The sequence below is a fragment of the Lichenostomus cassidix genome, chromosome 1 (assembly GCF_008360975.1).
Source record: "Lichenostomus cassidix isolate B80296 chromosome 1, HeHo_3.0, whole genome shotgun sequence".
Lineage (NCBI taxonomy): Eukaryota > Metazoa > Chordata > Aves > Passeriformes > Meliphagidae > Lichenostomus > Lichenostomus cassidix.
This window is the reverse complement of record NC_139479.1, coordinates 61,488,803-61,559,312: the sequence shown is the minus strand read 5'-3', so window position 1 is coordinate 61,559,312 and position 70,510 is coordinate 61,488,803. Positions and strand designations below refer to the sequence as shown.

Below are 70,510 nucleotides of genomic sequence, written 5' to 3'. Positions count from 1 at the left end.
TAACATGTTTGACACTGCTGGTTAATACATCCCTGACTAACAAAAAGCATATTTTGACTTCTTAATTACTGAAGTTTTGTCCCATTTAAACAGTATTTTGTTATTTTAAGTCTTCCTCCCCAGATTTTTATCAGAAGCAGAATGAACAGGAGTCAAAAGATGCACTAGAATGTTTTCCTTTGAGAAAAAAAAAAAAAAAGGAAAAGCATATTTCTCCTATGACAGTGTTTCAATTTTAATGCAAAATGCATTTGGAGATAATCCTCACTTACAGAGGCTTGTTCTTGCACTGAAGGATGACAGGCTTTTAAATCTGCCAAAGATGAGTTCAGAACTTTCTTTCTGGCTCTGCATTGCTTCTACAGTACTTGCTGACACCACTGCTGCTTAGGGGAGCATAAGAATTCTACCTTAATTTAAGGGTGAGCTGTAGAAATGGGAAATGCTGACAGCTGGGCCTCAAAGGTGAAGAAGGAACTGACATTAAAACCATCTTTAAAAGAACAAAATGGATAAGCAAGGGTAGCAAATAGTCAGGCTTTAAAAGAGATTCTTTCTATATTCACTAATTCACATTAGCTGTATCCACATTATCAATTGCAAGATGTTATGGTTATGTCTATTCTAGCAACTTGAATATGCTCATGATCCCGCTGAGGCCCACTGTGACCACCCATTTTGTTAAACTCTCTTATCTCCCCAAACAGGGTGGCTGCATCCAAACTGCACGTTGCAAATGGTCCGTGACTGATTACCACACAGCATCCAGGGGCTGTCTGGGGAAGGGCTGCACACCCTAGCACGAGTGTCAGGAGAGCCTTCTGACAGGAGCCCTTGCTGGGATCCCTCTTCCAGTTTAATAGTCTGGATGCTCAAATTTCTATTTCCAAGGGACATTTACTATTTCCTTCACCAGTATAGGGAGAGCAGTGCATTTGTCTACTAACATGAATAAATGTGCTGAAGTCATCAGAATAACTCATACTGATGAAGGCATAGACCTAGTATGTTGTGCAATTGATATAAAACTACAATATGATTAGTAATTATTACAACATCAGTCTCTGCATAGTCATATGCATTTATTCTGTGAAGCCACAGACCTCTGAAGATCTGGTGGCTATTTATATGCCCAGAGTTACTTGCATACTTAAGGATTGACACACTGTGGTCAAGACAAAGACAGTAAAACCCACTGGGAATGCATTTTACAGTATCCAGCTTATTTCTTTTGGCAACTGAAAGCTATTTTATGCTTCTGTTAGTACTTCACTATGTCCTGATTCAGAAAATTGGTATTGTGAATGATTTGGTTTGGGGAAGGTAAGGCCCTCACCACAAGACAGGAGGTGTATGAATTATTGAAAGTAGCTAGAGCCCTATCAGAATTTCAAAGCTAGCACAGTTTTATTGTGTTTTACTCCAACAGAGACTTTGGATTCACCTATAGGGTATAATATGTGGATAATATAATTTATAGTTTCAGCAAAGGGCATACCAAACATGCAGTGACCTGCTAAGACCTCACTAATGTAGGATTAAGGGTGAAATGTATAGGACCATTTTACTTCCCATTTACAATGGGAAGCAAAATATTCCTTGTTCAAATTTAATGGATAAGCTTCACGAACATTCTCTTAAAATTAAGCCTTCCATGCATAGTTATCAACACCTCCTTTCTGGTCACACAGGACCTGGTTCTAAGTTACAGGCCTGCAGCAAAAGAATCAAAGCAACAGAGAAGGGAAGAGTGGAAGACAAAATTAGTATTTATTTTTTACTCACCTAAGTAATCAAGTATTTCCATATGCAACATAGCAATTGAAACTTGGTTTCCAACTCATTTTCATCCACTGTCGATTTTCCACCATCTGATAATGGTGCGACATCTGATTAAAACTCTTTACGAGGTTGGGATATATAATATTGCTCTCCTGTGTAAATTCCTTTTACTTAACATGGCTTGGGTTGATGGTATACATTTTCTTCCATATAAGGTGGTAGGCTTTCCCTCTGCTATATTCAACTGTTCTCCTGATACATGTAGTGACCCAGTACATTTGAAACTGCTGTCTCTGAGTAAAACTGGGCTCAGAGTGGCCAGGAGTTGTTTGCAAAGGGAGGACAGACAGACACAAGAGCACACATATGTTTAGAGCAAGACTGCATCACTGTAATTTCCATAGAACCTAAAAATAAATAAACATAGAAGTCTGATTTTCCTGCACAATGTCTTCCTTAATTGTCAAAGTTCAGCTAGGCTAGAAACTGAGTTAATTACATTTTAATGCTAAGCATATCTGAAGACTCATGCTGCAAGCCTAAGGCAAGTGTGCTCTCAGAAAGTAGGCTCCACAGCAGGCACTGAATGCAGCCACAACAAATCATCTTCCTTTGCACCTCTAGATCCTGAAGCAGGGTGTAAAAGACCATGCACACTGTGGCATAAGTGTGGGAAGAAGAAAATAAACCCACCCTCACAAATGAAAATATGGAAGCTCTGCTGCACCACCAGTGACTCAGACCTGCTTCTTTCACCCTTGCCAAGAAATTCAGGACACCTCCTCTTCAGAATCCCCGGCCATGTTACCGAAATACCTGCACTTCCCAAATTCTGTCAGAAAGTGCGCACATCCTCTTTCCACATCTTGGCACCATAAATCAAATGATTCTGTGAGGAATAATCTTGGGTCTAGGGTTCCTATGGCTCCACTACATACTCCACAATAGCTCAGCAACAGGCGCTGTTGGTAGGAACTCGGTGTATGTACTGCACAGAGGAATTTTCACTGAAGCAAATCGACTTCACTGTGAAGGATGTTGGAAAGCTCATGTGTGGGAGGAGAAGAAAGGTTCCTGTGTCTCCACCACAGCTTCCTCAAAATCCCAGTGAGTCTCAGCTGCTCTGAGTGGATCCTGTTGCCTGGGTGTCTGGGGTTCAAGGACAGAGTTAGTTGTTTTTCTGTTCAAAGAATGTGGATGACTTTGTGGATTATCATTACTCAAACTATATCCTCCTGCTCCTCAGGGGCAAAAGAGCTCTCCCTTCTGCTTGACTACTGGCCAAGTGAAATCACTTTGGTTTGGGGAACAGGAAAAGGCCAGAGCTGTGACCCATGAAACAGATCTGTGAATCTCTTGGTTTATAAATCCCAGCACAGAGAGGCTAGCCCCCTTATGAAAGCTGCCTGTAAAACCTGTGACCTGACAGTGAACAAAATGTCAAGCCCTCTTAACAAAGGAGTCGCTAGACAGCTGCTCAAAGAGAGGAAGTTCTCAAGTAGGTATTTTGTCATTTAAGTGACACTCTTCCCTACTGAATGCAGGTTTCATCGCAGCATTTCCTACTATTGTTGCCTAGCATCTGGATTCCTGCTGCTCCTCTCCAGGGGCTGTGATACTTCTCCAGAAGTTTCAAGCACACAATTAGATTGCTCCCTTAGTATGCAGAATTTCCTGGAGGGGAAGCACATTGCAGCGCTGTTCCACAGTTTGCCTAAGCTGCCAGCAAGAGCCAAGGAGAAGGCTAGTTCTTGAATCTTCATGGATCTGCAAACTCAGTTGGCCCACAGTGCATAGCAGTGAAAATTTGGCAGGGCTCTGATATAGGAGTTGCACGTATTTAATAATATGTTTTGGATAGTAGAGTCCAAGAAGAGCTGGGCTGCAATTTGGCAGGAAACTGGACCAACTAACAGCTTGGTGTTGCCAACAGGCTGTGATGCTACCTCCATCTTCCCCCTCACCCTTCTGCTCCCACCAGAGCTTCCTGCTCCTTCCCTGGAATTGCTTGGTGTGGAGCTTATCCAAACATACCAGGTGACCAAGAAAGCTGACTCAGCTCCTAAGCTCAGGAGACCACTCACGTTTTTGCTGGCTTTGTTTTCTGATGCGAATAATGAGACAAACTGACCCACTCTTAAACTAAGTGCAAGACGAACACTGACACTGGTGCAAGGCAAGCATTTATGGCATGTGCCTGTGTGGGAGGAAATGCAGGACAAAAAAAGATGAGCAGCCCCCTTCGAGCAGCAGCAAACTGTTAAATTGCGTTCAGCATCACATGAAACCCCACCCTTGGGCCTTGCTCATTGCCAAGTCCTTTTTTTTTTTTTTTTAACTGCAAAACCCTACCGTGGGTGATGTCTAATTTATTTTGGGACTCGGTGTGCATTTCAAATAGATTTATTTTACAGGAGGTATGGATGATGGAAACCCACTGGGCAGATAACAGCCTAAACTGTACCTTGGAGTATGATTCCAACACAGCATAAGCTGCTCTAAATTTGGGCTACTGCTGCCTGATTCTCCTCCCTCCTTACTCACACATTTCTTCCTTTCCAGCACGTTTTGGCCTTATGTTTTCCATAGCATTGGTGCCAGAGGAACCAGAAGATTAACTATGCTCAGGGAGCTGACCTAACTAAAATCTAACCTGTCCTGAAAGGCTTTTTCCCTTGGGACTCTCTTTTCTGAATTGGACCACTGCACAAGTCCATCTCATGAAAGGGATGGGGTACAACCATTTACCTGACGGCACAAATAAAGGAAGAAAGATTACTTTGCATTTTTAACAGCCTGTTAGTTTTTTTAACATGCATAGTAGGTGACTTTTCAAACATAGGCACTAAGAACAAAAGGGGAAGATTCACAAGGGGACTAAAAACTGAGTATTTCATCTCTAGGCAGATACTCAAAGACTTTAGTTCATGAGCTTGATTTAGGCATCTCTCTCCCCTTCCAGGAACTGCGAAAGTTAGATAGTGGTGCATCCTTTTCCTACCAACAAAACCTCTGGATGAGGGGGAGCAGCATCTCTTGAAACCAGCCAGAGGGAAAGACGATGCAGAGAAGAGCTGAGATCCTTCTTCTCAGATTTAGACTTCTCCATCTGTAAGACTGGAAAATATTTTGATCCCTCCTTCCTTTCATTTGCTTCTAGATTTAGGTAACTAGCTCTGCCCTGGGAAACAAATGTCTCTTGCTGAAAAGCGGCCTCCAAGATAAAACAGCCAATGGTTTAAATATCCAGTTGTCGTGGGTTGATGCTGGCCAGATGCCAGGTACCCACAAAAGCTGCTCACTCACTGCCCTCTGCAGCTGGATAGAGGGGAGAAAATTTAATGAATGTTTCATAGTTAAGGACCGGGAGAGATCACTCATCAAATACTGTCAATGGCAAAACAGGCTTGGCTTAGAGATATAAAGTGAATTTATTACGAATAAAATCAGAGCAGGGTAATGAGAGGTAAAATATGCTCCTAAAAACACACCTTAGCTGCCCCAGCCCCTTCCTCCTTCCCACTGACTGTGCAGGGAGACAGGGAATGGAGGTTTTGGTCAGTTCATCACCTGTGGTTTTTTTCTTGCTGCTCAGGGAGAGGAGTCCTTCCCCTGCTGCACCATGGGGTCCCTCCCACAGGAGACAGTTTTCCACAAACTTCTCTGACGTGACTCCATCTCATGAGCAGCAGCTGCCTGTGACCTGGACTCTGGTGAGTCCAACCCATGGGCAACAGTCCACTCAAACTGCTGTAGCATGCATCACTCTTCCAGGGGGTGAAGTCCTCCAAGGACAACCTTGAGATTTCATTTCATGAAAGGAAATGAGAAATCAAGGCATGGTTTGAAGTAAAAAGAGGGGAAACATAATGACATAAAATGAAATTGGAAAAAATGAAAATTCTGAAATGAAATGAAACCAATGAAATGGAATGGAAGGGAAAGGAAGTGCATACAATTGAGCCAAAAGTTAATGAAATGATTTTCAGTGAAATCTGGAGATTTCACTGAAAATCATGTCACGAAGTTTTGTTCATTTTGACACATTTCCTGTCTTTCTATTCCTTTGCATTGGTTTCACTTAATTTCCAAATGTTCAGATTTTTCATGCTGAGCTTTGAACAAGCTTGGTGCTGTGGCCCAGGTGCCCGTCCCTGTGCATGGCCCTAATCTGGAAGGTGTTGTGGCCCTGCCATGATCCTTTTGGCTAGCATTTCTCAGCCCCAGTGTGCCTGGAGCTCCAGGCCATTTTCCTCTCTCCAGCCTAACTCCAAACCCAATGGCAGCTCATCTCTGGGGCTGAGGTGCCCATTGCTATGGGGGGTTCAGATCAGAAAGGTGTAGGAGCAGCAATGTTAGGGCCTTGCCAGCACTGCATGTGAAGTCAGCAATGTTGGCACCCTGCCCTGCTGCCCTTGCACTGCCTTTTCGAGTGTCAGAGTGTCCCTGGAGCTGTAGGCTCTGCAGCTCTCTGAAGCCTAAGCCAAACCTGAAGGGCAGCTTGTTGCTGCTGCTGCTGAGATCCACCCAGTCACCGTGGCTGGCCTGGATTCAAAAAGTGTACAGTGAGCAACCTTGGTAGCCTGGTGTGATGAAAATCCTTTCAGGAAAGGAAATGAAATATCGAGATTTCATTGAAAATCATTTCATGATGTTTTGAGTCATTTCAATGCACCTCCTTTCTTTCAATTCATTTTCAGTGGTTTCACTTCGTTTCAGAATTTTCGGTTTTTCCAATTTCATTTCATGTCATTATATTTCCTTCCCTGCCTTTCATTTCACTTCATTCTCTGATTCAAGATTTCATTAGCTTCCATGAAATGAAATTCTTTATTTTATGAAAGGAAATTAAATCTAGCTATTTCAGTGAGTATCAATTCAGCAAGTTTCAGGCCATTTCAGTGCACTTCAAGTCATCCCATTCTACTTTATAGTTTTCACTTAATTCCTCTTTTTTTTTTTATTAGTATTTCATTTTATCAATTTCTTCTCCTGTCTCTTTGTTTCACTTTCTTCCTTGATTTTGAGGTTTCAACGAGTATAATTTTTGCAAGTTTTGGTCCTTTTCACTGCACCTCACTTAATCCCAATCCATTTTGTTGCATTCACTCCTTTTCAAATTTCTTTTTTTTTCTTTTTTTCTCTTGCATTTGATTTCATCATATGTCCTTTCCATTGTGTGTGTTTCACTCCTTTCTTTGATTTCAAGATTTTATTTCCATTAATGAAATGAAAATTCTTGATTTTCATTAAGAAATGAAAAGGAAATTAAAGAAATGAAATGAGAAATCAAAGAATGAAGTGTAATGGAAAGACAGGGAAGCAAATATAATGATATGAAATGAAATTGGAAAAACTGAAAATTCTGAAATTAAGTGATACCAATGAAAAGGAATGGAAAGAAAAGAAATGCATCAAGATAAGCTGAAACTTCATGACATGATTTTCATTAAAACCTCGAGATTTCATTTTCTTTCATTAAATAAAAAATTTTAGGAAAGGAAATTATATGGGAAATCAAGGAATGGAATTAAAATAATAGACAGAAATGGAAATATGTAGTGTTTTGATCTTGGCTGGGTGGCAGGTGTCCACTGTACCCCGCTATCATTTCCCTTCCTAGTGAGACAGGTGAGAGAATAGGATGGAAAACATCTCATAGGTTGAGATAAAGCAATTTACTAAAGCAAAGGAAAACCAAACAAGTGAAAGTTTTTGCTTCAACACACATAGTGGTTTCTCTGGAAGACAAACACTGGAGAATAATGAATAGCTCCCTTTCCTCCACTCTCTCTTAGCTTTTATATTTGAGTTGATGCCATATGGTATGGATATCCCCCTGGTTAATTTGGGTCAGCTGCCCTGGTTGTGTCCCCTCCCAGGATGTTGTCCTTCCCAACCCCCAGGGGGAAGGAATGGAGATGCTGCTCAGCAGTAGCCAAAACGCTGGTCTGTTATCAACACCTTTCCAGCTAACAATGCAAACCACAGCACTGTGAGGGCTGCTAAGGAAAAAAATGAACTCTCAGTCAGACCCAATATGCCAGTCAAAGAAAAAAAGGTCAGGGTTTTCCTCAGATGGACACTGTTCAAACCTGCAGTTCCCTTCTCAAAAGCAGACCTTCTTAAGCCAGAGCCAGGAGGCTAAGATGCATGGCCTCTTAGAGCCATCTAAGTAGACTTCTGGACAAAAAAAAACAATGAAGAATCACAAAGCCAGGAAAAGCACAAGCAATAATTGGAAGCCCAACTTTGTACCTTAATTACAGAGGCACTCCCCTGAGAAATGGGGGTCTTGGGTACCAGTCCCTGCTCTCAGCATAGATTATAGCTTTTTAATCTGGTGACTCCTTAAAGCAAACCACATAATTCCAGGGGCAGGGCTATAGGCAAGGTATTAATTCTCCTTACTTACTAAATTATTTGATTTTTCAAAACACAAGACATTTGTACAGTTGCTAATAACATGCTGCAAATGCCCAACAGCTCCAAGCAGGGGAGAGAATTAATGCTTTGTTATTCTAGGAAAATAGATGTGTATTTTTACTGTAGTCATAACAAAGGAGGCTTCAAGCGTTCCTCTACATGCCAGTTGGATTGTTTCTCTCATCACAGATATTCATCTGCCTGCAGACTGTAATGTCTTTCTGAATTCATATGTGATGCATTCTGACAGCTTTTCTGCAGTTAAAAATTGATATTTCAAGAAATCCATTCACAGTCTGGTTTTGAATATAGCACGTGCAGTTACTTCAGCTTCTGCATCACTTTCCATTTTATTTTCAGCAAACTTTGGTTAGCATATTCTTCTACATGTGTGAAATTTCAAATGGGAAACTACTTGTTTCAGTTCTCCTCTTAATGGAAGCTTGTCATCTCTCCAAAAGACAGAGGAAATGGGGTGTGACTGAGAGTTAGATTCCCTTCCTACATATTGTTACTTCTGGAAAATTAGTGCACATCAGGTGTTTGGAAGTGAACACATGGTGTTGTTCCAGCAGGAGGTAGGATTGCCAGAGGTCAGTCTGAAACTAGGGACATGGCATGGCTCCTCCAGATAACCTACTGGTGATGTTAAGATATTGAAACAGACCACAGCATTTTGTTTTCATAAGCCTTGAGGTAATTGGGCGCATGAGATTAACAGCAAATACTTGTAATAAAGACTGCAACAAAGAGACACTGAAATCATAGTAATAAAAGGGCAAAACTAAAGTATTTAAGGCAGAATGTATCAAACTCTGAAACCTTTTCTAACTGATTATGTCTGAACGGAATTTCAATATAATTTCCTTGCATAAACAATCTTAAAAATCTGTGTTGCATCCTCCTCTTATTCACAAAGTTCTGTAGCATTAGGCTACTATTTAATTCTTTATTTGTTTTAGTTTTTTTTTCCCTCGGTACCTATGTTCAGCCCAGGAAGAGGAGCTTGGTGAGAAGGAGAATTATGGATTTAGGATTTTACCTCTGCAGAGTCTGGCATAGTCATCTGTTTTGAGACTGCACCTTAGTATCTGAATTGTCTATTCTGGTGAGAGAGAGGCAACCGTTTGTCTAGGAAGACAACAGAAGCAATGGCACATTTGTGAATTCACAAGCCATGAGTTTAGTGTGGGTCTCTCATAAGCAAGGGACAATTTTACAGGCATCTGATAGCCTGAGAGAGGTAGAAACCCCATAGAAATAGGATAGCCTTTTCACAGAGACAAAAACAAGGCTATTTATGAAATATCTATTTCCTGAAAAAAAAAAATTTAAAACTTGTATTATATATATTTACATATTACATAAAGACAGGTAGTGTGAGTTAACAGAGAAAGAAGGCCTGAAGTCCCTAAACCCACACAAGACATGTGGCTACATGCAGAATGCATGTCTGGAATACTAACATTCCATTCTTTGCATGGGGGTCTGAAGGAACGTGTCATGGTTGTCTTTTGGTCTGAGTTTATTTCCCATGAATCAAAGGTGCAAACAAGTGGGTGAGGCAAAAGGATAGAGTGGTGCACACCCAGTGCTCACCCTGACACACCAGATATGTGTTTGGACTTGGGACTACTGCAGAGGCACTCCTGCATTCTGGTGTTTACTACATGAGATCCTTTGATTTTTCTTGCATGTCACAGAAAGGTACAGTCAGCACTGTGAGGAAAAGCACAGCATAGTGCACTAACTTCTAACCCACACTGCCTGTGCAGGGAGTTGGAGCTCTTGGGTGACTGTGGAAGGATACTCTCCTGTGACAGTAAAATGATCATATCAGAAGCAACCCAACTAGTTCATACAACTGCCAACAATTCTATAAACATCTTGACTGCATCCACACTGAATGCAAGTCTGGTTCTGTGAAAATGCTCAAAGAACAGTAGAGTAGAACTACCCTGTGTTTTAAAGGACAAAATGTCACAGCTTGGAAGGCAAGAAGCACTTGGCAGAGTTATGCACATCTAGAATAAATGTACTTGAGCAGTCCTAGCACAAATATGTTCTTGAGTACTCTGTCCTGCAAGACAAAGCAATGTGCCAGGTATTGTATACTCAGGCCACAATCTACCAAACAGCTTACATATGTCCTCTACCAAAGAGCTTAAATATGTCCTTGATTGCAAGCAACGAGCCCAAAACCCAAAGTTAAACACAGGGAGAGGCATGCTATTGAACTGAGGGAAAAAACACTCAGCACTTCACAAGGTCAGCCCTTAGCAAAATTGGACCTTAATTTCTTGAAGTTCCAAAATTGTTCATGTGTCTTCGAGCCCTGAATTTGGAAATGAGGGAGACTGTTATTTCAAGGTGTATGACTCAGGCCCTGCATAACCAGAACAAAATCAGAGACAAGTGAGAATTAGAAGTGCAAGGGATACTGAGGGGGAAGAAGCAAGCGACTGACTAAGAGGTTCCCTGAGGTGAACTCCTTGCCACACTACCTGCAACTGCCCGTAACTCACTGCTATGGCATTCTTTTCATTGCCATCTTTATTACCAGATAATCTAAGTGTCATTATGAAGCACCTGGGGACAAGAATTACATGCAAGCCCAGCCTGGCCACCTTCCCTCCTACTGTAATGACTACTCAGCTCTTGCTGGGGGCAGGGCAGGGCAGGGCACGGCAGGCATTATGAAACTAATTCGGTGAGGTTAAGAGAAATGAAAACATGTAAATTATTCTCCTGTCATGACACTTTTCGAGGTCTGTAAAGCTGTGACAGATTGAACTGCTTGCTTTTCATATTCTGTATTCCAGTGTGCATTTTGCATATATGCCTTATGTGCCTAAATTCATGCCTACAAAGCAGCTCTTAACGAAGACTTTTCCAATGCTGGCATTGTCATTTGCATAACATATGAAATTTTGACAGGCAGCATGGAGTTGAGCAAGGTTCTGTGCCTTTACAAGTCACAAGAAACAAGTCCTAGCACAGGAAGTTTATATTAAATAGGCAAAAAACCTAGAATACCCCAGATATCAGGGATGCATTTATCTTAATCATGGATGAACTCTTGTCAGATTACTTTCATTGACTGCCACCTATCTAGCACAAGGTGGCATGGTAAGACTGCATGGCTTTTGATGATCTTACGTCAGTACTATGTTGTAGTTTGAGCTAAAAAGGAGACATGATATGAGTAAACATGAACTGCAGCTAGGATTTTTCCATTGGAGGGGGGTTTGGTGTGGATTTAACACAGAAATCATAGAAACCATCATAGAAATCAGAATGGTTTGGGTTGGTAGAGACCTTAAAAATTATCTAGTTCCAAGCCCCCTGCCATGAGCAGGGACATCTTCAACTGGATCATGTGGCTCAGGGCCCCACGCAACCTGGCCTTTGAGATATGGTCTCTGATTCTTAAATGACAGTGCTGTTGAGTGGCTTCATCCTTTTTGGAAGCATATAACGTGACTTTCTAAAGAGCTCTGTTGGCCACCCAATAGAAAACATCCCCAATAGTCACTACTGAAGAATGTCTGTTCAATGGGCTTTCAGTATCTATGCTTGTGGATGATCAAAACTACAGAAACAACTCTTCACATGGCCCTACCACTAAGCCCTGAACAACTCATCTATAGACATTGTAAGTCTGCCAGCACTTAAATGACAACAGAGTTTCTTTCTGCATGATATGTTAATATCCAAATATAATGGCAGTCCTGAAGTAGAGATCCACACAAGGCCTGTTTCACACAGGACAGACCCACTACTGGTTGTAGTCTTTCCCAGGCTTAATAGCTATGAACTCTCCCCTCAATTCACATGGAACCAGCACTGTTAGTAGTTTGTTAGACTTCAGAATGTCCCATGGGATGCTATTTGGCTGCTGAGTACAAGTTATTCTGTAATTGCTTCTGGAATAGTATATCATTCTGTTTTCTCAGCTGCCAGTAAAAACTTTCCTCAGTTCTCCCAAGACTTTTCTTTCGTAAGGAGTTTTACCTCTGCCCATCTCCAACTGCTCGGAGAGAAACCACTTTTTTCATTTTTGCTTATGTAGGTTTCTAAATAAATCTTCCATTTTATCTTCGCCCTAGAGCTCAGTCCTCACAACTAATTTAAGCCAGGTACCTCTATTTCTGGCTGGTGTTCTGCTCTTCCTGAATCTCAGGACAGAAGCTGATGCTGATGTCAACTGCAGGTATTTGAAAACCTGTCTGGAAGCTGCATGAAGAAGGTGAAAATCTGAGTGGCATCTTGGAGATTAGAAGATGAACTCACCCACTTAAAAGACAGGGGACCTAGTCTAAATGGGAAGAGATGACAGCTTTATCTTTAGCAGGCAATGGGGCACAATAAAAGGATGAGGGAGATGTGGGAAGATATTCATTCTTAGTAAATTACAATTCCTATCAGCCTAGCTGGAATTCAGCATGTGGGAGAGCAGGACTGCTGCTGTCATCATTGCCCTTGGATTTTTTCTTTTTGTGAGGGGAAGTAAACAACTCTAAATTTCAGCCTGGCTTCTACAGAAGCTTGTGTGGGTGTCCCAGTAGTTTTTGGTAAACAGGTTACAGCAGGAGCCACCAGGAAAATGAGATTTTTTTTTTCCAAATAAACAAAGTTTAACTTAATGAAGACTCAAAATTACTATGTGTTGGGGGGTTACCCCAGGAGTCTCATTATCTCTAATTGGATGTTTTATTTCATGAAGTAGTCAGCATTAGCTTTTAGCTTGGTGAGGGAAAAATCTCATATTTAATTGCCCCCAAATTTTCCTTTATTCGTGGGAACACTTGGCAGGATTGTGAATCTCTTGTGGCCAAGCTGTCAAACAAGCTTTTCCTTTTCAAAGGACATTCTTTTTTCTTTCTTCTTTTTATTTTTTTCCCCTCCCCTCACTATCCAGGGCCAATTTTGGTTCTCTTTCCCACTCAACACCTCCTACTTCATAGGCAGCACTGGTCCCCACGAGCCCTCCAGCAGACTGAAAGCCAGGACTGCTTTCTGCCTGGGTGACTTCCTGTCTTGAGGGCTCTGTGCCCAAATTTACACCAGCAGAAATCAGTGTAACTCAAGTTTAATATAGCTCAAAGCAGAGCTAATTCTGTGCTGAAACATTCTGGAATGGCATACCAAACGCTGGTTTTGGCCATATGTACTAGTGTTTCACACTCCTTCCCCCCAAAAAAATAAGTTTTGGCTCATAGTACTATCTATTTTCATCTCATCTTTAACCTATTCTAAAATTACACCAGTTAAGCAAAGCAACCTTTTTCTTTTCCTTTCTTAACTCATTGGTCTAAAATCACTATCTGACGTGAGTGAGTGGGGAAATAAAGATTTCTTTTTAAATAGCAATAAGAAATGGATGATTTATCAGACACATTTCAAAATATTAATGGTGTAAAGACATCTTGATAAATAAGGGATGATTATTCTCATCTTCGCAGACCAAAGTACAGCTGTGAAATCCTTCCAAGCAGTGCTCAAGATGTTTGATTTCTATTTTAGTTGATATTTGACAGAAAGGATTTTATTTTTACATTATCTAGGGGAAGTGGAAATGAATATTTGTTCTGTCCTTTTTACTTCTTGCTCTCCTTGCTTATCCTTCTGCCTTTTTATTTGTAGTGATTGCAATGCTTTATTACCTGAGGCCCTGAGAGCCTTCAAGATTTATGTATCTTCTGTAGTCAGTATTTTTCCTTATTATTTTAAGGTGTGGTAAATCCAACAGTTGCCAACTGAACACTTAATGTCTAGTATCTGGAATGTATAAATAAGAAGACAGCTGAAAAGCACTGTAGCCTGGAAAAGACACAGATTTTAACTGAAACATAGATCTGCTTTAGGCTTCTTAGGTGAGTTTCTCTACAGCTCAGCTTCCAAGTTCTAAAGTGATCCTCTAGTTCATGGAAAGTAAGGTAGGAATACCAGAAGTTAAGAAATCACAATATTATGTTGGAAGAAAAGGCTTTGCACTAGAGGAATCCTATGTCTGAATTGCACTGAATTATGAACAAGAGATAGGGAAGACCACTTTTCAGCACTAGCTGAATGGGAACACATGAAATTAGTTGCAACTAAAACTGTGCTCTAAAGGCAAAGTTCCAGATGATGAGGTTAGAGCTCACTCTCTAACACAGAAAGAAATTAAATATTCTTCAGTCTGGTTACTGAGTTGAAGCAGCTCATGGGCCATATGGCAAACACCAAGGAGGAGCTAAGGGTGGCTGAAAAATCTGCAGATGGGACATGAGGAGTCAGTAACATCTCAGCTTCTTGGCATTGGTGAACTATTAGATCAGATCAGCTGCTCCTGGATCTGTCTAGAGGAATCAGTTTGCTCTGCAGATCTTCATTTCAAGACCCGTTCTGGAAGAGACAAGACTCAACTGAACAAGATAAAATAAGCTATTTTTGCTTGTGCTAGCAGGTTCTTAACAATACACTCAGTATGCCATTGAATAGAAAATCTGAAATGAAAGAGCTCTGAAATGTCTAATAAACTCACTGTGCAAAGATACATTTATGGCCACACAAATGAAAATGTTCTCAGACTATTGAAAAAAACTGGGAACAATGCTTAGTTATTCAGGAGGGGCAAGATCTTTAAAGATGCAGATCTGGCTCAAAACCAACACAACTATGAAAAAAGTTTACCCAGGGGAAAGAAGGCCAAAAGCACTGAAGAACTGAGGTAACAGAGGAACCAACACTGGGGGAACAGAGGCTCTGTTGTTTTTATAGGCAAGTGTTTCAGAAGTCTATTCAGCAAATTATTCACTCAGTCTTAAAGCAATCAGCCCATGGGACAAGTTTGGGGCATAAGCCCATTTCACCCAGACTCTCCCTTTGTCCTGAAGGAGATGACCCCTCTGACATGCTCTGAATGACTTTCATTCAAATGACTTTTGTCTTGGCACAGGCAGCCATTCCCTGATACCTCTGGTCTCACCCTGTGCTCCCACACAGAGGCATGAACATAAAGTCTTTGCCTATGCCACTGCACTCCCCAGCCACGGCTGCACCCCCAGGGCAAACAGAAGGAAAGGACTGGGCGGTAGGAAGCAGACAGTTGTCCATGTTGCCTGGAAAAGAAATTTGAGAAGTGGGGAGAGAAGGGTGGCTGCTCCAGTGAAAGATTGGTGGTATTGGCCTGGTTGGGTGGGAGTAGTATGCTGTCAAGAGGAAAGGAGGGAACAAGCTCTCGAGAGAATGAAAGATCAGCCTACAGAAATCTCCTATAAACGATATTCACACCTGTCAACTTTGGGTGTACTATTCATGCTGCAAGCTTTTAGCTCTAGTGAAACCAGTATTATTGCCCTGAAATATATCAGAAGTACTTCAGGTCTGAATAATTCAGATGTCAAAATGAGTATGAGGAAGAAAATGATTTAGTGGAAGGACTGCTTTGTTTTCGAAGTCGCTATTTCTTTCTGTTTATGCACCCATACAGACACTAACAAATCAGTGAACTGGATGCACAACCAGACAGCATCACTGATTACATCTTTCCTTGAACAAAAGCAAGGAAATAGAGGAGGGGAAAAAAAAAGCAAGCAGAAGTTATTTAACAGGCAGAACTACTTGATGAGATTTCATCTGCCATGCAGTTTAAATAGAATTCCCAAAGTATTTACAATCAGAATGTTGAGGGTTGTTGAGCATTGCAAACAAATTTTAAGTAATTCCTGTTAGCAGAGTTTTTTTCACAGAGTTGCCAGATCTCATTGCTTTATCACAAATCTCATAATGCTGGATTGCTTATTTAAATCGCAATTCAAAGAATCACTGACTAATGAGTTTCTTCCCTTTTTTTCTTTTTTAAATAAATGTAAATTTCTCAGGAACATATTTTTGCAGAAGGTAAAAGATAATCAGAGTAAATACCAGAGCAGTCAGGGATGTTTTTGTTCATATAGGTCTTTCTCTAATCAGGGGAGAAGAGAATTGCTGTTTCCTGGCAGCTGCCTGCTGACAGCAGGACATGAGATCTGGGGCTCCCTGTTGTTCTGTGGCAATGCTTGCCCTGGTTAATAAACCCTGGCCACAGATTAGCTCTCACTCTGTGTTCCCTCATCTCTCCTCCACCCTGGCTTCACACAGTCTTTCCACATTGCTGAAACTTCCATGAATATAAAATATTCCACTGGCCTCACTGTGACCCCACCCAGAAGGAGAGGCCTTTTTACAGCACCAGCCCATATAGAGCACCATGAAAAAAACCCCATAACACAACAGTATTTTTTAATTATAACTCAACTGCTGGCAGGGTTGGGAACAGGATTTGCACCTCTTACCTGCCCCGACCACTGTGTGTGGAGATGGACACCAAGCTGCTTTCAGCCTTCACAGACACACAGGTCTGCACAGGCAGCATCAGGATGTCAGTGTTGCCTCCACTAACACTGGGACAGCCAGCCCACGTAAAACCCTTGTCTTGGTCTATTAAAAGCTCAGATTTTTGTTATGCTTTCAGTATCAGGCACTTAACCTTCTTTGGCTGTCGGTAAAACATCATACATAAATGTCTAAAGGGAAGATGTCAAGAGGATGAAGCCAGGCTGTCCTCAGTGGTGCCAAGCAATAGGACAACAGGCAGAAACTGATGCACAGGAAGTTCCACCTGAACATGGGGAAGAACTTCTTTACTCTGTGGGTGACCAAACTGGAACAGATTGCCTAGAGAGGTTCTGGAGTCTCCCTCACTGGAGATACCAAGAACCATTTGGATGCAATCCTGAGCCATGTGCTCTGGGACAAGCGTGCTTGAGCAGGGAGGCTGGAGCAGATGACCCTCTGTGGTCCCAAACTGACCCATTCTGTGATTTCATTCTCCATCTGACCAAAGGCTCCTGAGGGATTTTTGGACACCAAGACTCACAAAGATTGAGTTAAATACCCACAGATGTGATTCAGTTGCACACACTTTACCTGCACCCAGTTTTCTGTGTCTTTAGCGTACATCAGAGCAATCTGGAGGCTCTTTGTGGAGACCCGGGGCCTGGAAGTGCATTCCTGGTTTAGCCAGGTGGTGATTGGCCTCTTCTCCCCGGCAACTAACATTAGGAGGATGATAGGTCACAGACTTAAGCTGCACCAGGAGAGGTTTAAATTGGAATTCAGGGAGATTTTCTTCACAGAACGGGTGGTTAAACATTGGAATGGGCTACCCAGGGAGGTGGTGGAGTCACTGTCCCTGGAGGTGCTTTAGGAAAGACTGGACATGGCACTTCGGTCTAGCTGGCATGGTGCTGTTCAGACCCGATGATCTCAGAGGTCTTTTCCAACCGAAATGATCCTGTGATTCAAAAAGCAACAAGCGCAGATCCTCGTGCAGCGGCCCGGCTGCCAGAGGAGGCGCTGACAGACGCGGATCTGACCTCGCCGAGGCAGATGTGACCTCTTTTCCCCTCACACTGCCGGCCCGCTGGGACAAGCACCAGCTGCCCGTCCCGTTCCCTTCCCTTCGCCCGACCTCTCCCGGCGCTGCCGGGACGCGATCCGCCCCCTCCGCGCGCCGCCCCGCGCATGCGCGCCCAGCCTCGGGCTGCTGCTGGTCCCTCGGCCGCCAGGGGCGCTGCCGTGCGCCTGCCGCGCCTCGCGGGGCTGCTCCCGCTCGGGTCCGCACCCGGATCGCCATGGCGGCGGCGGCGGCGGCGGCGGGCGGGGGAGGCGGAGGCGGCGGAGGTGGAGATCGGAGCAGCACCCGGGACCGGCTCCTGGCGGCGCTGGAGGATCTCGAGCTCTTGGCCAGGTACCGCGCTCGGCCCCCCGTCGGCGCCGGGGCAGCGGAGGCGGGGTGAGGGCTCCCGGCGCGGTGCGTGCGCGGAGCGGCCGGCTGGGGCGGCGGGAGGAGCTGAGCCCCTGAGGCTGCGATGGGATGGCGCTGGCCCGCCTGCACCGCTGGCCCGGCCCGCCTGCACCGCTGGCCCGGCCCGCCTGCACCGCTGGCCCGGCCCGACTGCACCGCTGGCCCGGCCCGACTGCACCGCTGGCCCGGCCCGACTGCACCGCTGGCCCGGCCCGACTCGGGTTTTCCTGTTGTCCCGCCGTCCTCAGCCCGGCTCCTGCGGGAAGGGGGCTGGTGCTGCGGCGGGCCTGGCCCTGCGCGGTGCTTCCCGCCGCTCATCCCAGTGGGAAAGCATCGGCCGTGCTTCGCCTCCCATTTTCAGAGGGGAGGAGCGCTTCCTTTTTCTCCCTCTTGCCTTTCTCAGTTGGTTGACACCTGCGTTTCCTCTGAAGTGCACACTCACACGCCGATTTTAGGCATTTTGTTAGTCTGTAAAAATTATGCTTAAGTCAGAAATACATAGATGGTGTTGGATGACATAAGCTGTGCTGGTCATGGCCTGTGTTAGTGCTACATTCACTCCAAGTAGGCTGCAGAGCTCATCTTTACAGTGATATTAGTGCTCAGATGCTTAGTCCACGCTCTGCAGGCCACACTGGTGATCCCCACCCAAATTGTCAACCATGTTCTGGAGGCACAGCTGGCAGTGGAGTTCAGCTAGTTCTTAATTATCTTCCACATCTCAGGGAGAGCAGGAGCTTAGAAAAACATTTTCAGAGGGAATAACTTGTGCTATCCATGTGGCTTACTTGCTCAGTGATTACTAAGAGTAGGACAGTGTATTGGGGAGTTGCTCTTGTTGTGTCTAGTTAAGCTTTATCCTCGGTCACAGATTTTATTGTGACATAAGGGTTGCTGGAGAACATGTGTTTATGGAAAAATGAAAAACAAACTTGTTCTTTATCTAAATTACTTTTGGTTTTTTTAATGTTGAAACTAGTGTTCTATCATAATGGACGTGGAGCAACCCTCAGCAGCATCTAGTGAATCTTGCTGTTGATCAGCAAAGTGTTGCAGCACCCTGCAGCTAGGCCTTGCTCAGTTGCAGTACTGCTTTGGTGGTAGGGGCAAAAATTAAGCAGCATATCTAATCTGTAGCCTTCATACAGTTTTGAATCTACATGTGTGCATTATCTGGCTAACACAGGGTAGAACTACAGCAGTCCATGACATCAGCCTTGATGGTGGTAGCTGACCTACTTAAAACAGATTTTATTTGCTACTGCTCAGTGTTGGTCAGGTAGAATAAAGCTTTAGTGACTGTGACAAGTTTCTTTACTAATTGTTTAAAATCATAGTAGTGTTCAGGAGTGACCAAGAGACATAGACCAAGATTAGAGCTTTACTGGAGTTTTTTTAAAGACATTTTGAAAAGTCTCTATTTTTATTGTACGGTTCCGGCCCCACTGCTGTATTACTCACACATCCCACTGAGCTGCTCACACCGGACCAAGCAAAGAATCAGTACTTCCAAGGACAGTGTCTCCAGACAGACAGTTACTCATGCATAAGGTTGAACTGCCATTCATAGACTTAGAAGCCAAATAACTTTGCTGAATTTACAGAAAATGCCTTTTTGCATTGTGGTCCTCAGAGGTTCTTGCTGGCTTTTCAGAACAGTGGCAGACTATCTGGATATGTGGAAGAATGATCAAGAGATCTGTTTGAGAAGCACTTCTAGCCTAGCACCGTAATATTACTATTTTTTTTTTTTTTGTATTTTTGTGTGCTTGATGCACAGCTAATACACCCTTGTGGAAATACTTGTTGTAAAAGTAGTTGTGTAACAGACTTAGGTATTTGAAAGTGTAGGCTTAATTGCTCTAAACTACAAGGATATTGGGAAAAAATGGAGGAAAAGTAGAGAGGTAAAACAGTGAAGAACCTCTAGCAACAAACAAAGGTAGTAGAAGAAGGGTAATGAGTGCAGTTAATTATGCTGATTCTTCTCTCATCTTCTGCTTATGTCTTTTATGGTTTAACAGGAACTTAGCACATTTCTTGATTTCAATTACACAAGTGCTTCATGAGCTCAAATAATAAAGAAAAAAATGCTGTCTCTTGGTTGAAAAACCCCTGCCCCCACTGTACTATAAAATACAAAATACTAAGGTCCATGAATACTTTTGTAATGATACCAGTACTTTGGTAATTTTGTGATTGCTTGATGTGATAATGCCCTAGAAAATTGTGCAAACAGAGTTTTCCTTTCAGGGAACTAATTGAAATTTTGGCAATTTCAAGAAATCAAAAGCTTCCGCAGGCAGGAGAGGAGAGCCAGGTAAGCTGACTTTCTGAATTTGTTTCTTTGGGTAAGCATAATGCTTTACTTGAATTTTTCCGTTCTTTTGTTTGTTCTTTCTCTCTCCCTTTGTCCTTGCCTATACTCAAGCTAATGGTGATGATGGGGTTTTGGTCCTGCTGCAGAGTCATTCTTGGATCTCCTGTTTGTTCATTTTTTGTATGCTTCATAGACTGTTTCTGCAAACAGGAAGAAATTTTGTTTCATTTTTCACTCAAACAAAAATACTCTTATGGATGTCATTTGCTCTTCTTTGTAGCATGAGTGAGGGTGTGTTGTTACTCTAGCCAAATTAAAAGTTCTATAAAACTCTTGTTCAATAGATCCTGGAACTGCTGATTCAGAGAGATGGAGAGTTTCAAGAGCTAATGAAGTTGGCAGTTGATCAGGGAAAAATCCATCATGAAATGCAGCTTTTGGAAAAGGTAGTAGAAAAGAGGGATAATGATATTCAGCAGCTGCAGAAACAGCTAAAAGAAGCAGAGCACATACTGGTAAGTTCATAATGATGTGTTTGCTTTTGAGCATCTACTTGTAGAAAAGGTAATTCTGGACAAAGTGGTGTTGTGTTAGTTTGAGAAGATTTAAATATTTGAAATTTCATAAGAGCTTAGTGGTTTGGGTTTTTTCTCAGTAGTCAAACACTATTTAGTTATCATGGTATTAGGGTTTTTCAATAATGCTAATTTTCTTCTAAACCTACTTTATTTCTGTGTATTTTGAAAATGTTCATGGAACAGTTTCTTTCTTAAAATGCAATTAAATGGAAGGGTTTATTCTCAGAGCTGACTTTGTGTAGATGTTTATAAATTAAAGATGCATTAAAGGTTTGGTTTACTTTGTGGGTTTTTGTTTTTTACAACTAGGCAACAGCTGTTTATCAAGCAAAGGAAAAACTGAAATCAATTGAAAAAGCACGAAAAGGTGAGTATCCATGATTGTACATACTACATAAATGCAATTGTAAAGAAAGCTGTTAGTGAGCTCAAAGTGGGCCTTTTTGATTTTTTTTAATTCTACTGTCACAGATTTTTGATGCTTTATATGTAAACAAATTTCCATTTCATTATGAAACTATAATAGTTTCCTCAGAATAAAGGCAGGATTGAATTTTTCCTTTTTTTTGGCAACGATATCTTAATATGAAAGTATCTCAGCAGTCTTCTTGGACTGATAATAGTATATCTGATTATCCAAGTTCCTTACCAAATTGCCTCAGCAGGTTTGTTAAGGAAAGGAAGAAAATGTTTGTGTGTATATGCGCTGTATTTGAAAGACTGACTAGCTGGTGATACTAGATGGTAATTGTAGCAATTTTCGACATTCTTTGGCACTTACCAAACTAAACTAATGTTTGTTGGTTTTTTTTGTTGAAGGAGGCATCATCTTCAGTTTTGTTTGGTTTTTTTTTAAAGTGTCTTTTATCATTTTGTTATGCCTCTTTGAGCTAGAAAATCAAGGAATTTCATAAAGTTTCTATTAATCTAATACAGGCACATAGTTGGAAGGACTCCTCTGGGTGCATCCTGTAATTACTAAACCAACAAAAAAACTTCTTTGCTACAGAAAATTTTATAATAAAGCAGGAGCTGAAGTTTTAGGAGTTGTGCTTGTCAAGTACACTTGTTTAAGAGATTGGTTCTCCAACCTCATGAAAAATACATTCATCCAAGGTGTTCTGCACTTGTGTATGTAAAATCAGTGCACTGCGAAGCTCAACTTTGCATAGTCTGAGAATCTTGTAAACAGTCATTGCATTTGAAACAGGCTCTTAATCTTTGGCAAAATCACCTTCCCATATTTAGATATTGGTGTCCAATATTCTGAAATTATTAAATGATGCAATCAATTGAAAATGCAGCAACTTTTTTTCCGTTCTTCCAGGTGCCATTTCCTCTGAAGAAATAATTAAATATGCCCATAGGATCAGTGCTAGCAATGCTGTTTGTGCCCCTCTGACATGGGTACCAGGTAATTTTTGTGTTTATGGCAGTAGATTTCTTTTTTATAATAAATCATGATTAATATCTGGTCTTATAATGTTTTTATATGGTGAAAATCACTGCTGTTTATTACAGTAACATTGTTTTCAGCTGTTACATATAATATTTCAACAAAAACTGATATCCAAAGTCCTGTGGACTTCACATATGTCTCCAAAAGGTTATGAAACTCTATGCTTTCATTCAGAGACTGGCATCCTCAGCTCTCCCTTGTTTGTCTTCTTCCCCTGAATGTTCACCCTGATTATAAGTCAAAGCCAAGTGTGCTAAAAGCTTTTCTATGCGCTTGGTTGTGTTCCCTCTTGCCCCTTTCAATATTCCCTTCAGGGAATGTTAGTAATCTGCAGAGTCAGAAGCAGAACTTTTATTATGACATGTTTCAATTTTGGGTACTACCTTCTTTGTCCAAAATGAAAATGTCTTTGATCCAATTCCTGTCCTTATTGTTCAGCTGTGAAGTAGCAGGGAGAGCAAAGATACCTTTTTTAAGCATGATGTTTTTTGGTTTTCATTGTTTTGGAATGTTTGTTTTGTTTTTAAATGTGGTTTTTCTGCCAAGTTAAAGTGAACAAAGAACGTCCAGGTGAAGGACAGACTTCAATTTTAATAAAACTGGCATGATGCTTGTTGCTGATCCAAGCAACCAGAGTATGGGGGTTTTTAGTCATTAAACTAGGCACTGAAGCTAAAGCTAATGTCTACAAAACAATTTTTAAATATTTCAAAGCATTTTTTTCTTCCTTTTTCTTAAAGGGGACCCACGTAGACCATATCCTACAGATCTGGAAATGAGAAGTGGTCTCTTGGGTCAGATGAACAACCCATCCACCAATGGAGTTAATGGACACTTACCAGGGGATGCACTTGCAGCAGGCAGACTGCCAGGTAAGTGAGACTCAGTTTTGTTTTATTTTTCTTTATTCCTTATACAGTCACAGCAATTAAACATTTCCCTTAGCAAAGGCAAATCAGAGGTAAAGCAATGAAAACTATGGTTAATGTTCCTTAGCAGTGCAGACCTAGTAAGTAAAGTTAATTAGAAATTGCATTTTTTTTTATTTCATGCTAAACTGCACACACTACAGCTAAGTCAGTATAAACATAACTCAGTTACCTTAATGTATTTTAAATAAATAAACTAAGTGATTTCCAATCATATTAGAAAGAAGCGCTTTCAGAGCAACTTTTGCTTAGCGTGATGACAAAGCATGGAATTGTGAAGGCTGTATTTGGAAGAAAAGCGGTTTATTGTCATCTATCTTTCTTTGAGTCTATCCTTAGAAGGTTTGGATTGAAAAGACATGGCAAGGGACAGCTGCTGACATAGTACACTAAGTGTAGGAATCGAGCTTTAATCCCTTAATTGCTTAGTGAAATGGGCACTTCCATTGACTTTAGTGGGATTCATTCCTTCATGATACAAATGAATTTAGCAGTAAATTACAATAATTGAATCAAGAGTTCAGGTGTTCTGTACCTGTGCTGTTTTAATCTACCATGGTTAGACTAAATTATGGAAAAATTCTTGTTTGGATAGTTTGGATCCATAGGAGATCTGTAACAGTTCTTACATGTCCGTTAAGACATTACAAAAAGCTTTTTTTTCAAAAACCATGCTGAATTTGTTAAACCCTTTTACAACTATTAGAGAAAAAGTAAATTTGGATTTTGTGTTTCCAGTCATCTCTCTAATCCTATTGTCACTTCTTAGGAAGTGATTTGAAATTCTGCATCATCTCACTTTGTAAACCTCTGACCTCAAAGAAAATGGGTGAATGAGCCGAATGGGAGTAGGACCCTGACATCTGTCCATACCAACCTGTCAGGCCAATGCTGAGGATTGGCCCTTGTATCTTTTCTGTTCTTTTGAAATATGGTCAGAGGAGATGTTGAGGTTGTGACTTCATAATGGAGTTTGAGCATTTATTTTGTGTAAGTTTTGGTAGAGCCCATTCTGGCTGGCTCCTCTGCCTTAGAGAATGCAGACTTGATCAATTTGCTTTGGAGTGCTGTCTCTGTAAGAACTAAAAGGAATTTTCAGGAATTTTAGGGATTTTCATTGAGAAGCTGGAAAATGTGGGATTTAAACTCCTCCAGTAAAGTTCTTCATTGAATCTTGGGCTCCTCTGTCAGGTTAAACCCTCACATAACTAGACTGTCAAGATAAGAGGGAAACATTAATTTACAGAAAGTGGAGGCTGCCCCAGCATTTTTTGTAGGGATGCTGAATCTGCTGGTGTGTGGAGGAATGTCATGAAAATGCTAATTATGGGATCTAGCCCTGTTGGAGACTCCTGTAGAGATGTCCAGTTACTGAGTCCTTAGTGAATATGCAAGACAGCCACTGGGCTGCTTGGCAGCCTCCCAACTTTGAGGCTGCTTGGCACACACATTCAGCCTGGTTTAATAGCAGACTGGTTCTAGCATTGAAGTATGGCCACACGATGTAAAACACTGGCTTCTATTCTCAGCTCGATCAAGTAAAGGCTTTTCAGGCATATTTGGATACAGTGTTTTTCTCTGAACTTTTATGGTCTACCTGAATTTTTTTTAATCCAGTATTTTAATCTATTTTTGCATACTGACAGGCAGTGATGATTTTCATTATTTCCAATGGTGGTGAATGCTTAGTCAGTTCAAAGTGTGCTTTGAAGGTGAAAAGCTCTGCAAGAGTTATCAAGAGCCACCTACATAAATGGGCCTCTCTGGCAGAGTAGACTTTTACAGTTACAGAATTGCTCCATCTTGAGACGTTTTCCAGCTGTTACTGGAGAGTTTAATCTGTCTAAAATTCAGAAAGGATTTTAAGATTAGTTTTGATTTTAAATTGAAGTTCTGGTTCAGCTGTCTTTTTGAATTTGTCAATATACAGAACTGATAGTTTGATTTTGCCATTTTTTCCCAGATGTGCTTGCTCCTCAGTATCCTTGGCAGTCAAGTGATATGTCAATGAACATGCTACCTCCTAATCATAGTAATGACTTCATGTTGGAACCTCCAGGACACAATAAAGAGAATGAAGATGATGTAGAAGTTATGTCAACAGACTCCTCAAGCAGCAGCAGTGACTCAGACTAGGTACAAGAGGGACAGTGTCCCTAGTAGACCTTTCCTGTGGTGAAGGTAGGTTAGATGCTGTTTGTCACAAACTGCAATATCCTTTTGTTATACCAGCAGCCCTGTGTAGGGAGAAGATAACAGCTGGCTCAGAAATAGGGTGACTAATTTAAAACCATGGACTGTAGATTTTTTTTTCCCGATTAGATGCGCAAGTAAAATGACTGGGAGCCATCTGCTGGGGGAGACATGCCAGATTCTCAGTGACTGTGCGAGTGTATGTTTGCAAGGGATGTGTTTGTGTGTGTATATATATATATGTATATGTATTTACTATACATTAGATGACAAAAGTTCCTGGGAAAAAAGGTGTAAGGGGAATCCCCTTGTATGTTTGTTAGTAACTTTGCTCTTTTGATGACAGCCTTTTCTATGCCACAGAAATGAGACATGAAGTTTGTAATTTTAGTATCTTTTTTTGTTACTGCCTAAATCCATGTTCTTGATCATCTCTGTATCAAGAACAAAAATATGGCAATAAGGTGTAATAAAAGAGTTTGTAATTATTGTAATATATAATGAATGATTTGTCATAAATAAACTCAGCTTTGATCTAACTTTAATTTTCCAAACTTGAATCTTAGATGAGTTGCCATGTAACTTCAATAGTCAGCACATTTTATCCCAGTATGTGGTTGAATTCTGATTTTCAGAAGTTTGTACTCCATTTTCTCCTTTGCAAAATGCCCAGTCAGCATTAGAAGCAGCTGAGGAGGAGTCAGAAATGGAAAGGCTGTCCTTCCTTTTCAGGTGACCCCTTCCAGGTACACACATAGACTGAGGCAGCAAGTGCCCACCCATGAGGCTGCAGCAATTCTTGGTTAAGCATCCTGGGAACCAGGAGGTGACATGCTTTGGGGCATGCTGCAGGTTCAGCTCCTTTCAGATCAAAGTGCTCATGGATTTTTTTATTCTTGTCATCTATAATTTTTTCAGTTCTTTGAACCTGCTAATTTGTTTACTTCGGCAGTTGCATTTCTTTTGTCAGCTGCAATGTTATTTTGTCTTTCCAAAGGCATTTCCCTTGGCTTTCCTTTCCTTGTTCTGTTTTGCTTAAGGAGTCATTTTATGACAGCAGCTTTTGTCTTAAGTAACGCTCTGATAAAATTACAAAACTAATGGGAACTGTTGTTCCTGGCAGCTGCAGGTTTCTGTCCTGCAGCAAGGCTTCCTGCAGCACAGATCACAATTCTTCACTTTCCCATTTTCTAGATTCCTCACAGCAAGCATCTGATGAATCAGGTAATTCCTCCTTTGTTCAGCCAGTAATGCTGCCACCTATGACCACCTATGACCAACATATGTACAAATCCCATAAGGATGTAGAAAGGAAAAGGACCAGTTAGGTTCAACCACATGAAACTGGGCAGTTTTTTTTTTAAGAGAAATTGAGAATTTGGTTTTGTCTCAGCTGTTTCTTTTGGAAGTATTTTCAGAGTTATTAAACTTTCACCTCTTTCACAGTCTAAAGTTATTCCCACACATATGTATTTTAACCTTTATTCAGTAGCATGTTTTCCTCTTAGGTATTTAGCTCCAATGTCTTTCCTATTTAATTCACATTAATCCCAATACACATGCCCTGTCTCAGTCATCCTGTTTAACCTTGCCTACCCCTTTTCTAGCTCATTAGTTTTTGCCTTGAAACATGTGTGATCAGAATCATACACAATATTGCAAAATGGAGTTTCTTAATGCTTTGTATGGTGGGATCACTATTTTCTTTCTAAATGCCCCTCTCAACCCATCACACAGACACAGTTCACTAGTCTCTTTTCTGTTCTGATTTACAAGGACATTCTTGAAATGAAATACAAAAATAGGTAATTAAGACTTAGGGAACTGCAGGGTTACAGTCTACCCAAAACTCTTCTATGACTGTATCATGTAATTCACCAACTGAAATATTGAGGTGGGTGATTGTTTCCAGACATAAGAGGGAACTGAAGCAATGACCACTACTATTTCTGGATTGTTTGTTACTCTGTTTAAGGATTAAATGGGACCAATGTATTACACCTAAGAAATAGGTAAGACAACAACTCTACCCACTGTTCACTTAGCATAAAATCAAATGCTGGGTATTAGATGCATCCTAATCAGTTTCCTTGCATCAGTGCTTCAAACTGTGTACAGTTCAGGAGTGTGTTTCTCAATGCTGGCTAACTATAATGCCATTTTAGGTGAATTCCGTCAGCCACAAGCAGTTTAGTGAACCATGAAATTGAACCTGAGTGTTCTGTTACTCAGTGGCTTAGATATGTACATAATAGGTTTTCCTATTTAGCAAAAGTACCAAAAATCAAAGTGAAGACTTAGTTGAAAGGTGTGAGTCTCAGCAGCTAAAATTGACCGAGAACCAGTCTGGAGGAGTGGGGAATACAAATTTGTGATACATACAAACAAAATTATTTAAGTTGGGATTGCTGACAGCTGGTTGCAGTAATGCACTGTAGTAATTTAATCAGTCCAGTTAGAAAGCATACAGAATTGCTGACATATGGAGATACTGTTTGTGTCCTCATTTCAATGTCTGCTTGTATATTTACAACAGATAGAATAAATATAAGCATTAACAAAACATGGCAAGAAAGTATTTATTGCATGACAAACCACTTTACAGTGGCCCCTGTTCTCTCATCTTCTAAAATTTAAAATTGTATTAAATAATTTATTTTTTTTTCTTCATTATTCTTTGTGACAGATGGGCAGGACATCTGTTAACTATTCCTACAGCTTCTTTGCTGACAGCTGAGTGGAATAGTTTTCAGTGTACATAAGGTTGCTTTCAGGAAGTAAATCTCCACTTTTGAATACAAAAATAAGCTTTTTACAAAGGTACAGTAACAAATGAATTTGCAGTGATATTTCCCATTTCAAAACTGCTGTGTAATGTTACTTCTTTCTTCACTTCAGAGAACGGGTGTCTGTCCTAAGGGAAGTTGCATGTAGTTAATACATCAAACTCTAAGCAGGAGGATTGCCATGGGCAGTAGCGTCCTTATGCATCATCACTCTGTTTCTCAGCAAGAAGAGCCATCTCCATTTAAAAAAATGGATGTGCCAAGTAAGGAAGAGCTTTAAACCCCTCAAGCTGATTTCTTTTAAGAACTGAGAAGTCAATTCACAATTTCAGGCATTTTAATCTCTCGGTATTGTGCCTGTGTTTTATGCAAAAGAAAATAAAGATACCTTACAACATTTTTGTACAATGAGTATATCTAAAGGAGACAGAGAAGAGCTGTGCTTGAAAAGAACCCTGACAAGAAAAAATAAGCCAATTTGTGAGTCCTTTAAAAGTTACATTCTAAAATTAATTGTTGATATCTTAGTGACTACAGCTGATATGCTGGAAAAGAATCAAAATTGGTTACAGATTCTAGAAAAATTAAAAATATGAACTCCTTGGTTTTGTATGTACCATTGGGGACTGCAATTTCATTCACTCCCTGTTCTGTCATTTAATCAGTCAAACTGAGAAGTTCACAATGTTACCAAATCTCAGTAGCCATTCAGAATTACACCCATCTCTGCTGTTTAATACTGACAACTCCTTTTAGCCAAGAAGTGTGACTTTTGCCATGGAGCTACACCTATAAATGAGGTTAGTTTACTTGTGTCAGCCTACTAGAGTAGGCATCTCTCCATTCTAAGAGTTCAGTAGCATGAATTCAGATCAGCTGCAGAGATCTGAGATGTTCTTGCAGATAAATTCAATGTAACAGGTTCTAAACAGAACTCTTACGAAAGCAAGAAGGGCCAGGGAATTTTCATTTCCTGCAATAAGTCACCATAATCTTTTCACATTTATAATACTCTTTTAATTTTCTAGTATATACTGCTGTCTGCAGGAGAGAAAAGCATTGTCTATTAAATGTAACTTTTGTTCATGACAGTAACTTCATACCTGAAGCTGAGCGATAAGGCTAAGTTTTAAAATTGGTCCAATAATTACAGGAAAGTAAGTTTAAACAAGTAAGTTTTCTTGCTGCTGCTGCTTCCAAGTGAGTAAGCTTCCCTGGATAGTTCTGACTTCCAAATGGCTGTTCACCAGCATGAAGATTAACCAGACAAAATACTGATTTTTCTGTAAAAGCAAACATTAATTGTGAACTAATAGACCTAGAAATGTTTCTGGAATGAGAGACAACTGTCATGTGAAATATGGTAAAAGCACTCAAACATTTGACATTTTCTTCTTTGGGAAAGATAGTATTTTCACATGGGCAGGGTGAACACTTTAAATCTCTTTTTTCTTCCACACCACAAAAACCAGGTCTGTCCTTTAGTTTGTTACATAACATACAATTTGGTTTTACTCTAATTGGTGACTTCCAGTGTACCCCTTTAGATGATGGAGCTCTTCTGTAAAGGGATTGTAACCTTGCTCTCTTAAACAGCGTAAGGCCCAGAACAGTTGATCTGCTGGAGGAAATTCATCCCATTTGACCCATTCCCAGCCTGTAGGGGGAAAAAAGAGAAGGAAAAACCATCAATATAGAATTAAGACAGGACCCAAGGAAAAAGCCTGAAGCTGTGTCAGGGCGGGTTTAGGCTGCATGTTAGGAAAAGGTTCTTCACCAAGATGGTGGTTGGCCCCTGGAACAGGCTCCACAGGCCAGCCTGACAGAGCTCAAAGGAGTGTTTGGACAACCTTCTCAGGCACAAAGTGGGATTGCTGTGAGGCGTTGTCCTGTGCAGGGCCAGGAATGTGATTTAGATGATGCCTGGGGATCCATTCCAACTCAGGACATTCTGTATACCTGTGATACAGCAATTGTTCCTCTGCAAGTCTGGATGGGTTGTGCAGAAACTACCAACACAAAGACAACTTCTCTGTTGCATACAGAGTCATTTTGCCTGAGCAGCTTTTCTGTTTCTCAAAGAAGTTGTGGATGCCACATCCCTGGGAGTGTTCAAGAGCAGGCTGGATGGAGCTCTGAGCCACCTGATCTAGTGGGAGCTGTCACTGCCCGTGGCAGGGTGCCTGTAACCAGATGATTGATTGCTCACCCTCGTTCTTGTCGGGCTCCTGGTTGCGCGGCTCGGCGCCCGGCTCGGCCTCGCCCTTCATGAGCACGGTGACATAGTGGTAGCGCTGGGAGGCGCACACCGAGTTCACGGCCGACGCGAACCGCACATGCTGCAGCCGCAGCGCTGTCTCCTCCAGCGTCTCCCGCGCCGCGCACTCCGCCAGGCTTTCCCTGCGGGCGGGCAAGGCAAGGGAAAAGAAAGGAAGGCACGGCCGCCTCAGGGCACGGCAGGGCAAGGGAAGGGCAGGGCGGGAACGGAGGGCGCGGGGCTCCTACCCGAACTCCAGGTGGCCTCCGGGGAGCTGGTAGCTGCCGGCGCCCACCGCGCCTTTCCGCTTGCCCAGGAGGACGCAGTTGGGGTGCGCGGCGCTGGTGATCACCACCCCTACGCCGACCCCGGGCCGCCGGGGCTGCACCGCCTCCTCGCCCATGGCAGCCCGGGCGCTCGGCGAGACTGTCCCGCCGCGGGCGGGCGGGCGGATCCGCCAATCAAGTTTTGGAGCCCGGGTTTTGGGAGGCCCTTGGCCGGGGGATGTGTCGGGAGCGCGCAAGATGCGCGGGGTGATGACGTCCGGCGAGGTTCCCAGGCAGGCTCCGCAGGGAGAGGTGATCTGAGCTGCAGTTTGCCTCGGGTTCCTTGGTCTCTGAATGCGCAGGGACTTGTGAGGTCACCGCGAACTGAAAGGTGTTTGTGCAAATGGAGCCCTGAAAACTGTTACTGAAAACAAGATACACACAGTTTTTAAAGGCCAGGGAGCCAGTCGGGCTCTGACTGCAGATTTGTTCTGAGCTTAAAAAGTGGCCCTTCTCTGGTTACCCCACAGCTTCTGCTCTCTGAAGAGTCTGAAGTGTTGCTTTGGAATTATTTAAAAAGGAAGCTGCAGACTTAGCTATGCAGAGCTCCAGAGGCTGACAGTTTAACAGTTCCTGACTGATAAAGAAGAAATAATAGTTTCTGCTAGCCAATATGTACTTTCATTTTCACATTTTTTGTAAATTACGGAGATACACAAAATAAAAGATACAAGCTTTCATTTTCTTTATAAACAACTGTAGAGTTAGTCAGATTTTTCCATTCTTCAGCCTATTGACCACAACAGGGAAGGAAGTTTTTTATTTGCAGACCTTTCAAATTGTTTGGGTTTGGGTTTTTTGTTTGTTTTTGTTTGGTTGGTTTTGTGGTTTTTTGGTAAGGTTTTAAAAGATACATGTGCAGATGTTTTTATTTACATAAGAAGCTCACAGGGCCAAACTGGCTGAAGCTTAATCACATTTTCTGGGATCAGTTTTCTGGGGTTCAATTGCCTGAACTGGCTCAATACAGCATCAGATGGGTCCCAGTGTTGGCATGAAGGACACGCCAGGAGCGAACGGCTGGGCGTGCTAGAAGCAAGGTTACCCTTTGGCAGTATTTGGCTGTGCTGCTTAGCTGTGATGTCAGCCCATACCCTGACCCTGAATTACTGACATTAGTAAATAATAATAATAATAATAATAATGATAATAATGATAATATCTTGGGAAAATTGCCGAGTTAACAAGCTAATTGGCTTTTTGAAACGACACCTGTTCATTTGTATGTCTTCCCAATACAACTGGAGTATCCTAATCTCCAGGTGAAACATCAGTCAGTTATATCACTTCTGTATTTAGATTTTAAGAAGACAGTGATCTTAAAAAAGCCATATCAAAGACTCCTCCTTACCTACGAAGCTCATTCTAGTCCAATACATTAAAACATCACAAATCTTTTTATCTGAACCGAAAACATTCTACTTTCAATGTACACCGTTTACGTGTACCTTTTACCAAACAGCATTTAGTTGCAAGTCTTGAGGGTGATCCACTGTCATTCTACTGATTTATTTTTAAATAGAAAAAAATTTATTCATATGGTCATTATGCTTGTTCAGCATGTTAGCTGATACAATTAAATGAAAATATTTTATAAAGATCATTATGCAGAGTATAAAAAGTATATTTTTATAAGCAATATATTTTTATTTGTCAGCAGGCTAAGATTTTCTCTTCCTCTCTACCATCCTCTTGATCACAACAGAGATATGAAATATTACTCTTTTACAGAGCTTTCAAATGTCTATTTTTGTGTTCACGTTTCAAAGTCTGCTTATATACAGATGTTTAGATTTGTTTTAAATTTTTCACCTTATATTTGTAAACAGTAACATAAAGAATACTGTAGGAAAATAAGCATTTTGTTGACCGAATCTGTTTTAATTGGTTTCACTCTAGGATTTATTTAGGATATGGCTATGCAGCCAGGTTTTGCAGATTATGAAGTAAATATAAGATGGTTTTCTGAGTTTGATCGTGAACAAACATCCACTGAAGAAAGATACAGGAATAAACCAAGAATGAGAAAGCAGTAAAGTGCATCTTGTGCCACAGTAATATGTTGAAAAGCTTGCAAGATTATGATTTATATGCACTTGTAAATTTGTTTATTAATATTTCACCTGACAAAGTACTTTTGTGAGACAAACAGCCAAAACAGTATATTTAAACCAGCATGTGTCCAACAGCTTTTCAGGCTCAGTCCCTTGTTCTGTATGCTAACACTGTTATTGATTCAAGTGGTTGTGCAATGAACTAGATGTGTGAGCTGATCTGAATAAAATACCCCATTTGTTTTTTCATTAATCCATTTTCTACTGTGCTGTGGGTTGCACAGGGAGGGGACGGGACAGAGTTTGATCAGATTGAACAGCCCAAACCTAAACCTGACTCAGCAAACTGGGAGAGAGATTACTTTTTCAGCAGATGTGTTCCCTGATGCAATTTACAGCTCAGGTACATAAATGAGGGAGGCAGTGAGTCAGAGCAGCTGGGATCAAGAATGGTGGGACTAAGCATGCTAGTGACAGGCCAGATTTAAGTCAGATTAAAATGACCACACAGGTGTTCCCTAAGAAGAACACACATAGGGAAAGCAGGTTAGAAAAGCACAGTGTACCACAGCTTATTGAAAAGCAGCTACAAAACCAGAAAACATCCACCTTTCTGAGAATTTCATGCACGTAGTTCCCTGGCTGTGGAATTTACTATATATTCACATTTTCTTAGCAGAAGTAAGAACTGGGAGATTTAAGGATTATGTTTAAATATTTTACATTGCAAAGCTGGCATTCAGAAGCTGGGTGGAATGTGACAGCAGAGCATGGCACCGAAGTCCTGCCAGCAACCTGGCTGAAACTTGAACTTGGAAGATTTTTCTTGTCTTGCATTCAAGCAGCTGGTTTTTATCCTTAACCTTGATACTGAAAATGTAACATTGTTAACTGTTTCCTCTCTTCTATTTTAGCAGAATTATTTCCATGACACCTCATGCTCCCATTAAATGGCTGTCTTTTACCATAAATAATTACTTGCTGTAATATTATGGCTTCATAGACATTATTAGTGGAAATTAGGCAACGTGTGATACGTTGCTTTTATGTTGAAATGTAAATAACCTCTGATCGCATTTACATAATAGAGAATAATGATGTGTGTATTCAAGAGCAATAGAACAAATTAGAGCTGTACTAACGGTGTGCTGTCTTCATTGCTTGTTAATTATTTCTTTGCTGTGTACAGACAGGACTAAGCCATTGCAATGAATGAAGGTGGTGAGACAATTCTGTTTTATTTGTAGCTTTGCCATTAACATTTTAAGTTACCTTGGGCAACTCATAGGCTGGTGAAGATGGGTTGTGCTTAATCTTTGATGAAACTTCTGGGTGTACTCAATCCCAGGGAACCCTGAATCGGAAGAATATAAAAGTGTCTGTTAGTTCGGGCAAAAGTCCATCTACGATAGTACCTGGAGGTCCAGAATGGATGTCTGGAATATAGGAGGCAAGAAATCATGACAGGGCTTTTGACTACTATTCTACAGCCATCTGTGAATTCTCAAGGCAGAGGTGGCTTCTGTGTATTTACTAACCCTCTTATTTCTCTTCTTTCAACCTGCTAAGAACTCCTCTTGACCCCATGTAAATTTCCATCATTTGTAGCATTCGTGGCAAGGTGCTCCACAGCTCAGCTATGTGACAGGTAATTTTTGGAAACCAAATCATTTTGCTTTCATTGAACCTTTCACCTACCAGCCTTCTCTGGTGCTTCATAGGTCTTCTGAAGGGAGAGATGGTGAGTTAGAGATTAATGTTCATACTGTGTTCTGTAGAAAACTGCACCTGAGACTGCACACATTAAATGCCTGTTTGCTAGGACAGATGTCAGACACTGGAGCACCTTTGGGGAAGGACCCTGGATTGTCTTTTCTGAATGACTAGGAGGAGAGATGGAATAACCTGTTCATGGTGCAGATGGGTGCAGTGAATGGTTCCATGTTGTTGGATGTGCCCGAGGATCCCCTCAGCAACCTGCAGTTTGTCCAGAGATGTACCATGACAGTACTCCTGCAGACAAGCAGTGTGGAGAGAATTCACCATCTGCAAGGCATTCCATGTAAGCCAATGTAGACACCACTGAAGGATTATTCTCACTTTGCTTCAAAGTCAGTTTTTTTTTTTTCTCTGACCTTGGCTGCTTCATCAGCTAAAGCAGTTTGCTTATCTACCATACCAAAAAAGTGGGCTCTTCCCTCCTGTCTTCAACTAAAAGCATTCTGGAAAGCTCAGTGTGGTTTTCTCCACAGGTACTGGGATGCTTTTTAACCCAGCCCCTGATAAAGCTCTTCTTGGAAAATTTCTACGCTCTGAACTTGTGGCCTTTGCAGAAACTTTGACTTTCTCACTCTGATGTTCTTCTTGGCAAGACCCTCTCTCCTAATGTTTATCAACTATCACATATCAACCAGTGAAGCTTACAAGGTCTGGGAAATTAATCAGATTGTACTATTGTCACTAGGTGGATGTGATAAATCAATAATAAAGCAAATTCCATATATCCATGCATATCCATAATGTCTGAGCCTTCCAGGATGCTTCATTTGGTCTCAAACAGTAGCTTGTCTGTTAAAATATCTTGGCTCCTTCTATCTCATTTGCAATGTACCTTTTCCTTGCTTCTTTATAGTTTTAAATACAGTTCAGAAACTGCTTCAATCCTGTGTTAAAAAGCTTATTTTTAGCTTATAAAAGAAAATTCTCTTCTAGCAAGAAATCTCACTTTTTAAACTTCGAATGGGATGGAATCTATTTCTAGAGATTTAGGAAAACCTCTCTATATCTACTAGAATCCTACAGTGCATTCCCCTTTCCTTGTGCAATCTCTGTGATTGAAGGTCAGGTCTCAAACTAGGCTGAGCCTATACAAACCTGAGTTAGTTTAACTGGACTCACTAGGTATTTGCCTGGTTTTAGCCAAGATTGTTATATTTTTTTGTTTCTCTAACAAAGTAACGAAAAGGTGAATGTGTAATTTCCAAGAACTGTTGCTTTTAAGGTTTTGAGCTGGGCTCAGAACCACCTTGTGCTGACAGTCAGAGCCAGACGGTGGCACTGGTGATCAGACAGAAATCCAGGCGTTTTTACAGTGCATCCCAGTTAGACCAGTTTTCACAGCTGAGAAGGAAATCACACAATACATCATCCAGATAATTAAAAGCTTTCCATACAGCTGTGTGTCCAACTATTGATAACAGCAGCAGCTGCCTCAGTCTTTCTAGAAGTCCTTTAATATTGTCAGCCATGTGACATTTCTTCTTTTGATGTATAAGGTAAAAACTGTCTTCATGTTGAAACTGGAAGGATAAGTCATCCGTAGTGAGAAGAAGAAGATACAGTAGTAGGTGTACTCTGAATGTCTTACAGCCATTTGCTATTGCCAAGAATTAATTATAAGCCCAGAGAGAGTTGTCCAATTTTCTTGCAATAGCAAGGAACTGAGTCAGGGTGTAAGTCTGGTTTCCTGACCTGCAGCCAGTACTTATCTCTGAACAGGAGCTTTGCGCTGTTAAAGTTCAGGTTTAACATTTTGCCAAGATCCATTACATCCTCTTGTAAACTTTTCTGCAAATCCTTTCCTGAAGGGAGGTAATTTTGGGGAATCTCCTGCAGTTACGAAATTTCTTAGTATGTGGAAATGGCATCCATGTACTGTCCTGTGATGGAACTGCAGCAGGCCCTGTGACTAGTGAAGAACCACTGTATGTACAGAGGGCAGAAAAGAGCGCAAAGGTCAAGTTTCTTCCCCTTGGCAGGAAGAAATATTTTATCAGCTGTGGTGGGAAATCTTAGATGGTCTATAAAAATTTTGCAGCTGCTTACAGGTTCAGTGACACATACTCCTGCCTTGCATGTCTGAACCAGAGGTGCAGAACTAAGCACTCTGCAGAGCTCACTGCAGTGCTAACTGGTGACAATAACACCAGGACAGCAGAGGATCAGGAGCAAAATAACTGAATCAGAATGACTCCATCTTTTGCAATACTTGCCCAAGGAGAAGTTATGATAATACATTTTCAGTTTCAGAACAGAAAGAGGCAACTTGTCCAGTTATTAGATAATTCACATCAGATGTAGCTTTGATATCCATAATGTACAGAAATAACGGCATTTTTCCTTATCATTGGTAGAAGACATTCTTGTTCCAATTGCGCATGCCAGTGCTATTTTCCTAAATACGAATTGTTTTACAGGAAAAGGCTTTGCCTCCTTGTGGATCACGAGGTCTGGTCACTAGTTTCTGCAGGGACATCTGTCCCCTGCTTCAGTTCCTTGGTGACCTGAGTCAAGGCCACCGAAGTAAATGTACAGGCACTGAACTGCAGAGGGGGAGGTGCAGCCTGGAGCTGTGTGGTGCAGAAATGGGACTTGTGGCACGGGGAAGAGGCCTGGGACAGGTAAGGGGAAAGTGGGCTAAAAAATACCTAGATATACTAGTCCTCAGTTCAGTCATAGAACCACAGAATGGTTTGGGTTGGAAAGAACCTTAAAGATCCTCCAATTCCAACCTTCCTCTCTCTTGCAGGGACACCTTCCACTAGACCAGGCTGTTCAAAGCCCCATGCCGCCTGGCCTCGAACACTTCCAGGGATGGGGCATCCACAGCTTCTCTGGGTAACCTGTGCCAGTGCCTGCCACCCTCACAGCAGAGAATGTCTTCCCCATGCCTAACCTGAACCTGCCCTCTTTCACTTTAAAACCATTCCCCCTTGTCTTATGAAATAACGGGTGTGTTTGAGTTGTTGCATGAAAGCGCCCTGAAATACGAAAACAAAAAAAAATCATCCTCAGAATGAAAATACTGGAATTTTTTCCATTCTGAAGCTGAACGGGGAGGGAGTGTGAGGGTGGCATAAGGGAGCTGCGCCTCTCTCCTCCCGTTTGACACAGGCCGTGCCAGCTGAGGCCGACGTGGTCAGAAAGGTGTGGGTGGACTACAACCCTATTTAGGATCCTTGCGAGAAGAAAATAACCTTTATTAAACCCAAAGCGGCTCAAAACCCGAGGGGCCGAGCAGGTCCCGCAGCCCGCTCCTCCCCAGCGCCGGGCGCGCGTCACGGCGGGGCGGAGCTGCGCGAGGCGCTTCCTGCCCCGCCCCGGCCCGCGAGCGGCGCGTGCGCGCTGCCAGGGGCACCCGAGGGCGAAGGGGCTCAGCCATGGCGGCCTCCATGATCTGCAGCCGGGTGTCGGCCGGGCTCAGGGGCAGCGGCCTCCGCGCCTCGCTGGGTTCCGCCGCGGGGAAGGTAGCGGCCCCTCGGGAGCGGGGGCGGGCTGGGCTGGGGCCGAGGCGGGGCGGGAGCGGCTGGTGTCGCGGTCGGGGTCGCTCCCTGCGGAGCGCCGGCGAGAGGAGCAGTCTCGTCCCTCTCCCTCCGCCGTCCTGCCCTGCCCTTCCCTGCGGCGGGGGTAGCACCTCTGTGCTCACCTTTGGCGTACAGCCCCGCCGCCGCTGTTCCTGCTTGTGACAGGTCTTCCCGGCATGGTTCCCCTTCCCTTCCTTTGTAGCGCCCACCTCCACTATCTTGCTTGGAAATGCCAGTGTTTCCATTTCGCCCTCACCTTGCTCCTAGGAGAGGTCGGGCTGGGCCAGTTAAACTCTTCTTCCAGCTCGCACCTCGCCAGCCTCTGCTCTTGGTTCCTGTGAATGCCATTCGGGGGTGCGGGCTTGTTTTTGGCTCTGGCAGCGCTGGGAAGCGGTGACACGAAGGAGCTGGGGAGGCTGCAATGTGTGACATGGTGTGTGACGCTGCTGCGACTTTCTCCTCCTGCCACGTACCGGGGAAGGTCGCTGTGAGTGTCCCTCTCGTGTTACACGCAGCCTCCCGGGTCCGCTCAGCGCCTCTGCCTTGGGGTCATGCCAAGGAAATGCCTCCTGCTTGGAGAAGGAATCCTGTGGAGGTTACATAGGCCCTGTCGATTCGCTGGCTTGGAATGCTGTAGTAAAGCTCATGTGTCGTCTGCTTGCTTCCTTTATTTGAGGTGAAATGAAACCTTAAAGATCCAGCTTGTTAGAAACTTCATAATACAGGCTGATTTTTGCAGGCCAATGGTACATACCAAAAAAAAGTAAAAGTTTGTTTTGTATCTAAATTTCTTTTGTAGTCTTTTTACCATGAACCTTTCGGTGCTCATCTCTGTTCGTGGATTAGCTGAATTCAGTAGGTTTCGTGCTTTGTGTGTGTATAAAATTAAGGTCTTGTTCACATATAGTGAAATACAAAAAATGCAGCAAACATTTTTTGCTTTTGTTGTTGTTAATTTTTGTGTTACACAATGCTTACAAAATTCCTTGAGGCTCTTTTCCTTACTGATGTTTTGTCAAAATACTTAAATGCTAACTAAATACTCAAAGGATTTTTTACCCTGCCAGTCCTTGTCAGTGCTATTAGCTTCACCAGCTCTTTGCTCCTGCCCCATAAAACCTCACAAAATCAAATACCAGACCTGATATGAATGATTAATGTGGAAGGGTAGGATTAAGTGTTCAGGTGTTTGCATCAGTACACTGAAGAATACTTGTTTAATATGTGGACTTTTTCTTAACCCAAACAAAGAGGGCAATTTTTCACAACAGTCATGTTCTTTATGTTTGTTTTTTTTTCCCTTTTGTCTTCTTTTCCTTCAGGTACTGGCTGGAAGTCCGGGAATACTCAATAATCATGGGTTTCAGGTGCAACAGCAGCAACAGAGGAGGCTATCACTCCATGAATACCTGAGCATGGGACTGTTGAAGGAGGCTGGCATTTCTGTTCCACATGGAGTGGTTGCCAATTCGCCAGATGAAGCTTACAAAATAGCAAAAGAAATAGGTATAATATTAAAGAGAACATTTACAAATAGGCATGGGATTAATACTAGGTGTAGCTACTTTTTCTGTCTTTCTTGGTATGACATTCCTTGTAGTTCTGAATATACCTTTTTAAGAGATCCTTCTCTGTGAAGCAACTTTCTTGTTAAGAAGGAATAGGTCAGGTATAAATTGTATTAGCTTAGACTAATATCACCACTTAAACATCTTTGAGATGAGTAATATTCTAATTTGTGCAAATCCTGGATTTCTTTCCACTTTTGGCAAGGTTAGAGGAAGTCTTGTGTGAAGAGCTTCAGTGGTGGTGACAAGATCTCATATAGAGCAGAAGATGCAAACCATACTTATCTTTAGGCTACAAAAGAAGAGTAAAATCCTATTCCTTTGTGAGTGTACTTTTCTGGCAGAATGCAGCTGCTTCATACAGGAGGGGAGGACTTCAGTGGCTTGTATTTACATGCTAAATTCCTGACTTGTTGATGAAAAAGTACCCAATCTCATTTGCCTGGTGTTTAAATACTTCATTTAGAATTGAGCTTTAATTTTGGACTTGTCTGCCTATTAATTTGCTGCTTTACCTACTATCTGTCCTAGGAAAAATTTTTGGTAAATTTGGGATGTAATGTGGATGTCAGCTTCTATTGTGTGAGGCCTTAATAGGTGGGGTTTTTTTTGATTATTGATTGGTTTGTTTGGATTTTTTTCTTAGTTTAAAGTTTGGGATTTTTTTTCTTTCCTTCCCAGGAAAAATGTCACGCAGCTTTAATGAAGGACACTGGTTGTATTCCTCTCTTCTGTGCAAATCTCTGTTCACCTCCAGATGGATACATTTGTAGTGATTCCTGAGGTTATAGGTTTTGTTGGATTAATTTCAGTTTCATGTGTAGATTTAATATGAGAAATGAGACCTCAAAAAAAAGATAATTTTTTTTCAAGAGGAAGTTATGCTGTTTTGTAATGTAGAAAAGAATTGAAAAGCTGTTTTTTCTTCAGACATGATATCCCAGAAATTCAGGGATTGTCTGCCTACCTTCTTTATCTTGCTTTCGTTTGAGAGTAAATGATATAAAATTATAATAATTTCATTAATATGAAAATAAGTTGCTAAAATACTTCTGAGAATGGTTTAAATTTCAAAACCTTGCTTTCTGTTAAGGGCAAGCATGTAGCATGATCAAAACTTTGCAAATCAGGCATACCCTTTTGCTCTGCTTTAATACCTACCCAGATATTGCTGGAGGAAAATGAGAGAACCTTTGTTTATGGCTCTTTAATCAACAGCCTGGAAACTCGTAGGTCAGGATTCCTTTGTTTTGTTCTTGTTCAGAGAGGGCTCCTGCAGCAGTCTGGCTGCTGGTTTATAGCTCCATGTCATCCCCTTGACGTCATAGGAATGCCTCTTATCTGGGCTATGGGACTCTGGGCAATTTCTTGGGGATCAGAAGAATGAAGTTGTGAAGTGCATCCTTTGTTGTGAGTTGGCATCCTTTAGTAAAGGAATTCAGGGCTTCTGGTTGTCAGCCAAATACTTTGTTGAAGTCAGTGTGTATTCAATGCTATTGACTTTCTTTGGTACTTGAGATGAGGAAGGGAAAACTTCCGGAAAGGAGAACACACACTGAAGGAGCTTGAGGTTTTGAGGCATTGCTCAAACATGTCCAGAACTCATTCTGAGTGGTGACATACTATTCTTTGCTCCAGTGTTTTGGATTTCTTTGTTTTTCTAGGCATTTACCTGCTAGTTTTCATTCGGTACTTAAAAAAAAATCAACAAAACACCAACCAAACCAATCTCTTTCAGAATGAAAAAATTCTTTTTTTATGGTCCACCTGCTCATTGTTTATTTTTGCGGTGTAGGAGTAGTTGCCAGTAGATATGAATTTTCTTTTTTAATATACTAAACTATTTTATCCAATGTTTGTCTAGACCATTACAAAGACAGTTGGTAATACTCTTTGCTCTATTTCCCTAGTGCCAATCCACATGTTCCTGTTAAGTTTACACAGGGCAGATTTCTGACTAAAGGTTGAGTTTGGCATTGGATTTCTTCCCTTTTGCAAATACTTCCCTTAGAACTGGGTAACTTTTTATCCCAATGTATAGCAAATGCAAACTTCTCATTAACAGAGATTACCATAGTTTAGCTGTGACTGTAGCTAAATCAGTGTTACAGAAGCATATTGCTTAAATTTTGAAAAAGAGAGCTGAGTAAGTTCTGTTCCAAAGCGTTGATAAGAGACTGCAGCATGACTTGATTGCCTTCAAAGTTTATGGTTTACTCTTAGTCATGCTTGCATTCCAGCTAGCACTGTGACCAGTGCTGATTGAGAAGCTGATATGTGTTTGTTGTCAAGAACATGACTAATGAACATAAAGACTATTTAGTGAACAGGTGCTCAGTCAGTATGATAGCAGATAGCTCAGCAGGACACACTATTTGAAATGAAGAGCAACTGCTGTTTGTTAACACACACTTCCATAGGTGCTCTGTATTGTTGTAACTTAAGTTTTGATGCTTCCTGACACCTTCCTCTGGTAACAGGTGTGTGGAAGGCAGTGACATATTGTATTCTTGTAGCAAAGTCTGGGTTTATTTATAGCATGTATTTCTATTTGTGATGATTTGAGAAGTAAGACTTTTTAAGACATTAATACATTGAAGCAGCTTTTGTGTTCTGGTGGTTTTGTTGGATTTTCAGGTAGTGAATCCCACAGCTTTATGTGCATGGCAGACTGTCAGATGTTAGTAAAATATAAAGCTATACAGTGTTGAGGGACTGAGTGCAAAACATTTCACCTTTCTACATCAGAGCTCTTGAAAGGAGACTGAAAGCTCCTGAAATCGAGTCTGCTACTCTTGCTGTTTCAGTTTAAGAGGTCCAGTGCACACCATGTCCATGTGGTTTATAAAGAATGTTCTGTTTTGGTATGTTTTCTACAGAAGGACTCCAGTAATTGGTTTGGCTGTATTCCTGCTGACAGTCCTGTGATTAATAGATGTGTGTTTTCAGACCTTTTAAATTTCAATGTTACTAAAACCTTTTAAGTACTTTTCAGTGTTGTTTTTCCATTTGTTGCTTAAACATACAATCTGTATCTGTTAAAAAAAACTTAAAAAAAAGTAATGTGTAAACTTGGATAGGTTTATAAATAGAATTTTTGATTTCAGGCTTGATTTAGTCAGAAATCAAAGTTTAGTACAATGTGTGCAATTAATTGTCTTAGGTAAAGTGCTAGTTTTTCCTTTATTAGCTCTTCAAAAGAAATATTCCAGGCACTGTGGCAAAAAGCTGGGGTGGTTTTCTCCTTAGTGTGTGCCACACCCTCCTTGGCTGTCTGATTTAATTATTATGGGTTTTCTGTTCTGTGTCATAGTGAAAACTAATGTCTGTCATACTTTTGGTTCTAGGATTTTTTTTTGGTTGTTTTGCCATTATCAGTTTTCTTTGTTGGTCAATTATCTATCTTACCTGATGTCTTTTAGGTTGTCTGAAACTCCAGAGCATTTATTCAGTTGCTCTAGCACATGGCAAACTTAAACAGAAATTCCCCAGGTGTTAAAAAAATCATGTAATTATGTTCTTACTTAACTGGTCAAAATCTGTAGATAACCAGCAGTTGTAGTTTAGAAACTAAACTTGTATTCTGGCAAATGTTATTTTTCTGGCATCTGAACATTACACTTTGCTTCAGCATTTGCTTTCTTCTGTAGCATTTCACTCCTTTGAAATTAAATATCAAAACATATTGTTGATGATAATTCACTAATTAAAATAAACTTGTCTAACCAGCACATTCAAATTTTGACCCCTGTATTCTAATTGCTTGACTTAAGCTGTTGCCAAAACCAAAGCTGTCTTGTGAGCTGATGACGAACTTCATGAAGTTGATTAATATCAGGAAGTATTTGTGTAGAAAATATTTTGTAATAGCGAAAGATCTTGTTCAGTCCCCTGACTGGTATGGTGCTTTCAGTGAAAGTATGATAATTCCTGGCACATAATTATTTCAGTAGTTATACTTTTGATCTGCATGCAGTGAGTCTTCTAACACTCAAAAGTTTCAAATGATGAAAAAGTGTAATTTAGAACTTAAAATTCCCAGTAACTATACTTACTAATGAAACGCAGACAGTGTACTCTGAAGAGATTCTCTGCACTGTTGACCAAATAAGGGTCAGCATATTATTTGTGTTGACACTTCTGTTGTTAGTTACAAGCCCATCTTTTCTCTTCCTAGTGCCAGTAAATACACCTATATTGTTTAAACTTAGTTTTTGTTGTATCCATGCAACAAGAAAAAATTAGCTTGTGTTTTAAAGGGAGGTTTACTTTTTCTGGTGCAAGAACTCTAAAATACAGACTGAGGCAAAAGTCTGTGTCTCTCCCAGGATAAGTTTGCAATTGAGTTGAGAACTTGATTGACACTTGTGTTACTAACCTGTCACTGCCTTTTACTGTTCTCTGTCTTGTCAGAATAGATTAGGCTTGCATGGTTATTTTGAAGGTGTCTATAATATGGGAAGCAGTACTGCTGCTACAGTTAGTACTGGGCAGAGAAGTGGCAGTTAATGTGATTTGACAAAAGTCAAAATGGAAACTTGTAAAGCAGAACATTTTAGTAAGGCCTGTCTGCCATAATCATTGGACTTTCCACTTGCACAGAAAACTTCAGAGATACAATGGAACAACAACCCCTCTTGCCTCTTAATAAGCTTATTAGAAGATTGTATTTTACATGAATGTCTTTCTGCTTGCTTGCATGCATTGATCTTTCTCCCAGTTTGAAAGCTTAGGTTATAGAATCAGAAATTATTCCTTTGAATAAATAAGTATTAGTATTGATAAAAGTGAAGATCGTTTTGTTTACTGACTGTATAACTCTTTCACTGTCTAGTTAATAAATGGTTGGTGAAGGTGATTGCTGTAGTGTTAGTAATGTGTAGATTTTTGTTGTCCTGAATGGATTAATGCTAAGTCAGTGTTCTGATTTCAGACACCTATTCTCATTGGTATCTACTCTTAATTTTCAAAGCATTTCCTGACCTTTTTTACTTACATGTGCTTTTAGGGCAGACTGCCATAAACATGGACGTGTGATGCTTACCAAATATCTGTTCTGAGAACTGCTCTGGCCTGTGGCTTGCTTGCCTCCATTAGCTGTAGTGTGTTCTGGTGCCTTGTGTTAAAGCTTTACAGTTTGTTGCTGCTGCTGAAAGCTGAAATCCTGCTCACTGAAGTTCCCATGTGCGTGTGCTTGCCACATGGTGCACAAGTCTGCAGAAGCACTGTCGGCTGGATGAGCTTTTGCCTTCAGGGAATCACTGTTCTGATTTGCTTCAAGGCATGATAGCGCAAATACTTCTTCTGGCACACGAAACGAGGCTGGAGTGAAGAACTGAGGGCTGGAGGCAGGATGGGATTTCTGTGGTGGTGTTTGCTGGCATAAACTGTATGTGGATATCTGCTCTAGGGCAGAAACTGTTATTTTTCATTGCAACACGAGCCTAGCAGTATTTCAAAGCCATGTAAGCAAAAAAAAAAAAAAAAAAAAGGCACAACTGTTAATACTGAGTAGAAAACTATGATAGCTGCTGGTTTCCAAATTTTTTTATTGGGTTTCTGTGTATCAGCAGTTCTTTGTTGTTTCAGATTGTGTGACAGTGCTGAAACTGGAACTCTGCGAATGAGGTGTGTGACCAAACACTTCTGTCCTCTAGTTTTAGAGTAGTTTTAAATAGGATCTGTGGGAAAAAATGTTTGTTGAACAATAAACTTACTGCGTGATGGTTATGGTTTTCTTGGGACATATTATCCTAAATTTTATTCCAGGTGCATCTATGCAGCTTAATTTCTTGTAAATATAGCTTGTCAAATAAACCTTGAACTTGTTTATGCAATCAAGCAGCTAGTTTGCCATGCTAGAGGAAAACAATTTACAGATCATTAGTAATCTGCTGATTTAATGACTCAGTTGTTGCATAAGGGCTAGTCCAATCATGTTAAGGCCAAAACTGATTGTGAAAAATTAAAAGTTGTTTTTCTTACACTCTTATGGATGTCTGTATGTTGACAAAATTTAATAATGCATAATAATAACATTTTAAAGAAATATCTTCCAGGATCAGGGCAGTGGTGCGTTTAGCCCACTGCTCTGCCCGAGAACAAAAGAACATCCTATTTAGGGCAATTGTTAGCCTACCTATTTTCTGCAGTCCATTACCCCTCATTTCCCCTCAGCATTCATATTTGTTGCTTTAACAATATCAGAGGGAATATCTCTGCACAGTTCCTTTTGACTCTTCTACTTTCATCTTTCCTGGCAGGCTTCCTTATATTTTGTGTAAAGAAGGGTCTTTGGTCCTTGCACCTTTTTAAAACTGGCTTCCCTTGGTAGATAGCTTTTGGTTTTGGCTGGTGTAGAGGAGAAACCAGAATGATGTGCATGTAGTCATGTGTTCTTGCTCTGTCCATCATTGGTATGACTGAAGACTAGTCATGTTCTTGCTGTCTTCTCCTTTGACAGATTTAAGGATGTGCTAAGGTCATTTCTTGTAAGGGGATCTGTTAATTTCAATGGTCATCTTAGTAACCAATTTATTTTTATGCCCAGAGCTAAATATGATGTTCCAGCTGAGATCTTACCAAAGCTTTAGTTGGGATCTCGTTTTGACTTGTTTGGGTTCTGGTGTTTGCTGCTAGGAGGAGTAATTACTACAAAGAAGGTGCCTGTGGGTGAACATGGCTTTTCTGAAAACTTCTCTGTAGTAGCAGCTTTTTATCTTCTGGACTTAGTGTAGGAAATGGAAAACAAGCTTTATACTTGAAGTAATTGCATAAAAATTGTCTTGCATGACTTCTATAAAGTATCTTAACTTGATTGCCAGTAAAAAATAGTTATCTTCAGGAATGGAATTAAATATTAGAATCATAGAGTGTAGTAAATCACCATATATTTGTGTGTTTATAACCTTCATGCTTCTTATGCAAAAGAACTTTAAAATCATGTGTGAATTCAGAGACCTGTTGTAAGGTAGGCATCCAGGGAGTAAAATCAACAGATTGCTAATTGGGAGGAGTAACTTGAGTCTTCTGCTTATAGCCACTCTAGCTTGTGATACTGTTTGAGTTTAGTTTCACCTGTCTGGGCAGGACACAGGTCAAAATAGGAATCAACACAACTTCTGTGTCTGTCATAACTTTCCTCAGTAGTGTAGTTGCTAGTTTTGCTTAAATACGGTAATTTTTCTAAGGCATTTCCATGGTTCCCTTTTAACATCCAAGGGAACAGCAAGTTCTTTTTTTGAGTGGAAAGATCACAGTGGCTCAGCTAATGGTGTTATGAGAAAAGATGAGATGTGCTGAACAAATGTGAATGAGGCCGTTCTTAGCATCTTGCGGTCTAACTGCTGTCTGTACTCTGTGTAAGTGAACTTGAATAATAACTCAGGACTTCAGGTTTTCTCCTTTATCACCCTAAATGACTTGATGAGCTCTTTTTCTTTGCTTTTTTGTCTTTCAATGACAATTCAGAATATCCCAGTTAATTTTCGTTGTATTCTCATGCTTTACTTTTTAAACCCAAATGCCCAGTCTCCCCTGCTTAGAAGAATACTTTGTAGAGAGTTTTTAAACAGTTAAAGCTAACTAAAGGGCTTACCTTGCCTACTCTGAGAAAAATAGTGGGTTTGTTTAGGCCTCTGACTTCTGCAAAGCACTCAAGTTTATGTATTAGTGCTCTGCTGGATGGAAGCCAGAGTGGCAAGCTGACTTGGGTACGTGCTATAGTTACATATAATTGCTGGGAAGGTAGTGGCTACAGAAACGGTATTTGTAGTTGAATGAGGAAAATCTTGCGTTATGATGTGTCAGATACTCAGTTTCATCTTGTTAATAATCCGTGAGGTGCTAACTATTTCTTACTGCATGCTTAATTGTCTGTGACTCCAACATGTGTTAAAGATGTATCAGAACACCAGCGTTTTTAGATACTAACTCACCAAGGTTTGTTCACAGAGCAGCCTAAAGCTGCAATTTGTGGATTATTTGAGATTTTTGGAATAATCTATGTCAGTTACAATATAGTCTTCAATTCATGTGTTTGTATTTTGAATGGTGGGTGTGGAGAAGGGGGGATAAAATTGAAACAACCTTTGTTATTCTACCTGAAGCAATTTGTTTTAGTAGTCACAGATGACAAATTTTTGGGTTTTCTTTTGTTCTAGGTTCAAAGGATCTTGTGATAAAAGCACAGGTTTTAGCTGGTGGTAGAGGAAAAGGAACATTTGAAGGTGGCCTCAAAGGAGGAGTGAAAATAGTTTTTTCGTAAGTTCTTTCTAAATTATCCAACCAAGTGGAAAAACTTCAGTGTTTCACATTATGGATTGAATCTGTTGCTTTCTTTAAAACCAGTGTTTTAATTATTAACCTTAAAATAGCAACAAATTAGATAAGACTTTAAATGCTGCTTCTGTTTTTACAGCAGTTTCTTTGTCACATTCTGAGCTTCTTTTATTCTAGTCCAGAAGAAGCAAAAGCTGTCTCCTCCCAAATGATTGGAAAGAAGTTGTTTACCAAGCAGACAGGAGAGAAGGGCAGGATATGCAATCAAGTATTTGTCTGTGAGCGCAGATATCCCAGGAGAGAGTACTATTTTGCAATAACAATGGAAAGGTCCTTTCAAGTGAGTAATATTAGAAATAGAAGTGAGCTAATTAACTTGTTACAACTGAATTAAAAAAAAATCAACAAAACTGTTTACTGTACTGTTCACTTGGTTTTGAAAATTAGAAGTATACAATTTAAATTTTGTTTTCTGGTATAGCTGACTATAAGTTTGCCTTTGTTTTTAGATGCTTTACAGATGTAATGCTACAATTTAAATTTACAGAATAATAAACGAGTACTGGTAGCCCCAACTGAAATTCAGAGTAACATGGTCAGAGGGGAGATGGGTAGAATAAGGGGGTAATTTTCATTTTGGTTTTAATTTGCATTTTCCTATCAGATTATACAATTTAGTTAAAAAATACGGCTACATGTGTGCATGTACATCTACACCCTGTTTTTGAGTGTCAGAAACAAGATAAGTAAAAGTGTTGTGGAAGAGCAAGTGGTCCTGCATAAATCAAGCATCCTTTTTCTCCAGTGTGTGAAGGTTCCTAGAGGTGCACTGGTTTGTCCCCTGATTTTGAGAGTGCTGTTACCTTTCTTCTGCTAGTGCTCTTTAGCAGTGGGTAAGCAGATTTGGGCCTAGAGGTCTGTCTTCAGTGCTTTCAGGAAAATGAAATCCAGTCTTTTCTGCATATATGGGCTGTATGTGTGGGTATGTAGTTTTTTAGGCTACAATTCTAATGTGGTTACTGAAATGTGTCAGTGTTTTCTGACAGACAAGTGTTCTATTTGGAGCATAGAACGCGAATTGCTAAGTAACTTTAATGAAGACAGGGTAAAACAGATCTTGGAACTTTATTTTCTGATCTCAGAAAAACTGGGTTTGGTCTGTTCAGATGCTTAGGGGTTTGCAGAGGCACTGATTTTGGGAATTAGAGGAGTATCTCTGGCATAGGCATGAAATAGTTTTCTATGGAGTAATGAGAAAACTGGTCTTACTCTTATTTCTTTTTCGTAGCAGTATTAGGAATTAAATATTGTATTGGTTCCTTTTTCTTCCTCTGTAGTGTTCTTTTTGATAGGAAAGTATCAGCTGTGTTGAATTATGTGACTTGGGCGCCTCCATTGTGATGTGTGCTGTAATAGAGCAGGGAAGATTCAAATGTTACCACATGCACCACAAGGTGGCATTAAAATGCTGTAAATGAATGCATTTTAGACTCTTAAAATTGTGTAAGCAATAAGCAAGGATGCTTAAGGAAATAAAATTTACTGTAACTGATTTAACCAAATTAGATAAGGGAAATGTGTTTTTGTGACTTGCTCTTGTATAAAAGATAAATCTTATTAGCATGTATTGAGCATACTGCATGGGTTGTTGCCTTTTGATAGGGATGTGCTTTGTTTTTACTGCTGACTTTATAAGTCATGTTTTTAGATGTGCTTGTAATTACTGTAACTTGTATAGGATGCTTAGGATGAGGAAATGCTTTTCAAAAGAAGGAAGTGTGAAGGTTGAACAGCACACAGTGTTTATTCCTGATGTTGTTGCAAATCTCTTCCTTTAAAGAGGGGAAAAATGATTAAAATAGTCAGCTGAAACTGAAACTTTATGACTTGGATATTATTCACTAACAGAGGTTTATGTTTTCAGCAAAACTCTTCACTTTAGTCAATTCTATGGAACGATGAATTATTTTATGATCAGTTTGTAGCTTACTGACAGTTCAAGATAAGAATATCCAAAAATGTTCATTGAGTTGAACCTTGCTATTAGATAAATGATGATTTGGTAGCTACATATTTCCCTTTGGAGGGGTGGTAATGGGAGGGGAGTGGTGTGGTTATTAAGCATGTTCTCTGAACCAGGGTCACATTTTCTGTAATGAATTGTCACCAGTTATAAGGCTGTTTAAGAGTTCTGCTGATAGGAAGTGCTGCCTTAGTATACCCATGGTCATAATCCGTGCTTGGGTGGTCGTAAGGGAAAGTTGGTTGAGGGGATCCAAGGATGTCTCTACTGTGAACTGGAGGAGAGATTTTTAGGTTCCATGGTAGTGAATCCTTGATTTTTTTGTTGAGATTTAGACAGCTTTTTTTAAAAAAAAAAAAAAAACGAACTCGGCTGCAAATGCTATCAATTCTGGTTTCCTAATTTCTTTTATTAAGGAATAACTGAGTTCTGTTGTGTTTTGCTGTGACTTACTTTCAGTGAAAGCTATAGTTCATGAACATTGTTATCCTACTGAACAGGTATGGTTTGCAGTAATTTATCACTAAGTTCTGCAGACCACCATTCATCTTTGAATAAATTAATAAATAAATGATCTGAGTTTGTGTAGGGGTGAGTGGAGAAGGTGGAGGTGAGAAGGTGGTTCTTTTTCTAGTGACAGCCTAAAAGTGTGTGTGATTATGAAGTTGGATCTTTCTATCAAAATTTAAAACTAGTATGTCTGTGTTAATTGCTCTGCTGTTGCTTTGCAAAGGAAGTTTTTCCTTCTTAAAAGAAAGTGGACCTAACATACACCTTAACATTTGGAAAGTATTATTAAAAGGTTTTATATGCATGTATTGAGTAGCTAGTAATACTCCCTTCAGAGCATACAAAAAAGAAAAGCCCAGATAAAAAAAAATTCCAACAAAAAGGGTTTTATTGCTGTGAGGTATCTTGTGGGAAGAACTAAGTTTCAATTGTGTGATATAAAATTACTTACACTTTTTTTTTCTTTTTTGTTCTAGGGTCCTGTACTGATAGGCAGTGCTCAGGGTGGTGTTAATATTGAAGATGTTGCTGCAGAGAATCCTGAGGCGATAATTAAGGAACCTGTCGATATAGTAGAAGGCATAAAAAAGGAGCAAGCTGTTAGGGTAATTGTTAATGTGGGAAAGTACACATTACTGATGATGGGAGGGTTACTTCTAATTTTTGTAGAGGTTGTGTGCATTCAACCTCTTGAGTTGCCTTAAATCTTTGTTTGAAACAAATCTGAACTAGATATTTAGGTGTTTTCAGGTAAACCATTGTAAATCCAACTGCATGGCAGTACTTTCCACAGCCGTATAAAATATAGATAAAGACATATAATGATAAATTTTTATAAGCTCTTTTTTAGGATAGGTGCAGTGTTCTGTATTAAAAAGCATCTGTTCAAACCTAAGAGTTACTTTTCCCCCCCCCAGGTAGACAGGACAGGTTCTACATCTACAAATTCAATTGACACTGAAATCAGAGCTAAATTGAGACAGCCCTAACATGAGTTAACCAATAACCATTCTTTTACTTTCAGCTTGCCCAGAAAATGGGATTTCCTCCTAATCTGGTGGATGAAGCAGCTGAAAATATGATCAAATTATATAATCTCTTTCTGAAATATGATGCTACCATGATAGAAATAAATCCTATGGTGGAAGATGCATCAGGAGTTGGTAACGTTTCTTATTTGTACTCTTCATGTAATACCTTGACATTTTTGTAAATCTTGGTTGCTTTGCACTGCTAAAACTTCAGCTGTATATAGCAAGAGGAGTTAGTATTAACATGGTATGTTGAAAAACAATTTTAATAAAGCATATAAATTTGAGAATCTAAATAAAGTAGAAATCTGTTCCTTATTGCTAAGTAGGATCTTAACCTTTTTAATTTTTATATTTTTTTTTACAAAGAACACATCTACCCAGGATAAGGCATTCCTGGAAATCAGGTCTTTTCAAAATTCATTAATTGAAACTTGAGCCATTTTATGTATCCAGAATTGGTACTGTAAAGGTAATTAGAGCAGTAGCACCTTCTAGAAATCTCCTGCCTTTATGATTCAGGCATTAGAATGACTGATGGAGTGTGATGTATTGAAAGACTGTGGGGGTTTAAGTAGTATCTTGATGTTTATCAGGTTTTTAACATACCAATTGCAGAACAGTTATTTAATGTTCAATCACAGCCAATTCCCCTCTACCAAATACAAGGTAGTAGAGAATATTTCTACTTGAACTCAGATATAACAGTTTGAAATTTAAACATGAATGTAGCTCTTTCATCAAATTGTGTAATTGCTGTTACAGCTGTTACTGGGGTGGTTTTCTTGTGTTTTTTTTTTTTTTCATAGTGCTTAAATGATCAGTATAGAGCAGTCTCTCCCATCTGTTTCTGGAGTCTTGTAATTTTTATATCATTCTCACTGGGGAATAGAAATGAACTGATACATTTGTACAGACAGAAACTTAGTTCTGATGTAAAGAAAAATAGGTTTTCCGCTTCCTAAATCTATGTAAATTTATTTCCATGTGTTTTTTCCTGACACTTTTTCTTCCAACTCAAACACTTTTTCATTGTGTTTCTGTGTGCTTACATTCATGCCACACACATTATGTATATTTATTCTAAAAGCAAAAACTAAGATGGATTAAAAAACCTCAAACCTTCTGTAGGGAATAATTTTATGCTAATTACTTGTGGTGGTGCATCTCCCTGCTCTTTTCCAGGCTGCAGTGTGATCTGAGAAAGCATTATTCATAATTTACCCAGATTTATCAAACAGCTTGTTGTAAGCTTTTTTGGGTTTGGAGTGCCTCAAGAATTAGTTATCTTCCCTTTTTGTGCATAACTGGTTATATGGGGAAACTGGAGAGAATCTTGCATTTATTGGCAGTGCTAAGTGTGTCTTTTTAGCAAAACTTTGTGTTTGGCCTGCATGACCTAGCTGCCAAGTTTGACTTAACATACTTTTAACACATTCATGTAGCAGTTGAGTTATTATTCTAAAATTAAATGATGGTTAATAATGGTGGTTTTTTTCTCTTTCAGTGATGTGTATGGATGCAAAGATAAACTTTGACAGCAATTCAGCCTATCGTCAGAAGAAGATCTTTGATATGCAGGATTGGACACAGGAAGACCAAAGAGACAAGGATGCTGCAAAAGCAGATCTCAACTACATAGGATTGGATGGAAACATAGGCTGCTTAGGTATGTACTATTTAATGAATTTTAAATGACCTAATGGATTTATAAACTGAATTCCTAAATATTATCTTTATTCTCATATAGTTAATGGTGCTGGTTTAGCTATGGCCACAATGGATATTATTAAACTTCACGGCGGAACTCCAGCAAACTTCCTTGATGTTGGTGGTGGTGCTACAGTACAGCAAGTGACAGAAGCCTTTAAGCTTATTACCTCTGATAAAAAGGTGAGGGAAGAGTTGGCATATCAAGGTCCTACAGAGTGGTAAAACAGGCTATGGTTTGGAAGACAGTGCTTAGTGCATGTTCTCCAGAAAACATGTTTTTATAAGCATAGGGGTAGAAAGAAAGAAGATGGAAATCTTAGCGTAATCTTGGTGTACATGAAGGAGGACTGAAAATCTATTGAATTTTTTTACCTTTTTAAATAATAGTTCTTTTTGCTTTGTACTGAGTAGATAGTTTTGTGTCTTCTGGTTGAAGTTATAGCTGTATTTGAATCTGTCCAGAAATCTTGGAGTAAAAAACTCTCACTGTCTGCTGTTTAAATAGAAAGCAGTATTCAGATGGTTTTCTACTTTTTTTACTTTTAGACCTGTTTTGCAGCTGGGTCTGTGTTGTGCGTAGAGTTGTAGAGATGAATATTTGCTGTGCACAACCAAGTTTCTAAGGTACTGATTATATGTAATGTAAGATAAAATAACTTTGTTAGAGGTTTGGAAGGGCTTTAATGTTTATCCTATTAAACGTTCAGAAGTGCTTGAATATTATTAAAATAAATAAATTGGTTGAAACTAGAGGAAGAGCTTTTCCACAAAAGTAATGTGAGGGCTGGATTGATGGTCTACATAGAGATGCTTATCCTAGTGGCATCTTGGCAATTTGAGAGTTTTTAAAAAGAAAAAATATTTTAAAAAGGGTAACTGTAAAAAGTGAGAAAGACTTGTGAGACCTGCTGATGGTATCCTACTTTTGCACCAGAATGTTGTGTACCACTTGCTCAATGTTGGAAAGGGCAAGAAATAGTGAGTGATGTTCCAGAGGAGCTTAGTCTCTTTCTCATTGGAAAGACTTACGATCACATGCAGGGTCTGTAATACCCTCCAAGAGTGTTACAGAATCATTGATTCATTTAGATTCAAAAAGACCTTTTAAAATTGAGTCCAGCCATAAATCTAACACTGCCCAGTCAGTCCTGCACTAAACCATGTCCCTAAGCACCACATCTGCAATACCTTCAGGGTTGGTGAGTCAACCACTTTCCTGAGCAGCCTGTACCAATGATTAACAGCCCTTTTGGGGAAGAAATTTTTCCCAATATCCAGTCTAAAACTCCCCTGGTGCAACTTGAAGCCACTTTCTTTTGCCTTACTGCTTGTTACTTCGGAAGAGAGACTGAAGCCCACCTTGCTATATCCTTTCAGACAATTGCAGAGAGCAATAAGGTCCCCCTGAGCCTCCTTTTGTCCAGGCTAAACAACCCCAGCTCCATCAGCTCATTTTGTAAGACTTGTTCTTTCTTTACATTCTTTGAGTAAATTGAGGGAACAGTGAGGGACACAGTCACAGAGCACCTGAATTACAGAGAGAAGAGAAGAAACAAGAATCTGAGGGTTGCTGATTTGGGACAAGTTTTTGCAATGCAAATTCTCTGCTGATGCATGGACAGAGGGTGTCCAAACAGACTTCTTAAAACAACTTTTCCTTTCTGCCTTCTTTCAGTTGCTCACTATTACCTCAAAAACCAGTGACTATAGCTGGTGCTGAAACTCAAAGAGCAGTGCACCTCTCTGGTGTCACAGACTGCACTCAGGGCTCAGTTCAGAGATTGAAACAGCCTTCTGGAGTGCCAGTCTAAGTTGCCCATTAGTTGCTGAAGCAAGAACATCACACAGATGAGCTAGTCTAATTGCAAGATAATGGGAGCCAAGTTACTGTTTATGAACCAGTTTCACAGGAATGTTTTGTCTTGTCAAGTTTATTCTGTCCTCTAAGGCTGTCTGCCCATTTTGTCTCCTGCTTTGTTTCATCTTTCACCTCTGACTGTGGTTCTTTTTACCCTTCCTTTCCATCACCTGAGTAGGAAAAAAAACTTCCTTTAACTTCTGGCTTAATCCTCCTGAATAAAATGTATTTCAGATAGCTTAACTCTAAGCGTGCTGGCTTTTAAGTAAACCATGTAAACAGGGTCTTGTGTATAAGTTTTTTAAATTTCCTGGTTTTTTTATCTTCTTCAGTATGTGGAGATACTGGTGTGGGGAGTACCACTGCTGGAGTGCTGTTAGAAATGGAAAGATAAATAATTGACAAAATTACTTTACTGAAGTAACTGCTCTGCTGTATGTGACTTTTTAGAGCTGTACTTTTGTTGCTGATGTTCTCTAGAACAGAAATTTTCTGTCTTTTGTAGAGTCCTGTAATACACTTAAAGAACTTGAATTTTCCTTAGGCTGAAGTCTGTGTGCTGCTTTCATCTGATGTGCCTCTGGCCATTTTTAATGTGAATACTGTCATTGATTCTGTAGGTACTGGCTATTCTGGTAAATATTTTTGGTGGCATTATGAGATGTGATGTTATAGCACAAGGCATCGTTATGGCAGTAAAGGATTTGGAGTTAAAAATCCCTATTGTGGTACGGTTGCAAGGTGAGTATGCTTCATATATATTTGCATATATTTGTCTAATTGACAGGTGTTATTGAGCTTATGTATTGTGTAGCAAGTTGCCTGTGAGTTGAAGTCAATGGAGAAATAAAGCAAGCCTTGAATTTAGATGGTGAGGATTGGCAAGTTAATAAAAAGAGACTTCCTGCTTTTTAACAACTAATGTTGTTTTTTAGATTTTTTTCACTAACTTTTGGAACATGCTTCCTAGAAATATGAGACTAGTAGGTAGTAGTAGTAGTAATAGTACTTTCCTGTTCAATAAAAGTGGCATTTTATCTGTTTCTTAAGGTACACGAGTTGATGATGCCAAAGCTTTAATAACAGCTAGTGGCCTCAAAATCCTAGCATGTGATGACTTGGATGAAGCTGCAAAAATGGTAAGATAACTGGTTATGAATATTCTTTTCAGAACATAGCATCTGTTGCTGAGTATTGAAAAGTCAAAACTCCATTCAATCAACTAAAGTTAGCTTAGGAGAAATCCAGTGCCAGTTGCTACCAGTGTCTGAAGCAAATAATGTGCAAGTTAGACAGTACATAGTTTGTCAGGGGAGCAACTCTGCAGTCAGAGGCTATTAAACCCCACAAAACAAAACCAGATCAATGATCAGGTCAGCCACCTCTCTTGGTAGGGGAATGGCTAATTGGCAGAAAATACTTAAATTTAGGTGGCTGAAAGATGCAATGTAATGCTTTCTTTTGTAGTCCACTGTATTACAGTGTGCATGATTAAAACTGTAGTTGATCATCATGTTTCCTCATGAACTAATTAGATATTCAGATACACTGATTTTTGTGTGTGTGTGTGTCCATCATATCCACCATATCTGGTGGACTGTGTGTCATGGAGAAACTTAGGAATCTCTTTTTTTTTTTTTTTTTTTTTTCCTCCAAAGAACCACTTACTCAGTTATAACATTTCATTCTAAGCTGGAAATAATTCAGAGAGATTTCTAGTTGTTATGCAGGAGAAGATGAGGCTCCTTAAGGTATCAAAGTAAGATCCAGAAATGCTTGCAACAGAAAGTCTGAGGGGAAATAGCTTCTAAATATGTAGAATCTCTTGTGAGTGGCCACCTCAACACCTCCCACATTAACAAGGTGGCACATAAAATTTAAAACTTGTAGCATTTTATTAAGATACTTTGTTATAAACGAGAAGCAGACTTTTTTAATTGTATGTGATATTTTCTAGAGGACTTGATTATCTTTCATTTAAAAGTGATTAAGAAGTACTGAGCTAAATAATAATCCCCCCTCTAACCCCCTCTAATATCTTACTGATGATTCCCTGGTATCACTTTGTTTAAAAAGATTGATCCAGCTCAGTCAAGTTAGGACTGTTTTGAAATTGTCTTTATTTTCTGTTTTTCAGGTGGTGAAGCTGTCTGAAATAGTAAGCTTAGCAAAACAAGCTCAGGTGGATGTTAAATTTCAGCTGCCAATTTGATCTGGGACATGTCATGCCAGTGTCTAACATGTTCTCTGAAATACTGTGTTCTGTGGGAAACTTCTAATTTTTCTTTTGTGTGGAGGTTTTGATTGACAGGCGCACAAACTGAAGCATCCGGTCTTTAATGTTATCATTCAGAATGGTCAGAATTCTTGTAAAAGTGTGTATTGCTGATATTTAGTCTTTCTTAGTTGTTATTCTCAAGCCTCCAGCTTCTGCTGCAGAATGTCACTTGCAATATACTTCTGCGTTGTCCAAAGTAAAGCTTCTGGTTGAAAAATAATTATTCTGAATAAATTTTGAAGTTACTTTACTTGTAAATTTGTATTAGCCTTGTTTAAAAGTAAATATGACTGGATTATCTAGTTGTCCATGTGGAGAAATGTATTGAAACGGTATTTTATGTTGGAGACATTTGTACTTAGCAGTATAATGGACATGAGCAAACCAATCATTATTTATGAACAGATGCATTTGAACTTGATCAGAAATATTTTTAGAAGTCCTTCATTGAAGTGGCTGGTAACTCTTCTGGACAACGTGTTAAATCACTACAAAATATACTGTAGCACTTAGATTTTCACAATTTCTGGTCCTTACAAAAAAGCATTGTGTAGTTTTATATACAAACAAACATTTACCAAGCTTCAAAGAGACAGGTTAAATAGAGAATTAAAATGTCTATTGTACATCGCTAATAAAATTGTACATTAATAAAATATCTCCCAAAACTTCTATTGTCTTTCTTTTATATGTTACCATTTGGATAAATTGCATATAGTTAGGGATTAAGCCATAATTTAAGATAGCAAACTAAAACCTTTTTAGGATTAAAGTTACAGTGCCACATATGTTTTTTTTTTTTTCTCCCTGAAATGCACTGTGTGATTAGAAAGACTTGAACCCTTGTTGAACAGCTTGGGCAGATACCATGCATATAACATCCTGCTAAAATATAACTCATCCCTGCACAAATATGCAGGAAATTGTTGCTCCTTGGGGAAATACTTCTACTAACAAATAACCATTGATTTTTGTCATCTTACTTGATTTTCATGTTACATTGAACTTGGAACTTGGATGAAGATCCATTTACTGTTTAGTTTCCAAATGAGCATGCATTTTTTTGTTTGTATTTTGTAGTCTTTTTTGTTTAAAATGTTATTTTTTTAGCTAATGATAGTGTAGTTTTATCTGGAAGTCAACAAGTCAACAAGTCCTTTTAAGGACTTAAAAGGATTATATGAAATTTGGGAGAGTCAATATATGGTTATGGAGAAGTGGGGTATTAAATGAAAAAAACTTTACATTAGCGTGGTGCATTTCAGTAATTTTTTTGCAGTAGTAAAGAAAATCAACAGAAATTAAACTCTTTCTGAATTTAAACAATTATTTTTGATTCCAGTTGTTCTCTCACAACTGAATACTGTGTGCTGTTGATCTAGCATGCTAAATTGGGCTTATGGGTATGCTTGGAATTGCTTTTATTCAGTAGCCTTGAATTGAATTGCAGAGATAACTAGTTTGAATACATCTGTTAAGCATTGAATAATTTAGAGAATATAATTAATTTTTAGCCTGTGGGTTTGCTTCTAGCTTTTTTTTTTAAAGATCTTTGAAATCTTTGTGAACTGCTAATGTTAAATTAATGGTCTTTTCACACAACTCTGTAGTGGAATGGAAGCAAAACTAGATCCTGCTGTTGATCCAGAATTTGCTTATACCTTGTTTGAATTGTTAAATGTGGCTGAGTTAGGGGAGAGGGAGCCAAGGCAGAGCCATGTCCATCTTTGAGAGGAATAAAATACTGACATGCTCAGTAATGTATTTACAAGTAGCAGACTTGTCAAAGCAGTGTTTTGCCATTAGGGTATTTCTAAAACCCATATTATTCCTTTAACAATGGATGTAGAAGAGGTATGGCATAGGATGGTGGCAGCATACAATTTCCTGACTGGGGTGTTCAGAACGTACCAAGTCACTTTTAGGGCTAGAAAAATCTGTAGACTGTAAGATAGTTGCTTTAAGTTACTTAAGCAAGGCTTTGTAATCCAAGTACTACCTAACTGGAAAAAAAGGAATTTCACTTTGGAATCGGTGGTGTGTAAGGGGCTGCAGGTGCTGTCACAGACGAGGGGAGGCATGGGAGGAGTGTGACCAGGATGGCATATATGGTGTATATATATAGTTATCTAGCATGGCCCTTTGCAGAGATGGGTTTGGAAACGTCTTTCATGTGGTGAATGAACAGAATTAATGATTGACTGATTTGTGTTAAGTATCTTGAAACTAAAGAGGCATATGGAGATTGCTTTAATTAAGGTATAAGAGTGCTATGGGGACCTTTTAATTACGTGTATGTTTGTTGCCTAAATCAAAGCATGTTGCAACCAAGGAATGTTAATTCATTTGGTGTGTAGTTGATAATTTAAAGGCCCAAAGATGATGTATCTGAAACTATTTAAAGCCTTATAGACAACCTCCTTACCCATACTGTATTGCAATATTTATAATCAAAGGGTGTGTAGGAATGGAGACTTGCTAAAATTAGTCTATACAGCCAGAAGCAAAGTTCCTAACAATGTAATCAAAACATGAAAAATGCATAAACAACTTCTTAGAGATGAAAGCTTCAGAGGAGCAGGAATTTTAATGACAGTAGTTTATATTAGGTGACTGGCTGCCTTTTGATGCAGTTGTTACCAGTGCAGAGTTTTGTAACTGTTTTTGAAATACCATGAAAGCAAGTGTCTTTTTGTAAGAATAGTTTAACCACTACTGATCTTGAAATGCAGAAATTAGCTGCTCTCGTGTTCCATAGCATCCCCAAGTGTGGGACTCAGGGCACTTTGTGGTCAATGTGCTTGAAGACAGCTCTGGTGAAAATTAAGGGTCAAACTTACTCCCTAAATATTAAGTATTAAATTACCCCTTAAAATATTAAGTATATATATTTTTAATGTGTTATCTACACCAATTTCTAGTTAAATTCTAGAAAGTATTAATCCACTTTCTACTGTGATACTTTAGTGAAATAGTTGACCTTCATGGAAAAAAAGACAGTAGGATTTTAAGTAGTATTAGTATACATACCGTTGGGGGATGTAGTCTGACTTGGTTAAAACAATTCTTATACTACATTCCAATGTTGAACAGTTGGAAAGAAAAGTATAAAAAATGAAGCTCTGGAGGAGTTGGGAATAAAGCTGTGTTTCAAACTACTAATGGCTCTAATGCATGTAATGTGGGGGAAGGCCTGTATATTAACACCTTGGAAAAAACTCCCTGCTGCAAGGAGGAAAACTCCAATTTCATGGAAGTGAAACTGCTAAACTTCAAGTAGCCAACCAGCTTCTTACCACATGCAGATGAAAGAGTAGCCCTGGATTTAATGGAGGCTTAATTGCAAGCTAAGGGTGTACTATTGAAAAATACTTAAATTCAAATGTCAAGCTGATACAAACAAAGGAGAAAGTCAATATAGGATGTGCATGAAGCAATAGCTCACCTTTGAGCTGTGTGGGGGCTGTAGGCAGAAGGTAGTGAATTGCTGCTATTTTGTACTGGGGAACTTCTGCTTCAGTGTACAGGGCTTGCTTCTAAATCCTGTTTTCAGTCTGCCTGGCAGAGGCTATCACTGCAGGTGGTGTCTTGAATATCTGCTGTATCCCAGTTGAGGGAAGCTGCAGTGTAAGAAAACATCTGTACTGGCTTGTGTTTCTAGAAAGATACATCGTACAGTTTTCATCTTGTGAGAGCAGATAGGGAAGAGAAAAAGGTGCAGCTCGACCTCCCCAGTGAACAGAGGCTGGGGCCAAGGGGGAGGAGGAGACATCAGCTCTCTCTTCTTCCCATCACATTGCCTGGCAGTTAAAGTACCAAGTTAAAGTACACCTGAAGAAAAAAGAGTGTTAGATCTGGATAAGTAACCATGATGCCTCACAAACACTCTCCTGTTCAGCAGTGATTTGGAGTTTGGAGTATTGTTAGTCAGAGATGGACAGAAATGAGGCAAAACCCACTCAAAACTGGCAGCGGCTGCAGCCTGGAGTTTGTATTCTGCAGGTGAGCTTTAGCACATCAGGCACATTTCTTTTCATTTCAGGTGAATAGCTGAAACACCCTGCAAGCCAAGTTACATTTCTTTAAGAGAATTGGGATTATTAGTTTTGTAACATATGGTATGTCTTAATTAAGCAAATCTTAAAATGTAGTGAAAGATTTTCTTCAGGTATGTGTTGAAGTGCAAGAATCTAATGAGGTGCCTATCCACATGGTTCTGTTGCTTGGTTTGTGACTTTTTTCCCCTCGTCCATTTACAACTGAGCAACTTATTTCCATACGCAGGAAATGCTGAGGCAATAGTGGTTTTCCCATGAGAAACAGGGAACAGAGAAGAAAAGTTGTTCAGCTGTGGTGGTTGATATGAGACCAGTAAAAATTTTTACTCACAATAATCTAAAGGACAGAACTTACTGAGAATTTATTTTGACAAAAGATCTTTTGGTTTATTTGGTTTTTACCTGACTCCAGATTTCATGTATTGAAATACAAGAAATTCCACAGCTGTGTAAGAGAGCAATTGTGGGAGCAATAGATATGCAGCAATGGGTATAGTTTCTCCTTGATAAAGAGTTGTGGTATTCTGTGTCTGCAGGGCAGGTTATTTCAGGACAGTGTCTTTGGTTTCTCAGGCAGTAGTTAGCTCCTTGCCTCTAGGAAAGCAGAAATTCAGAGTGCAGGAAGAGAGCCTGAAGCACTGTATGTTAGACTTTCCAATATTTCTGATAATTCAGTTTCCTTAAGGGGAATTCACAGCGTTGTTTTTTTTTGTTTGTTTTGGGTTTTTTGTTTGTTTAGGTTTTTACCCCCCTACTCTCACTTTCTTCTGGACTTGTATCATGCTCTGGCCTTAAATGACCCTGTTTGGTCTCCATCTGTGCCCAAGTTCAAAAACACCGAGGGGCCTTATCTGTGTTCCTGTTTCCTGCAGTTTCTCTCCTGCTGTAGCTTCTGCAGCTTGAAATCTTCACCAGTCCACCCTTTTCTTTGCAACAGTGTCCAGTTTCTGCAACATGTCAAGGGAAATGAGAAGGGATCTGAACGGGTACGCCCTGAATAGAAGACTACACTGCAAATAACATGAAACTACTGTTTGTATATTTACAATTGTTTTTATACCTCACCCAGATTCTGAGTGTGAGAACATACCAGTAGTTTCATAGTTATGTGTGTCTTTGTGCATATATGTCTATGTATATCCATGCTGAGATTAATAGATATGAATTTGTGAACACTTTATCAGTTTGCACTCTGTCTGCTACAACTAACTTAGTTACCTGATTAAGTGCTGCTCACAGAAGGTGTGGATTGGCTGAGCTGTTGGCGGCTTTGAGTCCACTCAGCACTTGGGAAGTTCAGGCTGTAGAGACAATGGAGTTGTTTTCACTGGAAAATAACATATGGGAAAGACAAAGCCCGATTTGGGGGTCCTCAGTCCCATGAGTTAGCAGTAAGAGAGCTCTTTCTCTTTTTCTACACTTTTGACCTTTCCTGAGCTAGGCAACATCAAATCTTTTTGCTAAAAGGAGTCATACCAAATATTGCATGGCTTGGCTGACTCTACCCACTATGGCTGGGCAGGTGGGCAGCATTCATGGTCCTTGCAAAGTTGGCTGATGATGGAAGACCTAAAGCTCCTTCCTGGCTGGCAACTCCAGCAGAAATTTTCAGTAGTTATTAGCTGCTCTCCCCTTTTCTCTGAACTAATCACGTAACTTTTCCAGGAAAATAGCATGTGTGCTTCTAATGTTTTCCTTATATTCCCTTTAATTTACCATAGTCCCAAAGGTAAGTGAACTACAGTGTTTTCATTGTAATAGAAGCAAGAAAAATAAGAAAAAATTTAAAAGGAGCTAAATCTAGTGTAACATGCAACTGTGGGATACTGAAAGGTGCCCTCATTACTGTCACAAGACTAATGTACCCTTTACCCTCCTGGTCTCCCTGGTGTGACCTCAACCTATCATTGTCATGACAGGTCTATTGCAGTTTGGAGCAGCCCCATGACCAGGGTCTGCAGATCACAGATGATTACCTCTGACACCTGCCATTTCCTTTCCTCCAAGAGAATTGCAGCCATGACCTCTAATCAGACTGGGTCCTTGAAACAAAATCACTTGGAGCAAATCCATTTCAAAGAAAATGGATTTAAAGCAGCTTCTTTTCTCCGTGTTCTTGTAAGGAAACTAATGACAGTACAGCACAGCTTTCTGTCAGACACTCTGTGTGACAGCTTGATACTATTCTACTTTAGAAAAGGAAACCAGGAAAAACCTCTCTACCCCCAACACCCTCCCATATAATTGTCTTCTGGTGTTCCTTGCGTTTATAGAAATTCCACTGCATGTTCTGTGTGTTTAAAGCAGACTACTCTTCTTTTCTTGTCCTTTTTCTTTGACTTCCCTGCTGCTTTCTGTCAGCTTGCCCCTGTGCGTCCTCTGTGTTGCTTTGCTGATTGTTTTCCCCCCACATCTGTCTGTCAAGATTTTGTCTTCCAAGCTGACTGTTGTTCCATGAGAGTCTGGGCATTAGTCTGCTTGTAGGAGGTGGTGAGTGACTGCCTTTGCAGCACTTACTAAACTGTCTCTCTGTTGACTCACAGAATCTTGCTTTTGTTCACCCTGCTCTTTGTCCCACCCCAGTGGGGAGGGGGACAGAGCAGGCAGCTGTGTGGATGCTTGTGTAGCTGTGGAAAGATCCTGCTTGAAATGTGTTGCTCTACCCATCAGAAAGACTCACTTGGAATAGGTATGTTGTGAAGAGCTATTTAAGTTAGAAAAGGCTTTCTCCTAAATATGTACAGCTGTGCCTTAATGTAAAGGTTCCTAGTTTGGCTTTTTGGCTTTTTTTTTTTTTATTGTTACGCTATTGCAGCAGTCACTGGTGCGATCCTCAGGTCAAAAGAAAGATGCCTGTTTCCCACCTAGCTTTTTGTAAGTGGTTAAGCTGCTAGACATGAGTTCTGCCTATTTGTTTTGAAGCCACAGACTGAGTGTTTCAAGGGAAAATGCTCACTTAACTCAGCTGACCTAAGACTTGGCACAGACAGGACCATTGAGATATGAATTGCTTATTTTTGTAGCAATTGACCCACACTTGAACATGACCTGCCCATCTCAGTGTGTGCTTGAGTTTTGCAAACCAAGATAGTGTGGTGTCAGGAGTGTTTTCTCTCTTTTTTGTATGCCTGACCTCACCATCATATATTCATTTCTTTCATATTTTTGTGATGAAATTGCTTTGGTGTCCTAGTTGGGCTCGGGGCTCTGTATTACTTAACCATAACATACAGATAAGAATACATAGTTCCTTATCATTTATTTCCAGTTCAACTAGAATAAAGGGGGAATAAAGAGAAGTATTTCTCTACTCAGTATCTTCAGTGAAGTAACATAGGCAATTTCCTGCATAAATGGAAAGATGTAGTCAGTGGCAAACCTGACCTGGGAGGAGAGGGAGAGGAACACGGGGTTGTTTAGGTGAGAGGAGAAGTGTCTGAGAGCAGACAAAGTTTATGAAGGCTGTTAGAAAGAGGGTTAAGGAATAATTTGTCCTCTGTGTTTGTGGTAGACGGGATAAGAAGCACCAGGCTAAAGAGTAACCTCTCAGGTTGTCAGCAGACACTGGGAAGAGCTTTTCCTGGTAAGGACTGCAAAGTACCAGGGCAGCTCACCTGGGATACTGCTGGGTCTTTCCTGCAGAGACCTTTAGAAACAAGCAGAGGGGAGGTGGGTTAGACCTCATCAGATTTCCTTTAGCCCTGTTTTTCTGTGTTTAACTGCAGTGAGGAACTGTTTCCTTGCTGGTGCTGATAAGGCAGCCATCCCTTAGCTAACCTTTTCTTCTGGGATGTATGGAATGTTCTTAGCTGTGGGGGTGGATTTATCCCCATCCTTCAGATGAACCCTGTAGTTCAGGGCTGAGAGGTTCTGAGCAACCTCCTCATGAAACTGCATTTATTACATCCTGGACTATTTTTGTTTTCCAGAACAGGCACCACTGAAGGCAGCTTGGCCTCCATGTTTATATCTATACTTACTATTAAAAGTCAGGGATAGTTTTGCACTGACCATTCTTAGGGCTGCCTTCCTCCAGAGTAGATACAACTTAGAGAAAGCTGGTCAGAACAGTCCAAAACAGAAAGTCAGTCATCTAAAAAGTAATCAGGGTGGGCAATGAGGGGTCCTCAACTTGATTTGGTTTAGCAGAGCAGATGTACATTAGATCTTGCTTCTCCCTTGACACACATCCCTCCTGGTTCAAAAATGCTTCCACTTCCTTGTTTCTAGCAGGCGGGAAAGCTCATTTCCTCCCTCAAATTTTCAGCATCTTTCACAGCAGAAATTAAATTCCTTCAAATCCCCTGAGACTTGCTGCTCTCAAAAACCCAGTCTGCACTCCCTAATTACAGAGGATATAAAGGGAGAGAGAACCATTTTGATGTAAAAAGAAAATAATGCAGAAAAATTGAGGTGAATGGGCTGAAAATACAGTTGGATGACCCTTGGGTATTAGCTGCATCATATTCAGTTTGCAGTATCCAAATGTTTCTCTGAAGCCTTTTCCTGCTTTCCCAGCTCACCTTGTCCTTCAGTGTGGGAACCTGTGACAGTGTCTGAGGGCAGCTGGCTCTGCCTTAGGACTCTACCTCTTCCCCCAGTTCTCTCTGGCCACATAGCCCACTGGACAGGGTGGCTCCTGGGCTCAGGTTTCCCTCATTCCAGCAGCATGCCTGGCAGCAGGGCTGGGCATGCTGCATGCAAGAAAGAGCAGAGGCAGGGAGAACAGGACATTGTTTCCTGTGTTATCCGTTTGCTATCCCATTGATTCACATACTTCACACAGGCTAACATGGCTTCCTACATGTCTACCCATTTACTTTGCTTGGAAAAGTGTGAGTCCACTGGTTGTATCTTAGTTTTACTAGTCCCTGCCCATAATGACACAGCTCCATCAGTATGGTCAGTGTTAGCACAGCTTCTGACACCAGATTTTAGTTTTCTGCATTTAAGGATTCTCACCAGTTAGCATGGACTCTAAAGGAGTTAAATGAGCTCAAACTTCCTGGAGAGGTGTGACTTTGTGTTTAACATTCTGCAGAAGTACCTTATAATTATCTCACCCATTAGATTAATAGACAACCACTTTTATTTGGGGCTCTTACCTATTTTCAGAGTTTATTTTCCTCTGCCTTCACCACCTTTTCATGTCCTTTTTTAATTTGGACAAGCTATATGTGACCATATGAGGAATTTTATCCATTTTAAGAGGGCAGGAGGATGGAGGACTTCACGGTGGCTGGTTAATAAGGAGTTGTCTAAGTCTGAAGTTTTCTGGTTGTTTCAGGCAACACCTCCTGACCCAAGCATGAGCTAACACCAGGCTTGCTGCAATAGTTTTTCGGAATAAATAAAACTGTCTCGCTTTTCAGATGGATGAAGCCTGGAAAGTTAACAGAGTACTTGGCAGGTAGAAACCAGGCTGAGGAGAGCAGTTCTGACAGTCCCAGCCCATATCTTGTAGGTGGTCTGTGCTCTTGAATCCCTTCTCTTTGCAGCACAACAAACAGGGGTTCTGGGGTCCCACACTACCTGCATGCCAGGGTCCCACATACCCTGCCGGCCAGGGTGAAACACATAAGCAGCATTATGGAGTTAAAAGTTCATCCTGAAGGAATGGAGAAGGCTGCTGTGCTGGCTTTGTCTCAGTTAGAGTAAATTTTCTCTGCAGTAGCTGGTATGGGGCTGTGTTTTGTGACCAAAGGAGTGTTGATAACACAGGGATGGTTTGTTACAGCTGAGCAGTGCTGACACTGAGTCAGGACCTTTCTGCCTCTCGGTGGAGAGAGGGGCTGGGGGTGTGCAAGGAGCTGGGAGGAGACACAGCCAGGACAGCTGACCACAACTGACCACAGGGATATCCCAGACCTTATGGTCAGCATATAAAGCCAGGGGGAAGAAGATGGGGAGGGGGAACATTCCGAGTGACAGTGTTTGTCTTCCCAAGTCACCGCTGAACATGATGGAGCCCTGCTTTCCTAGATATGGCTGAACACCTGCCTGCCTTTGGGAAGTGAGAATGGATTCCTTGGTTTATTTTGCTTGCCTGTGTGGCTCTTGCTGTAGCTATTAATCTGCCTTGATCTCAACCCATGAGTTTTCTCATTTATACTCTTCCAGTTCTCTCCGCCATCCTGACATGGGGGAAGTGACTGAGCAGCTGTGTGGTGCTTCATTGCCAGCTGGGGTGAAACCATGACAGCTGTGAAGAGAGAGACTCTGACCCCAAGACAAGAGTTGAGATGACATGATGCTGAGTGACTCAAAACACAATGCTGGTCAGATGCATTTTTAATATGTTTGCAACTATAAGTGTTCAAACTAAGGCCAGAAGAAGGAAATTTTGACACTTGCCTTCCCTGCATATTTTTATCTTGTGCAAATATCTGAAATTCTGGCTGAATTTAAGACTGAGCTTCTGATCACATTCCAGAGTCATATTTTTGTCAGCAACTGTCTTTTCTTGGTGTTATACCAAGTTTGTTCCATAGAGATGTTCACATGCCCATGCTGAGCAAATGGAGTAAATTTGGGAGTGATAATGAGAAGAAACCAAAAGCCCCGAGTTCACACAGCAGCTAGGCAGCAATAGAAAAGGCAGAGACATACCTTGTCTCCTTATCTGGGGTAACTGCGCAGCACAGAGCTGTGCCTGCTCCAGGAAAACTCCCCGACAGCACACCTAAATCTCTGTGGCTGCACACACATCAGTCAGTCAGTGAAATAAACATGGGACCTCTCTCTGGCTCTGAGTTGAGCTGGCATGGGAATGCCTGTGCCCAAACTTTTGTATTTCTTACACTCCAAAGTTTGCTGCTGACACGAAACTGGGAGGAGCAGTTGATAAATGAGGTGGCTGTGCTGCCATCCAGGTGCATCTCTCTGGGCTGGGGAAACAGGCTGAAAGGAACCTCTGGAAGTTCAGTGATGTGAAAGGCAAGGTCCTGCACCTGTGGAGGAACAGTCTTATTCTCCAGCACACACTGAGGGATGAATGACTGGAAATCAGCTCTGCAGAAAACGCTCTGGGCCTCCTGTTGGATGACAAACTGGCCATGAACTAACACTGTGCCCTTGCAGCAAAGACCAACATCCTCCTGGGCTGCAATTGACAGGGAGTCACCAGCAGGTTCAGGGAGCTGATCCTTCCCCTCTCTCCAGCACAGGTGAGGCACATCTGGAGTGCTGGGTTTAATGCTGGGCTCTCCAGTACTGGAGAGACGTGGATACACTGGAGCAAGGCCAGTGCAGTACCACAAAGATGATGAGGGGACTGAAACATGTCCCATTTAAGGAGAGAATTAGAGAGCTGGGACATCATCTTGGAGCAGAGAAGGCTCAAGGAGTCTTATCCACATGGATGAATGCCTGATGGGAGGAATAAAGAAGATGGAGTGAGGATGTTTTAATTAATGCTTAGGTAAAGAACAAGAGACAATGGACACAAACTGAAACACAGCAAATTCTGTATAAACAGAAAACCTTTTACTGTGAGAGTGGTCAAACACTGTCACAGATTGCCCAGAGAGGTTCAGTCTTGGATGTATTTAAAACCTGCCAGGACATGTGCTGAGCAACCTCTGAAGTTGTTGGGTGAAAGGAATCTTTGTGTAAAAGAATTATTGGCATCCCGGTAAATTCATCTTGAAATGAAGAATACTTTTCCAGTGAGAAAAATGGCTTTTTAAAAACTTTTTTTTTTAAAGTATTTTTTATTTGTCATATCTATTTTACCGGTATTTCCTACTGAGCCAAGAATGTTTAGCCTGAAGTGTGGGATTTGCACACCACTGATGTTTGTAATGTCACCCCCACAAGACGAAAGCTTTCAAAATAAGATACAGAAAAATTGCTTGCAGTGAAAAAATTATTTAAAATATTACCTTAGTGGTTTATTTTGGGTCTTTATTTGCCTACTTAGAGGCCAACTCTCCTTCTCCAAAATTCCAAGTTTTTGGATGAGCATTTTCCCCATCTTTTTTGCATGTAAACAGGAGAGAAGGAAAGGCTGCAGCTTGGATTGTAATTGCTCTCCTGGGCTATGTTTTTGATTCATTTTCTGTCTGATGCAGTATAAGAAGCAGTTTGAATTGCAGAACAGAGAGGATTCCCAAGGCAAGTGTCAGCTCTAGTTTTCCATCAGAGGAGGGACTGAATGGAGCACTTGAGGGAGCTATTCACCTTCCCGTGGAAATGGTGAGGAGAAAGAATACCCACCAGCTTCATGAAAAAAGGAACTAAATGAAAATAATAAATGTTAAAAGAAGTAGCAGTCATTAGTTTTAGGGAAAACCAGTGCTACTATAACCCTGCAAATAGAATGGCTTGAAATACAGAAAGTACAGCTCTGCTATGGGTAAATCCCTGGAAGGAATAGCCCCACACTGGAGTTAATACTGGAGTGACCCTAAATGACAAGGGTCACTTTAAGTTACTGAGTTAAAACACATTCATTACAGATTTTGGAAGTCTGTTTTCCAGATGTGAGAGCTATTTGCACAGAGCTGTAGGTATGCAGCTTTGTACCTGCAAGATGCCATACTGGGAGGAGCAAGAAACAAAAAGCTGATTTCAGCAGCATGAGACCAGTGCCTGGTTCTGTTGATAACCAGGGAGTAAATTTGAACCTGATCAAGGGGACCAGCAGCCTCATTTCAGGTTTTTCCAAAGTCAGGCCCCTGTTCTAAATCTGTGCTTAAGAGGAGTCTGTCTCTATTGAAGATATGAGAGAGTGTCAGCATTAGACTTAGTGCTTCTCTTTGATTTCAGCAACCTCCAGCTTATTTGGGTAGCTAAGTGTCTGTAACAGACAGGCCCTTTGGTCTGTTTTTGATTTTACTGTGAACTCCATCCATTTATCAGAGAAATGTCTGGTACTTACTGGGAGTAAGGAACACCAAATACCTGGAGCAGGGGTAAACCCTCCAGATCATCTGGCCAGGT

The 70,510-nt window shown here is 40.5% G+C and overlaps 3 protein-coding genes and 1 long non-coding RNA gene across 6 annotated transcripts; 2 read left to right on the top strand and 2 right to left on the bottom strand.

The window, feature by feature from the left end:
- The first annotated feature begins 17,828 nt into the window (after nt 1–17,828).
- MED4 (mediator complex subunit 4) lies at nt 17,829–28,705 on the top strand. 3 transcript variants are annotated; one of them, XR_014852026.1, is made up of 9 exons: nt 17,829–17,986; nt 20,297–20,363; nt 20,708–20,878; nt 21,251–21,308; nt 22,269–22,355; nt 23,141–23,272; nt 25,293–25,510; nt 26,089–26,254; nt 28,421–28,705. XR_014852026.1 is itself a non-coding variant. In XM_085059889.1 (8 exons), the coding sequence occupies exons 1-7, from the start codon at nt 17,871–17,873 to the stop codon at nt 25,463–25,465; spliced, it is 804 nt and encodes a 267-aa protein (XP_084916015.1). In that variant the 5' UTR covers nt 17,829–17,870; the 3' UTR covers nt 25,466–25,510; nt 28,421–28,705. The 3 variants fall into 3 exon arrangements, 2 of the variants coding, with proteins under 2 accessions (XP_084916015.1, XP_084916012.1); XM_085059889.1 differs by lacking the exon at nt 26,089–26,254; XM_085059886.1 differs by lacking the exons at nt 26,089–26,254; nt 28,421–28,705 and having other exon boundaries at nt 25,293–26,061.
- NUDT15 (nudix hydrolase 15) lies at nt 28,628–31,146 on the bottom strand. Its single transcript, XM_085059891.1, has 3 exons — nt 30,814–31,146; nt 30,518–30,708; nt 28,628–29,965 (listed from the first exon to the last, which is right to left on the bottom strand). Exons 1-3 carry the CDS (start codon nt 30,966–30,968, stop codon nt 29,820–29,822), a joined length of 492 nt encoding a protein of 163 aa, XP_084916017.1. The 5' UTR covers nt 30,969–31,146; the 3' UTR covers nt 28,628–29,819.
- A 3,008-nt stretch (nt 31,147–34,154) lies between these two features.
- LOC146444731 (uncharacterized) lies at nt 34,155–38,829 on the bottom strand. Its single transcript, XR_014852055.1, has 2 exons — nt 38,371–38,829; nt 34,155–34,299 (listed from the first exon to the last, which is right to left on the bottom strand). It is a non-coding gene; the product is annotated as an uncharacterized LOC146444731 (long non-coding RNA).
- SUCLA2 (succinate-CoA ligase ADP-forming subunit beta) lies at nt 38,036–58,177 on the top strand. Its single transcript, XM_085059885.1, has 11 exons — nt 38,036–38,191; nt 39,571–39,754; nt 47,979–48,078; nt 48,274–48,436; nt 51,106–51,234; nt 51,654–51,792; nt 53,168–53,329; nt 53,411–53,553; nt 55,852–55,972; nt 56,282–56,370; nt 57,369–58,177. The coding sequence occupies exons 1-11, from the start codon at nt 38,105–38,107 to the stop codon at nt 57,441–57,443; spliced, it is 1,392 nt and encodes a 463-aa protein (XP_084916011.1). The 5' UTR covers nt 38,036–38,104; the 3' UTR covers nt 57,444–58,177.
- Nucleotides 58,178–70,510: the final 12,333 nt, after the last annotated feature.

Excerpts from the sequence above, each read along its gene's own strand:
- SUCLA2 (XM_085059885.1), top strand. The coding sequence starts at position 38,105 with ATGGCGGCCTCCATGATCTGCAGCCGGGTGTCGGCCGGGCTCAGGGGC. Across the intron at positions 48,437-51,105 it reads CAATGGAAAGGTCCTTTCAA|GGTCCTGTACTGATAGGCAG; the intron begins GTGAGTAATATT and ends TTTTTGTTCTAG. Across the intron at positions 53,554-55,851 it reads TTATTACCTCTGATAAAAAG|GTACTGGCTATTCTGGTAAA; the intron begins GTGAGGGAAGAG and ends TTGATTCTGTAG.
- NUDT15 (XM_085059891.1), bottom strand. The coding sequence starts at position 30,968 with ATGGGCGAGGAGGCGGTGCAGCCCCGGCGGCCCGGGGTCGGCGTAGGG. Across the intron at positions 30,709-30,813 it reads GGAGGCCACCTGGAGTTCGG|GGAAAGCCTGGCGGAGTGCG; the intron begins GTAGGAGCCCCG and ends GCCCGCCCGCAG. Across the intron at positions 29,966-30,517 it reads GGAGCCCGACAAGAACGAGG|GCTGGGAATGGGTCAAATGG; the intron begins GTGAGCAATCAA and ends TTCCCCCTACAG.
- MED4 (XM_085059889.1), top strand. The coding sequence starts at position 17,871 with ATGGCGGCGGCGGCGGCGGCGGCGGGCGGGGGAGGCGGAGGCGGCGGA. Across the intron at positions 20,364-20,707 it reads AGGCAGGAGAGGAGAGCCAG|ATCCTGGAACTGCTGATTCA; the intron begins GTAAGCTGACTT and ends CTTGTTCAATAG. Across the intron at positions 22,356-23,140 it reads CCCTCTGACATGGGTACCAG|GGGACCCACGTAGACCATAT; the intron begins GTAATTTTTGTG and ends TTTTTCTTAAAG.